This window comes from Helianthus annuus, chromosome 13, assembly GCF_002127325.2.
Source record: "Helianthus annuus cultivar XRQ/B chromosome 13, HanXRQr2.0-SUNRISE, whole genome shotgun sequence".
Taxonomy (NCBI): Eukaryota; Viridiplantae; Streptophyta; class Magnoliopsida; order Asterales; family Asteraceae; genus Helianthus; species Helianthus annuus.
The window spans coordinates 122285589-122357677 of record NC_035445.2 but is presented as its reverse complement, the minus strand read 5'-3'; the positions used below and the strand labels follow the sequence as shown (position 1 = coordinate 122357677).

Below are 72089 nucleotides of genomic sequence, written 5' to 3'. Positions count from 1 at the left end.
AAGGCATGTTATGCCCTAATAAGTAATTTATCTTATGAAATGTTTTTAATAAATCATGACGAATAGGATTGTAAATAAATAAAAATAAAACCCAATAAAAATCTTGGAAACCCGACACTCTATGACAAGCCTAAAAACCTTCTCTTCTACCCATTCCATTTGGGAGTGTAAAAACACATTATAAAGAGTTTTGCTTGAGGACAAGCAAAGATTCAAGTGTGGGGGTATTTGATGTGCACAAAATGCAACATATAAATTACATCAATTTAGGCATAAAACTAACCCTTTTTTAGTACTAATGTTGGAAAAAGTGTGTTTTTTGTCTTCCTTTTGTATTTTCAGAATTAAATGAGCTCAAACAAACAAAAGAAGAAAAAAGGCAGCTAAATCTAACATAAATACAAGAAAACGAACAAACGTGGAATGCCCAACCCCCTGACAGCATCTTCCCAAGCAAAAACAAGTAAACAGAAGGCTGAACACGCCCCGTGCTCAATGAGCACGGGGGCGTGCCCAAGTGTCAGCAGAAAAGACAAAGTTGTAGAAGCTTCTATCGCCCACCACGGGGTCGTGCTCAGCGGACACGGGGCCGTGGTCAACTCTTAGATTCGCAGAATCTGAGGAAATCCTGATAGTACAGATTCGCTTCTGCACACGGGGTTGTGCCCAGCGGACACGGGGGCGTGGTCAACCAACACAGCCAAACTTCAATTAATGAAGAAAGAGAAGAGGGATGTGCACGGGGCCGTGCCCGAGCTTCTGTTCAGCCTATAAATAGGAGTGCTTGGATCACTTGCAACTCATCCCTTGGCACACCACCTCTCTTACACTTCAACCACCACCCACCACCATCACAACACCATCATCCATTGTCCATCATAGAGTGTGTGAGTCGTCTCGGGATCCAAGATTGATCGTAAGAGTTCTTGACATCAAAGGCCATGTTTTCCTAAGTCTCTTACATCACTTGGTGAAGACAAGTGTTTAGTGTAATACTTTTTATTTTTAATCTTTTCGCACTTTTTATTTGGTTATGTATTAATGACTTTAATAACTTGTTTCTTATGTTGAAGGTGATTCTTCCTTATCGTTTGTCCATGGTGTCTTGGCATTATTATACTGTCTATATAAAATAAAAGATTTTCACCATTCATATCTCCACGGTCTATATGGAGATATGTTGGCTACCTGGTCGGGGGTTAAGGGAACGGTTTGGTAAGAGTCTTGCCATTGTTCAGTGTCTAGATCCTGCAAAGGACCTGGGTCAAATTTAGTAGGATCTCCTTCAATACCCATCGGTATTGGATGGCGAGGGTCCAAACTCTTTGATCCCCTCATATGTAAGCTGCTATTAAAACTTTAACCCGGCTACTTAGGACTGTATCCCTGCTGACTCAGACTAATTAGCCGAGGGTAACGTCACCTTCAAAAGAGGGGCCTACCACATTATGCATTAATAACTTAATTAATTATCTTTCAATAATCCGACCCTTTAGGATTGTATCCTTGCCGACTCAAACTACTGGGTTGAGGGTAACGTCACCTTCAAAAGAGGGGCCTACTACAATAACTAAGATAATCTCTTAAAAAGTGCAAAAGTGCGGAAATAATCAAAGGTTACACTACACACGAGTCGGATCCAAGTGATTCATCTTGTCTATCTGTTTTACTTTTATTTTTATTTTTCAGCATTTTAGTTAGTTTTATTCTTTCTAGTTTAAAACCTTTTTCTAACTTTTTGATTTGGTTAGACGTTGAGGATAAACCGGTATTAAAAGCTCTTGTGTCCTTGGACAACCTCGGTATCTTACCAACACTATACTACGTCCACAATGGGTGCACTTGCCCATATGTGTGTTTAGTGTTAGTAAATATCGTGTTTTATAAATTTAAAACTTGGCTAAAAAGTGTAAACGGGCTTAAAATATATATATAAACCTATAACACACGACACACATCAGTGACGAAGGTTCTATCTTCGTCACACATGAAGCTTCGTCAATCAAGGTTCGTCTGAGGACACTATATATATAGCTTGGTGTGTTTAACAGTTAAGGCATGAGAGCATAGAGAGACTACTGAGAGTTTATCGTTCAAGCATTGTGTGTATATGTTTGATGTTGTTCTCGTCCTTTTAATCTAAAGTGAATCTTTGGTTATCTGTTGTGTTGCTTACATTACTTTGTTTGGTTTGCACCATCACGTGGATTCCGCACTCGTGACCGTGTTTGTGATAAACAGGATTAGGTTTCGTATTAGATCCTCTGAGAAAAACGGACCTACAAGTGGTATCGGAGCTATGGCTCTTATCCTTGTTTAAAACCAAACATTGTTGTGTTTTTAAAATATGTTATTTTTACTGTTTTTCAGATTGTTGTTCTTGAAAAATTATATTTTCTGAAAAAGTCTTTAAAATCAGTGAAAATCTTCATCTTTTGCTATAAGTTTTATCAGAAACCTTGTTACATTGCATGTCTTCATGATAAAATGGGTTTTTCTTGAAAGTCTAAGCAAAATTTGTGCTTCAGAATATTCAAGTTTTTCTTGATATTCAAAGTGTTCTTCAAAGTGTTCTTAGAGCTATTCATGTTGGGATTGAACCCTACCGAAGGAACAGATAATTAAAGCCAAAACTGGATCAGAGCAGTGGATCCAGAATAAGCAGATGTTATGCATACAAGTCTCTCCCCTTGAAAGTGGTTTCAACATCTGCTGACCTCCTATCTACTGATCATACAAACTGCTGACCTTCAACTGTTGATCAAGGCAAAGACTGATGAAGAACTAAAGCCCTGCTGCCCAATCTACTGCCTTGAGTCAAGCACTGCTGATCATGACAAGTACTGCTGGGTTCACAGCAGTGGAAGGATGCAGCAGCTGTTTTGTTTACTTTATGTAATGTATTGTAATATTAGTAGTTAGCATAAGCGGTATTTTGTATAGGTCAGTTGTTAGAGTTTGTTAGGAGGTTAGATGTCACTTTCATGGTGACGTCAGCTTAGATGCTCAGTGGTTTGTTGCGTGCCTATAAATAGAACAGTGCTCTGTACTGTTCTATTAGCTCTTTCACCATCTTCTTCCTGCATGAACAAATTACTGAGCTCGGGCTGAGCGGGAGTTTGCAAAGCATACATGCAATTGTAATCAAAGTTTGAAATAAATTTAAGCATTTGGTTCTTTGTAGAAAATGTATGTTTGAAAGCATTTCTTCTGTTTGATTGTGAAAAGTTTGCTTCCATTTAATTTCCGCTGCACTACTCTTTCATTGTTCATCTTAAATCAAACACAAATCACAATCAATCCAAACTCAGATCCTAACAATTGGTATCAGAGCTTGGACAGTCAAATTTGATTTAACAATCATTTTGACATAAATAGTTCAGCTCGCTATCGTTGATACTGATAGTTTGTTCGTTTCGTTGAAAAACAGAGCAAGGTTTAATCACCATTAAAGTCAATTAATCAGTGCCTGTAAAACAACCAGGATGACGTCACAATCACAAGATGATAAGAATAACATTGGCTCTCTTTTCAAACCACCCATGCTTAAACATAATGAGTACAACATCTGGGAGAGAAGGATGGATCACATCCTTGCTCAACAGAATACTGGATGTTGGAGGTCTGTTGTTTTTGGACCTCATGTTCCTATGGTGCCAAGTGCTGAGGATGCAAAGAAGTTCGTTCCTAAACCAACTGAAAACTATACCGAAACTGATTTTCAAAAGTTCGAACACGATGCCAAAGCATTTAGCATCTGCATTACCAAATGAAATCTATGCTGGGCTGTTACATTGTAACAGTGCCAAAGAATTATGGGATGCATTGAAGGAACAATTTGGGGGGACGGAAGAGGTTACTGAAAACAACAGGGAAATTCTGAATCAGCAGTATGAAACATTTTGTCACATCAAGGGTGAATCATTAACCCAACAATTTGAACGTTTCAGCTGTCTCATTAGTGAACTAAGGCTTGTTAAAGTTACATTTCCAAATGCAACTCAAAATAGCAGGTTCCTTAGATCATTACCTGAAAAGTGGGACACAATTGCTTTTGTCACCAGAAATTCAGCTGAGTTCAAAGATCTGACCCTGACCCAACTCCATGGTAGACTCCTGACCTATGAAAGGGAGTTAAACCAGAAAAGGAAGTTGCATGTAACAGTGCCAAAGAATTATGGGATGCATTGAAGGAACAATTTGGGGGGACGGAAGAGGTTATTGAAAACAACAGGGAAATTCTGAATCAGCAGTATGAAACATTTTTTCACATCAAGGGTGAATCATTAACCCAACAATTTGAACGTTTCAGCTGTCTCATTAGTGAACTAAGGCTTGTTAAAGTTACATTTCCAAATGCAACTCAAAATAGCAGGTTCCTTAGATCATTACCTGAAAAGTGGGACACAATTGCTTTTGTCACCAGAAATTCAGCTGAGTTCAAAGATCTGACCCTGACCCAACTTCATGGTAGACTCCTGACCTATGAAAGGGAGTTAAACCAGAAAAGGAAGTTGCAAGAGTCTGGTAAAGTTGCCGATAACTATTCATTTGGCAGCACAACTCTTTTTGGTCAGGAAGAATCTGGTAGCAGCAGTAAGGATCAGAGTTATGATCATTTTATTGACATAACTGCCGGTGGAAATTTTAACAACTCTGATTCTCACTCTGCAAATTATGCTTTCACTGCAAATAGTGAAAACCAGATGTCAGATAACTTGTGTTTTGAACTCAATGATTTGCAACACTTTGATCCCACTGACTTAGAAGAGATGGACATTTTGCATCAATTGGCTTTGCTTAGTGTTAGAACGAGCAAATTCTACAAAAGAACAGGGAGAAAATTCCCAAGGCTTCATTGGAATTTAAGGGTGGGGTTGGATAAGTCAAAAATTAAGTGTTACAAGTGTAATAGGCTAGGTCATTTTGCTAGGGAATGTAGGAGTCAAATCACTGGTCCAATAATCACTCATCCTAGCTCAAACCCTAGACCACAACAACAAAACACTGTGCACTATACCCAGTATACCCCTGCAGCACATGTTAACACTGTCCATTATGCTGCAACCCCTGTGCCTGTGCATTATGTTCAAACCACCGTTCCACAAATTCAGTATGTTCAAGCCCCTATTCCTCAGGCACAGGTGCAACCTGCTGCACCTCAACAAGATGCTCCAACAGTGACACAACCAGATCAGCAAAGCTTTTTCACACAAGGCTTTGTTGACTGGAGCAGCATGCCTGATGAACTTGGTGATGAAAATTTTACTCTCTATGCTTCTAATGATGCTTTTGATGATGAATTTTGTTTCATGGCATTAGAGTCAATACCAGAAGGGGTAGAAACTGAAGGTGAACAGCTAAGTGCTGAAACAGTGGATGAAGTTGCTGAAGCAGTGGTTACTGCAGTTGCTGGTGAACTACTGCTGGGAGAAAATTCAGAAACCCTGATTGAAGCACTGTCTGACCCTTGGTCCAAAGAAGACAAAGAGAAAGAAGAGTTGAAGAAAGCTGGTGAGGTAGAAGGGAGAGCTGATGAAGAAGATGATCATCAATATAATTGTGCCATGATGGTTGCTGCCAAGGTAACTCCTCAAGTTCTTGAAAAACTGTGTTCAGACAAATGTATTATTGCATTTGCTAACATCAAAGAGGTAAATGAAAACCTTAGGGATAAAGTCTTGTCTGATGAAGTCAAATTTGAAAAGTCATTAAAAGAACTTAGAAACAAATTGGCTGAAAAAGATAAAGAGATCAGCAGTCTAAAAGAAGAGCAGAGCATAACCAAAACTCAACTCCAAACTATGGTAGAAAAATACCAAGTTTGCAAAAAGGAGTTGGAGTCTACCCAGATCACCTGTGAAAGATGGGTGGAGTCTTGTAAAGGGTATGAAGTTATGCTTGCAAAACAGCTTGAAAGCAATGTCAAGTCTGGTATAGGACATAGAAAATATGATGATCTTGTAAACACTGCTGAAAAACAAGTTGGTTCAACTAAAATAATACCAACCAACAAAAATGGCCAAGAGGTTAAAATAACTGAGAAACTTGGTAACAAAATTACTCTGGAAAGATCTGTGGGATCCTCAACTTTTAAGGAGATTAAGAAATATCAATTTGAACCCACATGGTCTGATGAGTGTGATATCCTGGAAAACTTCAAACCAATGGATTTCACAACCACTGATGGTGTAAAAGATCCAAAAGCAAAGATCATTCCTATTAAAGATATCCCAACAGTGGTTCAAAACTCTGTTGCAAAGGAATCTGAGAAAAGGAAGAAGAGAGAAAAGATTAAAAACTTGTTTTGTCATTTTTGTGAAAAAAGGAATCATCTAACAAAAGACTGTTTTCATCTAAAAGCACATGATCTAAACAAAAACAAGTGTCATTGTACCTGCTGAGAGCTGCACCATTTGTGGTAAAGATAACCACAAAACTAAGGAATGTGTGTATCTCAAAAACTTTGATGAGAAAAAGAAGGAGTACACAGCAAAAACATCCTTAAGTTCATCAGCATCATCTGTCAAATTCACCAAGAAACAACCACTGTTTGTCCCAGTCCAAACAGCTGTCACAAAACAGCTGAACCAAACATCTGTTCAAAGGGATGTTCAAGTGACTGATGCACCCCCTGCCAATCAATTCAGGAGAGGCAAAGGACAACCATCATACCAAAGGATCCCACATGTTTATGAGGCTTACAAAAAGCCCTCTAAACCAAGAGTTAACAGGCATCCTTTTGGTTATCAACAGGTGATTGGCCAAGACCCCCAACAGTGGTTAGAGAAAAACATTCCCAAAAATGTTCAAACCCCTGAGCTAACCACTGTCCATGCATCTGCCACCATCCCAGACACTGTTGACACCCCATCCAAAGCCAATAGACCTTAATGAACTAATCCTTTTACTTCATGTGCAGGGAGCTTCTGCATGCTTAGATAGTCTTTGGTATGTAGATAGTGGAGGCTCCAGGCACATGACAGGATGTAAAGACCTACTCAAAGATTTCAAAATCCATGGAGGGGGTGCTATATCCTTTGGAAATAATAGTAAAGGGAAAGTTCTGGGGTCTGGTACAGTTCAGTCTGGAAATGTAAAATTTGAAAATGTCAGTCTGATAGACAATCTGAAATTCAACCTCCCGAGTGTCTCACAAATGAGTGATAAAGGGTATGGGTCATTCTTCACAAAGGAGTGTTGTAGGATTGTTGGACCAGAAATGGTTGAAAAGATTGAAGCAATAATAAAATCCAGAAAAACAAAACTTGTTGCTCAAAGAAATGGCAATGTTTATATTGTTGATATGTCAAAAGAGTGTCCTAGAACTTATGCCTGTCTGTTCTCAGCTGCCTCTAACAAAGAGACAGAGCTTTGGCACAGAAGACTGGAGCACACAAATCTCAAGACAATCACTGAAATTTCAAAAAATGGCCTAGTAAGAGGCTTACCACAAAAAATGTTTTCATGTCCTGAGCATTGTGTTTCCTGTTTAAAAGGAAAACAGCATAAAAGCTCCTTCAAGTCCATTGAAGAGTCCAAAACAACCTAGTGTCTGCAAATGATGCACATGGATTTGTTTGGCCCAGTTCAAGTCATGAGTCTCAAGAAAAAGAGATACCGTTTGGTAATTGTTGATGACTTCTCTAGGTTTACATGGACTTACTTTTTACACTCAAAAGATGAGTCTGCAGGCATTTTGCAAGACTTTGTGACACAGGTTGAAAAGCAATTTGACCTTCCAGTGAAAGTCTTCAGGAGTGACAATGGCACAGAATTCAAAAATAAGGAGTTGGATGCCTTCTGTGTGAAGAAAGGGACTGTAAGGCAGTACAGCATCCCTAGAACACCAGAGCAAAATGGGGTTGTTGAAAGGAAGAACAGAACATTGATTAAGGCTGCCAGAACCATGCTTGCAGATTCAGGTTTGCCATTAACTTTTTGGGCAGAGGCAGTAAACACTGCTTGCTAAGTCCAAAACAGAGTTTTAATCAACCCTAGGCACAAAAAGACTGCTTATGAAATTCTGTATAAAATCAAATCACTGATCTCATACTTTAAAGTTTTTGGTTGCCCATGTTTCATTTTAAACTTAAAAGATTCTATCTCAAAGTTTGCAGCCAAAATTGATATGGGATACCACTTGGGATACTCAACCACTGCTAAGGCCTACAAAGTGTTTAACACACGGACCAAAGCAGTGGAAGAGACCTTGAATGTAAAGTTCAATGAACTTTCATCAATGAAAATCCCAGCAAACCCTGCAGAACTGTTTCATCTTGAAAAATTCACATTTGAAAATACTGCTGTCAAGACTAACAGTGCAGGTCCATCAGAAAATTCATCACCAGACTATGGGTATGAGATCATCATTCCTCAACAAAAGTCTGCCACAATGGGAAGAGTAGCAGATGTCCAAAACAGCTGTCAAAGCTCAACCACTGCTACCTCAACAGTTGTTGACCAAAGTAGCCCATTAACCACTGCTTCCACATCATCAAGCACTGTTGATAAAAGTGCTCAAACAGTGGATCAAAGTGAGCATGTGTCCACACCTTTACCCCCTATGCCACCACCTTTTAAAGCCATTGCTGGGTCATTAGAATCACCAGCAGTGGTTAGCTCAGATGATACACATCTACAGCCCTCACCACTCAATGCCATTGTTCCATACAAAGGGGAGTTAATCTTCCTGAAATCTCATCCACCAGATCAAATCATTGGCAACATCAATGAAGGGGTGCTCACAAGAAGGCAATCCCAAAACATTTGTCTTTTTGCAGGTTTTCTATCACTCCATCAGCCAGTCAAGTACCAAGAGGCACTAAAAGACAACAGCGGTAGAAGCCATGCAAGAGGAATTCCAACAGTTTAGAAGACAACAAGTATGGGAGCTTGTTCCATTGCCAGAGGGTGTAAGTCCTATTGGCACAAAATGGGTCTTCAAAAATAAAATTGATGAAAGGGGTATTGTTGTCAAGAATAAAGCCAGGCTTGTGGTTCAAGGCTTCAGACAAGAAGAGGGCATTGACTATGATGAAACATTTGCCCCTGTAGCAAGACTTGAAGCTATCAGATTATTTCTGGCCTTTGCTGTCAACCACAACATCAAGGTGTACCAAATGGATATTAAATGTGCATTCCTCTATGGTAAGATTCAAGAAGAGGTATATGTTTGTCAACCTCCAAGTTTTGAGGATCCATTTAGTCCAAATCATTTCTACAAGCTGAATAAAGCTTTGTATGGCCTGAAACAAGCACCAAGGGCCTGGTATGAAACTCTTTCCACCTTTCTACTTTCCATTGGTTTCACCAGAGGCAGAATTGATAAAACACTGTTTTTAGAATGGAGAGGAAAGGATTTGATGATTGTCCAAATTTATGTGGATGACATCATTTTTGGAAGCACATGTAATAAAATGTGTGAAGATTTCAGGCAACTCATGACAGCTGAGTTTGAAATGAGTGCAATGGGTGAACTCTAGTGCTTTCTTGGTCTCCAAGTAAGGCAGCTACAAAATGGCACTTTTATCCATCAAGGCAAATATGCCAAAGAGCTTTTAAAGAAATTTGACATGGATGATTGTAAGCCATGCAGTACACCCATTGCAACCACTAAACTAGTCATGTCTGATGAAAAGGATGATTTGGTTGATCAGACCTTATATAGAATCATGATTGGGTCTTTATTGTACCTAACTGCATCTAGACCAGATATCATGTTTGCAACATGTGTCTGTGCAAGATCCCAATCATCCCCTAGAAAGTCAAACCTTATTGCTGTAAAAAGGATATTCAGATACCTAAAAGGTGCTCTCACACTTGGTATTTGGTATCCAGCTGATGGTAAAATTGAGCTTTCAGGTTTCTCAGATAGAGACTTTGCTGGATGTGACAAGGCAAGGAAATCCACTTCAAGAGGGTGCCAATTCCTAGGCAATTATCTAGTGTCTTGGCAAAGCAAAAAACAAGCAGCTGTTTCCACATCCACTGCTGAGGCAGAATATATAGCTGCTGCAAGCTGTACAGCCCAACTGCTCTGGCTTCAAAATCAGTTGCTGGATTTTGGTATCACTGCCTTGAAGACACCACTCATGTTGGATAGCCAGGCAGCAGAAAATATCATCAAAAATCCAGTTTCTCATTCAACCACCAAACACATTGACATCAGACATCACTTTGTGAGGGATTGCTATGTAAAAGGTTTGATTTCTCTGCATTATGTACCAACTAAGGATCAGCTGGCAGATGTGCTAACCAAAGTATTAGACACATCCACCTTTGAAAGCTTGATCTCTAGGATTGGCATGCTAAACATGGAATAACAGGCAAAATCCTGTTTTTCTATGAATAAAAGCATTAAAATGTTTTCAGAAAATCAAAAATCCATCCTTAAAAATAGCTAAAAATGAATTTTTCATTAAAATCCTTAAAAGTCTGCCATAACCACTGATGAGTTCAAAAGTCTGCTCTACATCAAAAGCTGTCCACTGCTGAAAGTCATCCCCTGTTCCCATATTTCTTTGATAAGCACTGTTGTTCAAAATCAGTGTTGTATCCACTGCTGTGCTATCCACTGATAATAAAAAGCATCCACTGCCCTCTTTACCGTTGCAACCACTGCCTTCACCAGTAGCTTTCACAAAAGTATTGTCCTTCGCTTCATCAGGGGATGGCTCGTGGACAGTACATCGTGGTCAGACCTTTTGTAACCGCTGCCACGTCAGCACTCACTTTTTCTCTATAAAACCCCCCTTCAAAACCCCAAACAGGGTTTTACTGTCGAATTGAATTCTTAAAAATTCTCTTCTCAAAGCAGTTTCCTTCACATTTCATCAAATTTATTCACAAATTTCTTCGATCGTCTTCTTTAAAAATGACTAAATCGAAGCCCTCCGCAAAATCCACCCCAAAATCATCTTCCAAAGAAGCCTCTCAAAAAGCTAAACCCATCGAAATCCCGCATAAAACATCTCACAATCTTCTGGGTATTCTCACAAAACCCGGCACCACCGATGCTTTCGACTCCATCATTGATACCATCTCTGCGTCAAAGTACAAAACTTTGCTTACAGCTGATGCTCCCATCTACCTGCAAACCCAGAGAGAGTTTTGGAAAAACTGTACCATTGATAAACAAGGCAAAGATGTCATAGCCATTAACTCTACTCTACAGGGAAAAGCAGTCCAAATAACACCACAATCCATATCAGAGGTCTTTCAGTTCGATGATCATGAAGGTAAAACTTCTTTTCCTAAAAAACGAGTTAAAAATTGACTTCATTGAAAGAGGGTATGCAGACACAATGATAAAGAGGGATACCTTACAAAAAGGTTTCTTCCCTCCTGCAACAAGGTTTTTATTCCATACCCTCCTTATGTGTGTTTCAAATAAAACTACTTCTTTTAATGAAATACCATTGAAGATTCAAAACCTGGGATATGCTATTCTACAAGAAGAAAATTTTAACTATTCCAAGGAAATCTTCAATGATTTGGTTAAAAATGTTGAAACAAAATCATTCTTATTGTGTCCAAGATTTCTAAGTTATTATTTTGAAAAGAAATTCAGTAAGGATGATATTGCTGTAATAAACCAAGGTGAATTTTTCCAAATGCACAGCTTAACTGCTGAAACTTTTACAAGAATGTCAACACCTTGCAAAACACAAGCAGAGGTGCCTGAGCAGAATTTAGCAGCAAACACTGCTCCTCAGGTATCTGCTGCTGAGCCCACTGCTCAAGGTGATCAAGGTAGCAAAACAACTGCCTTGAAACCCACACCTATAATCACCAAAAAGCGACAAAAAAAGAAAACTCAAAAACCCTCCCAAACCCATCAAAAAGGCAACTCTGGAGGATGAGATACCAGAGCAACTGCCTGTGACTAAACAAAAGTCACAAGAAACCACTGCTGCTACTTCCTCACATCAGTTGGTAAAAATATCTCAAACCTTGGCTGAAACTCCTTCTGCTTCTTCTAAAAAAGAACAGGTTGTACAAATTGGGACACCACATCATGATGCTCTGGAAGCACTTGTTTCCATCATCCACAGCCCAATGCCCGGGGCAACTTCTCTTTCTACACCGGCCCTCACATCCCCAATTCCACCAAATACAAAAATTCTGTTGGATGCAATTGATCTGAACCTGGCACAAACCAGTCCTTCTCAATCACCTGTTCATGAGAATATGCCACAACAAAAGACTGGGCCTGATGCATCAATCTTTGCTAACCCACCAACACAACCTGAGGAGGTTACACCCCTTGAGTCATGTAAATCAATGTGCTAGCATGCTAGGTTAACATACATAGCAAAACAATGTAATGAAATCATGTACTATAAGTGTACTAAAGAACATAGCAACATATGATGTGAAAACAAGAAATCACGAAAGTAACAAGTAGGCACATGTGTTTCACCCCAAAATGTTTGAAAAACAGTAAAAGAGGGGACTATGTACTCACTTGAGATTGCTCAATAGACTTTAGATATCCACCAAGCAAACTAGAAGATCACGGATTCAAACGGCACCTAATATAGGTATCTACATTAATAAACGGACCTATCGGAGGATCGGGTAGTACGAGGGTTTGTAAACAAAATAAGTGTGGGAACTTATGTAATATGGTTTAACAAAGCCTATATACTAAAACGAAACCTATCCTAAGTGCTTTTGACCCGTTACGACCCGTTTAGGTAGCTTATGCTACTTTAACGCGTCGTTCGCGTAAAACGCGTTCGGACCGCCTAACTAGTCCTATGACAAGTGAAATATGCCTTAACATGTTTAATATTGTTGCTAAATCAGCTTAGATGTCAAAAGTTACGTTACATAGGCTTAAAATGAATTTTAGCATGAAAAGGGCATTTTGGTAATTTACCTAAGGCATAAGAACTACTCATCATACAACTACTTAAACGATGTGACCATAAGGTATAACCTTGGAAGGTTATTCCTTATACAACTATGGTCACCTAAAGTATTTGGTCGGATCCTAATGATCGACCAAATGGGTCGGGTTCGAAAGCATAAGCGATTGTTTAGATCACTTACCTTTACGACCCTACACAAGCACAAATCTAAAAGTGACGAGCTAAACATGCTAGAACATGTTTAGTTAAGTTAGAAAACAGGTTTGGTATTAAAACAAACGGTTTTAATACCCTAGAGTAGTTTGGATACAAAATACACGAGAAAACGCATTTTGGCCGAAACTACGACTCGTCACTGAGCCTAGATAACGTGGTAATCAGTAGGTATATTCACTAGGGACTATAACCATCGTGATTACGCTCACGTTATGAAGTTCAAACAAACTTCACGTTGACCATAAACTGGTCAATGCAGAAAGTCAAACGCAGTTTGACTTTAACGCTAAAATGAACGAAAAACACGAAAGAATACTTACAGAAGGTACCCGCAAGATTTGACCCGATTCACTCTCAGGTAGGAAGCATATACTTCCACTTAGAGAGTTTTGAATCAGATCAAATGTGAGGAAAATAGTGAAATAGGTTGGGTTTATATAGGCATGGCACAACTGTTAGGATTGTTCGTCGAGAAACGTGCTTCGATCTAGGCCGTCCATGTGTACCCCTTGTTTTGGAAAACCATTAGAGCCCATAGATTCAGTCCATTGTTTGAGAAATACCATTTGCAAGTGGTTTTGGAGTGCATAACAGCTGTTAACAGCTGTTTACAGCAATTCTGCACATCTGGGAGGGCCTCGCGCCCCGCGTAAACATGTGCAAGGCCTTACACGGGCCGCCTGGGACACACTGTTCAGCAACAAGTTTGCAGTTTGACAGTTTCAGTCCCTGAATGTATTTAAAGCCATTTCCGACATGTTTAAGGCCCGTCAAGCCAACTTTAAGGTCCTAAAATGATGCTTAAACATTGTGTACATGAAACATGCTCAAAAATATGCCAGATGTCGGTTCGTTTGGTCGTACGATCGCGATGTTCGCTTAATTACGACGGAATGCGCATAAGCGCGAAAAACGATCCAAATTGCGCGACGAATGGATTTTTCTTATACCAAACACTAAAATAAAATATTTTAAAGCTTACATAAATTTTTGGATGTCCGGATGTATTCAGAACGTAGGTTATGCGCGAAAATGCAAACTTATGCAATTTTTGACGCTTTTAGTCCCTGAATGAGCATAAAGTTTATTTTAGCACACCAAACCCCTCAAAGCCTATTTCTAAGCTATGTAAAGGATATTTAGGGTGTGTTTAACTTATGATCATGCTCCAGAATGTTCGTTACAGTTCAGGTTGGCATACTTTCGTAGTTTGTCCATTTTAGTCCCTGTAAGCGAATTAACTTGATTTTGCCATACCAAAGCCTTCAAAACTTATTTCTAAGTTATGTAAAGGTTATTTAAGGTATGTTAAGCATATATTGATGTTCCGGAGTATTTGTCGCGTTAAACTGATTACGTTTACGCACCAGTTTGCGTATAATTCTCTAGAAAGCGATATAGAGTTTAAAATCGAATAAAAACCAAAACATGAAAAACATCAAACATAAACAAACAAACATTGGGATCAAATAACTTTATTTCATTGATAACTGAATTGTTTACAATGATTACAAGCACAGATGTCACAGTCTCCCCTACTTGTGGAAATTTCGTCCCGAAATTTGTTTAGAGGAAACTTGTGGGAAAAGATGTGGATACTTCGCCTTCATTTGATCTTCACGTACCCAAGTAAACTCAGGTCCACGTTTAGATTCCCAGCGAACTTTAACCAAAGGAATGCGCTTGCGTTTAAGCCATTTGACTTCACGATCCATAATTTCCACAGGTTTCTCAACAAAATGTAGTGTTTTATCAACACTGATTTTGTCAAGCGGTATGTGGAGGTTCTCATCAGCTAAACACTTCTTGAGATTGGATACGTGGAAGGTTGGATGAATATTTCCAAGTTCAGGAGGTAATTCAAGTCTGTAGGCTACCTTATGGATTCTTTCGACGATCTTAAATGGTCCAACGTATCTAGGTGCAAGTTTTCCTTTCTTTCCAAATCTGATCACACCTTTCCAAGGTGAGACCTTAAGTAATACATGATCACCGACTTAAAATTCCAAGGGCTTGCGTCGTCGGTCCGCGTAACTCTTTTGACGGCTTCGAGCTGTGTGTAGGTTATCACGAACTTTCTTAACCTTGTCAGTTGTCTCTAGAATGAGGTCAGGTCCAGTAAGCTGAGCCTCATCGATCTCATTCCAGCAGACTGGTGAACGACATTTTCGACCATAGAGAGCCTCGAAAGGAGCCTCGAATGGAAGATGTGAATCCCAAATACCACCAAAGTCGATCACACAAGCTCTAAGCATATCCTCCAAAGTCTGGATTGTTCTTTCAGTTTAGCCATCTGTCTGTGGATGATATGCTGTGCTCAGATTGAGTTGGGTCCCCATAGCAGATTGCATGGTTCTCCAAAAACGAGAAGAGAAGCGGGCATCTCTGTCAGAAATAATGTTCAATGGAACACCATGTCGAGATACGATTTCATCCACATAGATTTTAGCCAGTCTTTCATCAGAAAAATCCTCATGGATTGGCAAGAAATGTGTTGACTTAGTAAGACGATCAACAACTATCCAGATGGCATCATGACCTTTCTTAGTGCGTGGAAGTTTAGTAATGAGATCCATAGCGATGTTTTCCCATTTCCAAACTGGATTGGTGTTCAGCCTTAACCTTAAGACAAGTAAGGCATTTTGAAACGTACAAGGCAAAGTCTTTCTTCATACCAGGCCACCAATACTGAGTACGAAGATCCTTATACATCTTGTATGAGCCAGGATGAATAGAGTAACGAGACTTATGGGCTTCATCCATAAGCAAGGTACGAAGATCATCTTGGCTTGGGACCCACAAACGGTCCATGAAGTAATACGATCCATCTTCCTTCAGCACAAGATCAGGCTTGATGTGACAGGGTAATTCCTTACCCATCAAATCTTGTGAAACACAAGTATGTTGAGCCTGAGAAATGCGTGCTTTGATATCGGATCGAGTTTGAATATCAGATTGAACACGAACACAAAGAAGCTTAGTATGTTCCTTACGACTCAATGCATCAGCCACAGCATTCGCTTTACCAGGATGGTAGCGAATTTCGCAATCATAGTCGTTTAGGAGTTCAAGCCAACGTTTTTGCCTCTTGTTGAGTTCTTTCTGATTGAAAATATGCTGAAGACTTTTGTGGTCAGTGAAAACCACACATTTTGTGCCATACAAATAGTGTCTCCAGATTTTGAGAGCGAAAACAACTGCACCCAACTCAAGATCATGAGTGGTGTAGTTTCTCTCATGCACCTTCAACTGACTTGATACGTATGCTATGACTATGTTTCTTTGCATCAGAACACAGCCAAGTCCCAATTTCGATGCATCACAATAAACGATGAAATCATCATTGCCTTCAGGCAAAGTCAGAATAGGTGCATCACAAAGTTTCAGCTTCAAGGTCTGAAACGCTTCTTCTTGCTTAAATCCCCATTCAAAGGGTTTGTTCTTCTGAGTTAGAGCAGTTAGAGGAACTGCAATCTTCGAGAAGTTCTCGATGAAGCGGCGGTAATAACCCGCAAGACCAAGAAAAGAACGAACCTCAGTAGGAGTAGTAGGCGTATCCCAATCCTTAATCGCACTGATCTTGGAGGGATCTACATGAATACCTTGTTCGTTGACAATATGTCCCAAAAATTGAACTTCCTTAAGCCAAAATTCGCACTTGGAGAATTTGGCAAAAAGTTGCTCTTTCTTTAGGAGTTTCAGAGTAAGACGAAGATGTTGCTCATGATCAGCTCGCGTCTTGGAATAAATCAAGATATCATCAATAAAAACGATGATGAACTTATCCAAATAAGGCTTGCAGACCCTATTCATTAAGTCCATGAAAACAACAGGAGCATTGGTCAAACCGAATGGCATGACTGTGAACTCATAATGCCCATATCGAGTGCAGAATGTTGTCTTGGGAATATCCTCTTCATGCACACGAAGTTGATGATACCCAGAACGAAGGTCGATCTTCGAAAAGCAAGTAACACCTTGTAACTAGTCAAAGAGATCATCAATGCGAGGTAGGGGATATCGATTCTTGATGGTAAGCTTGTTCAGCTCACGGTAATCAATACACATTCTGAAAGATCCATCCTTCTTCTTGACAAAAAGAACGGGAGCACCCCAAGGTAAAAAGCTAGGACGGATAAAACCTTTGTCAGAAAGCTCTTGAAGCTGCTTAGACAACTCTTGCATCTCGGACGGTGCAAGACGATATGGAGCTCTGGCAATAGGATTTGCACCAGGTACAAGATCAATACGGAACTCGACTTGGCGTGCTGGGGGTAGACCAGGTAACTCTTCAGGAAACAGCTCCGGATAATCCCGAACAACTGAGATATCTTGAATAGACTTACCTTTGTGCCAAGAAGGCGACATAATTCTTTCGCAGATACTTCCGAGCTTGAAAACAAGACATAAGCTTGAGGCTACTAGCAGGTTTCTCACCACGAACCTGTAGTATCTCACCTGACGAAAGCGGCACACGAACTATCTTCTCAAAACAAACTACCTCTGCGCGATGCTTGGCTAACCAATCCATACCCACAATAATGTCGAAGCTTCCAAGTTGCATAGGCGTGAGGTCAATAGGAAAGAGGTGGCCGTTAAGGTTCAACTGGCAGTTGTGAAGAACAGAATCAAGAACAACAGGTTCACCACTCGCAACATCGACTGTCAAAGGCTTACCTAGTTTCGTTCTAGACACGCGAAGCAAGGGCTCGAAAGATAAAGACACAAAACTCTTATCTGCCCCTGAATCAAAAAGAACAGACGCAAGTTGATTATTAACAAAGAACGTACCGTTCACCACATCATTGTCTGCTTGCGCCTCTTGTGCATTCATGTTGAAAGCTCATCCTCGAGCCTGAGCCTGAACTGGATTTGTATTAACCAATCTTGGGCACTAGTTACGGTAGTGGGTCAGATCCCCACAGTTATAACAAGAGCCTGGTGGGAAGTGAGGTCGTGCAGCTTGACCTTGTTGCTGAGCAAGAGGCTGAGCAACCTGTTAAGCCGGGTTCTGAGCTGCCCGATGCAAATTAGCTGAAATACGGCAGGTGGTAGCAAGATGACCAGGTCTTCCACAGTTAGTGCATTGACGGCACTGGAGGTGCAGATGATGATGGTCGTTACACCTGTTGCACAAAGGTGCATTACCAAGATAAGGCCTCTTGGCAGGTTGTTGCGCAGGCTGATTTTGTGCAGCTTGAGCTTGTGCAGTAACGGCATAGTTTTGGGAAGCCTTTCGCTTCCTAGACCCCTTTGAGGAAGCCGCATCATTTCCCTTCTTTTTTTTTACCTTTCTTGCTATCCTTCTTGTCAGACTCTAGCTTTTTACCCTTCTTGTCACCCTTTCTGTGAAACTTACCCTTTCGAATCTGTGACTCAGTCAACATCGCAAATAGCTCGATTGCCTGACGGACAGTGGTAGGATTACTACCCGTAACGATGTCTTGCACGGAGTCAGGTAGACCATCGATGTATTTGTGACACCTGTGTCACTTCAACCATCAAACAAATACCAAACCAATGAAATATTGTATTTCATACTTGGTATTTGTATAAATATGTGTATCATTTGCACATATTAATTCTTGTTCGATTTCGGGCTTTAAATCGCTTTCTGGAAGGTTATACGCTACCTGATGCGTAAATATAACCAGTTTAATGCAACAAACACTCCGGAATAGTGAAATAGGCTTAGCATACCTTAAATAACCCTTACATAACTTAGACATAAGTTTTGGATGGTTCGGTATGCCGAAATCAAGTTTATTCGCGTACAGGGACTAAATTCGACAAACTGCGAAAGTATGTCAATTTGTACTGTAACAGACCTTTCGGAACTTGATCATAAGTTAAATATGCCTTAAATATCCTTTATATAGCTTAGAAATAGGCTTTGAGGTGTTTGGTGCGCAAAAATAAACCTTATGCTCATTCAGGGACTAAAAGCGTCAAAAAGTGCATAAGTTTGCATTTTCGCGCATATTTTACGTTCTGAATACTTCCGGACATCCAAAAATTTATGTAAGCATTAAAATATTTTATTTTAGTGTTTGGCATGATAAAATTCCATTCGTCTCTTAATTTGGATCGTTTTTGCGTTCGTTACGACTCCCGTCGTAATTAAGCGAATAACGCAACCGTACGACCAAACGAACCGACATCTGAGATATTTTTGAGCATGTTTTGAGTTCCCTATACTTTAACTTCATTTTAGAGGCTTAAAATGAGATTAACGGGGCTTAAACGTGTCAAAAATGGGCCGAATTGCATGTTTCTCAAGTTCAGGGACCATTTCTGTCAATTCTGGAAACTATGCCCAGGCGGGCCACGTGAGAGTTGGTGTGTGCCTTACACGGGCCGCCTGAAGGTCCCAGATCAGCAAAAAAATCTGTTCCAGCTGTTACCAGCTGTTCCACACCCTTGAACCTGGTTTTTGATCATTCAAGGGGCCAAATTTGATGGTTTTTGAGAGCCCATGGTATCCAAATACCATGTGCCCACTTGGACGACCAAGATCGAAGCACGTTTTGCGATGAACGATCCTAACGGTTGTGCCATTCCTATAAATACCCACCTTCATCTCATTTTTTCCTCACTTGATTTCTGAGATTTTCTCTAAGTTGGAGTGGTTATCACTTCATACGTGAGAAATACTTGGAAATCAATCTTGCGGGGAACTTCTGTAAGTATTCTTTCGCGTTTTTCGTTCGTTTTTGCGTTAAAGTCAAACTGTGTTTGACTTTCTTCATTAACCAGTTTATGGTCAATGCGAAGTTTATTTGAACTTCATAACGTGAGCGTAATCACGATGGTTATAGTCCCTAGTGACTATACCTACTGATTTCCACGTTATCTAGGCTCAATGACAAGTCGTAGTTTCGGCCAAAATGCGTTTCCTCGCATATTTTGTAACCAAACTACTCTAGGGTATCAAAACCGTTTGTTTTGATACCAAACCTGTTTTCTAACTTTACTAAACATGTTCTAGCATGTTTAGCTCGTCCCTTTTAGATTTGTGCTTGTTTAGGGTCGTAAAGGTAAGCGATCTAATCAATCGCTTATACTTTCGAACCTGACCCATTTGGTCGATCATTAGGATCCGACCAAACACTTTAGGTGACCATAGTTGTATATGAAATAACCTTTTAAGGTTATACCTTATGGTCACGTCGTTTAAGTAGTTGTATGATAAGTAATTCTTATGCCTTAGGAAAATTACCAAAATGCCCTTTTTACGCATAAATTCATTTTAAGCATATGTAACCTAAGTTTTGACAACTAAACTGATTAGACAATAATATTAGACATGTTAAGGCATACATTACTTGTCATAGGACTAGTTAGGCGTTCCAAACGCGTTTTACGCGAACGACGCGTTAAAGTAGCGTAAGCTACCTAAACGGGTCGTAATGGGTCGTAAGCACTTAGGTTAGGTTTCTTTTAGTATGTGGGCCTTGTTAAACCATATCATTTGGTTTACGAAACCTCATACTATCCAATCCCCCGATTTAGGTCCGGTTATTTATGTAGTTACCTATATTAGGTGTCGTTTGATTTCCGTGATCCCTCTAGCTTTGCTTGGTTGTTATTCAAGACCTCTAAGCACCCTCAAGTGAGTACATAGTCCCCTCTTTTACTGTTTTTCAAACATTTTGGGGTGAAAGACATGTGCCTACTTGTTACTTTCATGCTTTCCATGTTTTCATATCATATACTTGCTATGTTCATTAGTACACTATTAGTACATGATTTCATTATGATTTTGCTATGTGTGCCCATTGTGTGCATACTTAGTATATCGTTTTACATTACCTTTTCATGCTATGTATGTTCATCATACTTAGTACATTTTACATCACATGCTATGTATGTCCATTTGTTGCATACTTAGTACATTGTTTGTGCATTTTTACCTATGGTTTAGTTGATACATATTTCACTATTTATGCATGAAATTTTGTATACACATTTCATAGACTACATTTTGACATAAACATTTTGACATGGTTTTCACAAAGACATTTAACTATTGGTTTAAACATGGGCAATTTACATTGGTGGTTTGTTTGGGTAAGTGATTTAAGTAACGAGACGTGTGTAACGTGATACAAGAATGGTGGATACGCCGCTGGTACTTCCTATATATAAGTGCTTGTATTATATTACATGTCGTAGCGTTATTTAATTCATTCAATTTGGACTTATACATTTTACACAAATAACATATTTTTCACAAGACTTGTTTTACAAAACAGTTTGTTTTATACAAACTCATTTTACTTGGTTATTTATTTAACCTTACATCATTTTTTTTACTATACATATCTATCATCGCTTTTCAAACGATTTATAAAACAAAACTTTTTACAAGGATCATGACTGACTTTTGTTAAACAACTTTTTCTCAACTTATAAGTCATGAATTCTAAACCAATAAAACCTATGTACTCGCCGGCATTTTTATGCTGACGTATTTTCACATGTGTTTCAGGTACAGTAGTTGGTGTTATATGATGATGATATTGGTGTATGCTCACATAGGAATGGACGAGGCCTTAGTGACATTGAAAGATGCAAGACTAGTTAATTATGTTATGTTTCCTTGTTGTTAAGACATTGTAATTCCTTTTAATCAATAAAACAACATTTCAATTTCCATGTGTTATGAAACAATTATTCTGTTACAACACTCCCCGACGTTTCCGCCACGTTTTGTTGTTTTACGTGGTCGGGGTGTGACAGAAAAGTTGGTATCAGAGCTCATGGTTATAGGGAATTAGGTTATTAGTAATGCTTTGACCTAGACTATAACCTTCCTAGGACCCTAACGCGAGTTTACTTGCGCTTAGTCATAAAACAATACCGTCACTTATCCTTAAGTGACAACCACAATAAGAACATAAATTTGATCCGCTTTGAAAACTAATCATCTGTTCTAGGATGATTGATTGCTAGGTTTTGGACCCTTTGTTATAAGGTTTTGAACCCTTCTAGTTTGACTCATATTTGGCTTAGTGCCTTTTGAGTTTTCAAAATCCCGTCAAAGTTTGGGTCTAAATGATGTGAACACGTGCAAACTGGAAGAGTGGATGCCTGTACCCTGGGTTTTCTGTCTAAGGCTAGAGTGTTTGTACAAATCCGCAGTATCGAACCAGTCACTCTTACCTGGGAACTCTTGGGGTGAGTGTCCACTTATAGCGAGCATGTCTTCGCGATACATCATGAGGACCTATTTACTTTGATTCAGCCTTTGTGTGTTGTTTGTTTGCTTCGTGGTTCAAACAAATGACCATCGCCCATGCTTTTGGTCGGTAATTTCCTATTCTTACCCAATGCCGTTTCAATTGTTTCTCTCTCTTATTTCCCTTTTAGAATGCCTCCTCGACGCGACAATCAGATACCTAATGAAGAACTGGCAGCTATCATTACGCAGCAAATGACTGCTGCAATCCCGAACATCGTTGCTCAATGCAACCAAGCTCTCAACAACAATAATGTCCCTTGCAACTTCAAGACGTTCAACTCAGCTAAGCCATCAAAGTTTTCTGGGTCTCAAGATGCGACTGCACTTCTGCAATGGTTCGAGAGTCTAGAGAGCACCTTCAGACATGTTCAATGCCCAAACTAGCGAAAGGTAGATTTCGCATCTAGTGTCTTTGAAAAGCGGGCTTTGACATGGTGGAATGGTGTAATGAGAGATAGGGGTGCTGATGTGGCACTAGCTCAAACATGGGAAGAGCTTCGAGCTCTGATGATGAAGGAATTATGTCCTCGTCATGAGATCAGGGCCTTGGAAAGGGAATTCGACGATCTTAAGCAAGACAGCGGTGAACATCGAGCCTACGCTGATCGATATGAGGAGCTGAGCCTGTTGTGTCCTTCCATGGTTACGCCTTTGGATAAGGCAATTGAGAAATACATTTATGGTCTCCCTGACTTAGTTCAGGACATTGTTACTGGTAGTAATCCTACCACAGTTAGACAGGCCATTGAATTATCTGCTACCCTAACCGAATCTCAGATCAGAAAGCGCAAACTTTTTCAGAAAGGTGACAAAAAAACAAGCAGCAAATGTTCAGGAGGAAACCAAGGAAAGCAAAACCGAACCCTCTAAGAAGCGTAAGGCTTCGCAAAATTTTGCAATTGCTGCACAACCCAACCAAAACACCCTCAACCAACCAGCTCAACCTTCTGCAAGGAAACCTTATGCCGGTACTGCACCGATATGCAACAAATGTAATGCACACCACTTAGCTCACCTACAGTGTCGTTTGTGTGCATCATGTGGGCGACTCGGTCACCTGGCAAATGCTTGTCGATTTACCCCAAAGCAAGGTGGTCCAAACCAACCTCAAGTAAATCCTGCTCAAGCTCGTTTTCCCCCAGGTTCTTGCTTCAACTGTGGCGAAATGGGTCATTTCCGAAGAAATTGCCCAAAGCTTGCTAATGCGAATCCAGCGCATGGATGAGCATCGGACCGACTAGAAGACAACGTTGTTTAGAAATAATCAAGCCTTATTTATTATTTTCTTTTGTTGTCAAGGTCCATGAAACAGTTGATTGTTGTTTATAAATAAATCTTTTTATTTTACATTGCAATGTACAAATGTGATGGCATGTATAAACAACGTATCCCCTGCAATACCAACAATCAAGGAGCCGTAATCCTTGAAGAACAAACTACCCCCAAAATCCTTCCATTTTATAATCTCTTGCGTTTTCCCACAAAAATCCTAAGTACCCGTTTCTTCAAAGGAAACGAAGTACAAAGCGCAAGTTACAACTCTGTACGAATACCCTAAGTACCACTATAAATTCTTAATAGGGTACCCAAGGGTATTTCCGTATATCCTAAAATTTTTGTACCTTAATTCGAATATTGCGTTTTCTTGAAAACGAAATCGAATTTTTGGTAGATCATTCTATCTTTATAGATAGATTCTTGTAAATGATTAAAGTGCAAATGAAATCCACGGATTGGATTCCTGGTGTGCTTTAAGTATCCGCGTCCAAAGATAACAAATTAAAAGTCAAATTAAACAATTATGTGATTATGTGCTTATGTTCTCCCTTTTATGTTTTTTTTTTGTGATCCAAATTTTTGTTATCCAAATCCTCATAGAATCTTCCATATCTTCGTATAAGGGATTCATAGTAGGATATCAAAAGGTACTACCTCAATCCTTAATGGGCTTCAACGTTATAGTTAAAACCCTTGGATTATAAAGTACTATTCCAAAGTTTAAAGACATCATGTGTTGATGTAATTGAAGATTCCTCTTGGGTAGTGTAGTTAAAGAGATTGATTCGTCAATCTAGTTAAAGACATCCTCCGTTGATGTAGTTAAAGATTCCTCTTGGGTAGTTTAGTTAGAGAGATCATTCGTTGATCTAGTTAAAGAGATTGGTTCGGCAATCTAGTTAAAGATATCATGCGTTGATATAGTTAAAGAGGCCCTCTGGTGGTCTAGTTAAAGAGATCATTTGTTGATCTAGTTAAAGAGATTGGTTCGACAATCTAGTTAAAGATATCATGTGTTGATATAGTTAAAGAGGCCCTCGGGTGGTCTAGTTCAAAAGATTGTTTGATAATCTAATTAAAAAGATCCTTTGGTGACCTATTTAAAGGGACTCTATTGAAGTCTAGTTAAATCACCATAGGATTATTCCTTTGATCTTTTCAACTTCATGTTTCAAGCCCTCACAAGTTTCCTCTAAATAAATTTCGGGACGAAATTTCCTGAAGTGGGGGAGACTGTGACACCTATGTCACTTCAACCATCAAACAAATACCAAACCAATGAAATATTGTATTTCATACTTGGTATTTGTATAAATATGTGTATCATTTGCACATATTAATTCTTGTTCGATTTCGGGCTTTAAATCGCTTTCTGGAAGGTTATACGCGACCTGATGCGTAAATATAACCAGTTTAATGCAACAAACACTCCGGAATAGTGAAATAGACTTAGCATACCTTAAATAACCCTTACATAACTTAGACATAAGTTTTGGATGGTTCGGTATGCCGAAATCAAGTTTATTTGCTTACAGGGACTAAATTCGACAAACTGCGAAAGTATGTCAATTTGTACTGTAACAGACCTTTTGGAACTTGATCATAAGTTAAATATTCCTTAAATATCCTTTACATAGCTTAGAAATAGGCTTTGAGGTGTTTGGTGCGCAAAAATAAACCTTATGCTCATTCAGGGACTAAAAGCGTCAAAAAGTGCATAAGTTTGCATTTTCGCGCATATTTTACGTTCTGAATACTTCCGGACATCCAAAAATTTATGTAAGCATTAAAATATTTTATTTTAGTGTTTGGCATGATAAAATTCCATTCGTCGCTTAATTTGGATCGTTTTTGCGTTCGTTGCGACTCCCGTCGTAATTAAGCGAATAACGCAACCGTACGACCAAACGAACCGACATCTGAGATATTTTTGAGCATGTTTTGAGTTCCCTATACTTTAACTTCATTTTAGAGGCTTAAAATGAGATTAACAGGGCTTAAACGTGTCAAAAATGGGCCGAATTGCATGTTTCTCAAGTTCAGGGACCATTTCTGTCAATTCTGGAAACTATGCCCAGGCGGGCCACGTGAGAGTTGGTGTGTGCCTTACACGGGCCGCCTGAAGGTCCCAGATCAGCAAAAAATCTGTTCCAGCTGTTACCAGCTGTTCCACACCCTTGAACCTGGTTTTTGATCATTCAAGGGGCCAAATTTGATGGTTTTTAAGAGCCCATGGTATCCAAATACCATGTGCCCACTTGGACGGCCAAGATCGAAGCACGTTTTGCGATGAACGATCCTAACGGTTGTGCCATTCCTATAAATACCCACCTTCATCTCATTTTTTCCTCACTTGATTTCTGAGATTTTCTCTAAGTTGGAGTGGTTATCACTTCATACCTGAGAAATACTTGGAAATCAATCTTGCGGGGACCTTCTGTAAGTATTCTTTCGCGTTTTTCGTTCGTTTTAGCGTTAAAGTCAAACTGTTTTTGACTTTCTGCATTAACCAGTTTATGGTCAATGCGAAATTCGTTTGAACTTCATAACGTGAGCGTAATCACGATGGTTATAGTCCCTAGTGACTATACCTACTGATTTCCACGTTATCTAGGCTCAATGACGAGTCGTAGTTTCGGCCAAAATGCGTTTCCTCGCATATTTTGTAACCAAACTACTCTAGGGTAACAAAACCGTTTGTTTTTATACCAAACCTGTTTTCTAACTTTACTAAACATGTTCTAGCATGTTTAGCTCGTCCCTTTTAGATTTGTGCTTGTTTAGGGTCGTAAAGGTAAGCGATCTAATCAATCGCTTATACTTTCGAACCCGACCCATTTGGTCGATCATTAGGATCCGACCAAACACTTTAGGTGACCATAGTTGTATATGAAATAACCTTTTAAGGTTATACCTTATGGTCACGTCGTTTAAGTAGTTGTATGATAAGTAATTCTTATGCCTTAGGAAAATTACCAAAATGCCCTTTTTACGCATAAATTCATTTTAAGCATATGTAACCTAAGTTTTGACAACTAAACTGATTAGACAATAATATTAGACATGTTAAGGCATACATTACTTGTCATAGGACTAGTTTGGCGTTCCGAACGCGTTTTACGTGAACGACGCGTTAAAGTAGCGTAAGCTACTTAAACGGGTCGTAATGGGTCGTAAGCACTTAGGTTAGGTTTCGTTTTAGTATGTGGGCCTTGTTAAACCATATCATATGAGTTCCAATACTCATTTGGTTTACGAAACCTCATACTATCCAATCCCCCGATTTAGGTCCGGTTATTTATGTAGTTACCTATATTAGGTGTCGTTTGATTTCCGTGATCCCTCTAGCTTTGCTTGGTTATTATTCAAGACCTCTAAGCACCCTCAAGTGAGTACATAGTCCCCTCTTTTACTGTTTTTCAAACATTTTGGGGTGAAAGACATGTGCCTACTTGTTACTTTCATGCTTTCCATGTTTTCATATCATATACTTGCTATGTTCATTAGTACACTAGTAGTACATGATTTCATTATGATTTTGCTATGTGTGCCCATTGTGTGCATACTTAGTATATTGTTTTACATTACCTTTTCATGCTATATATGTTCATCATACTTAGTACATTTTACATCACATGCTATGTATGTCCATTTGTCGCATACTTAGTACATTGTTTGTGCATTTTTACCTATGGTTTAGTTGATACATATTTCACTAGCCATGCATGAAATTTTGTATACACATTTCATAGACTACATTTTGACATAAACATTTTGACATGGTTTTCACAAAGACATTTGACAATTGGTTTAAACATGGGCAATTTACATTGGTGGTTTGTTTGGGTAAGTGATTTAAGTAACGAGACGTGTGTAATGTGATACAAGAATGGTGGATACGCCGCTGGTACTTCCTATATATAAGTGCTTGTATTATATTACATGTCGTAGCGTTATTTAATTCATTCAATTTGGACTTATACATTTTACACAAATAACATATTTTTCACAAGACTTGTTTTACAAAACAGTTTGTTTTATACAAACTCATTTTACTTGGTTATTTATTTAACCTTACATCATTTTTTTTACTATACATATCTATCATCGCTTTTCAAACGATTTATAAAACAAAATTTTTTACAAGGATCATGACTGACTTTTGTTAAACAACTTTTTCTCAACTTATAAGTCATGAATCCTAAATCAATAAAACCTATGTACTCGCCGGCATTTTTATGCTGACGTATTTTCACATGTTTTTCAGGTACAGTAGTTGGTGTTATATGATGATGATATTGGTGTATGCTCACATAGGAATGGAGGAGGCCTTAGTGACATTGAAAGATGCAAGACTAGTTAATTATGTTATGTTTCCTTGTTAAGACATTGTAATTCCTTTTAATCAATAAAACAACATTTCAATTTCCATGTGTTATGAAACAATGATTCTGTTACAACACTCCCCGACGTTTCCGCCACGTTTTGTTGTTTTACGTGGTCGGGGTGTGGCAGTATTTCTCGATAGCCTTATCGAGTGGGGTAACCATTGTTGGGCAAAGTAAGCTTAACTCCTCATACCTGTCAGTAGACGCCCTGTGCTCACCACTTTCCTGTTTTAAATCATCAAACTCCCTCTCCAACGCTCGCAGCTCATGACAAGGACAAAACTCCCTCATCATAAGAGTTCTTAGTTCAGCCCATGTTTATGTCAAAGCAACTTCAGCACCACGGTCTCTCATAACCCCGTTCCACCATGTCAAGGCCCTCTTCTGAAATACGCTAGAGGCGAACTCGACCTTCCTATTCTCATGACATAGAACGTGGCGGAATGTACTCTCAATGCTCTCGAACCATTGAAGGAGCCCAGTTGCCCCCTCAGTACAACTGAACTTGAGTGGTTTAACTTAATTGAAGCTCTTGAAGTTACAAGGAGCATTCTGATTGTTGTTGGCTTGGTTCACCTGAGAGATAATGTTTGGGAGTGCGGCAGCCATGTGCTGTGCCAGAATATCTGACATTTCGGCATTTGTTAACGGGTTTTCACGTCGAGGAGTCATGTGTCCACACCTTTACCCCCTATGCCACCACCTTTTGAAGCCATTGCTGGGTCATCAGAGTCACCAGCAGTGGTTAGCTCAGATGATACACATCTGCAGCCCTCACCACTCAATGTCATTGTTCCATACAAAGGGGAGTTAATCTTCCTGAAATCTCATCCACCAGATCAAATCATTGGCAACATCAATGAAGGGGTGCTCACAAGAAGGCAATCCCAAAACATTTGTCTTTTTGCAGGTTTTCTATCACTCCATCAGCCAGTCAAGTACCAAGAGGCACTAAAAGACAACAGCTGGGTAGAAGCCATGCAAGAGGAACTCCAACAGTTTAGAAGACAACAAGTATGGGAGCTTGTTCCATTGCCAGAGGGTGTAAGTCCTATTGGCACAAAATGGGTCTTCAAAAATAAAACTGATGAAAGGGGTATTGTTGTCAAGAATAAAGCCAGGCTTGTGGTTCAAGGCTTCAGACAAGAAGAGGGCATTGACTATGATGAAACATTTGCCCCTATAGCAAAACTTGAAGCTATCAGATTATTTCTGGCCTTTGCTGTCAACCAGAACATCAAGGTGTACCAAATGGATATCAAATGTGCATTCCTCTATGGTAAGATTCAAGAAGAGGTATATGTTTGTCAACCTCCAGGTTTTGAGGATCCATTTAATCAAAATCATTTCTACAAGCTGAATAAAGCTTTGTATGGCCTGAAACAAGCACCAAGGGCCTGGTATGAAACTCTTTCCACCTTTCTACTTTCCATTGGTTTCACCAGAGGCAGAATTGATAAAACACTGTTTTTAGAATGGAGAGGAAAGGATTTGATGATTGTCCAAATTTATGTGGATGACATCATTTTTGGAAGCACATGTAATAAAATGTGTGAAGAGTTCAGGCAACTCATGACAGCTGAGTTTGAAATGAGTGCAATGGGTGAACTCCAGTGCTTTCTTGGTCTCCAAGTAAGGCAGCTACAAAATGGCACTTTTATCCATCAAGGAAAATATGCCAAAGAGCTTTTAAAGAAATTTGACATGGATGATTGTAAGCCATGCAGTACACCCATTGCAACCACTAAACTAGTCATGTCTAATGAAAAGGATGATTTGGTTGATCAGACCTTATATAGAATCATGATTGGGTCTTTATTGTACCTAACTGCATCTAGACCAGATATCATGTTTGCAACATGTGTCTGTGCAAGATTCCAATCAGCCCCTAGAAAGTCAAACCTTATTGCTGTAAAAAGGATATTCAGATACCTAAAAGGTGCTCCACACTTGGTATCTGGTATCCAGCTGATGGTAAAATTGAGCTTTCAGGTTTCTCATATAGAGACTTTGCTGGATGTGACAAGACAAGGAAGTCCACTTCAGGAGGGTGCCAATTCCTAGGCAATTGTCTAGTGTCTTGGCAAAGCAAAAAGCAAGCAGCTGTTTCCACATCCACTGCTGAGGCAGAATATATAGCTGCTGCAAGCTGTACAGCCCAACTGCTCTGGCTTCAAAATCAGTTGCTGGATTTTGGTATCACTGCCTTGAAGACACCACTCATGTTGGATAGCCAGGCAGCAGAAAATATCATCAAAAATCCAGTTTCTCATTCAACCACCAAACACATTGACATCAGACATCACTTTGTGAGGGATTGCTATGAAAAAGGTTTGATTTCTCTGCATCATATACCAACTAAGGATCAGCTGGCAGATGTGCTAACCAAAGCATTAGACACATCCACCTTTGAAAGCTTGATCTCTAGGATTGGCATGCTAAACATGGAATAACAGGCAAAATCCTGTTTTTCTATGAATAAAAGCATTAAAATGTTTTCAGAAAATCAAAAAATTCATCCTTAAAAATAGCTAAAAATGAATTTTTCATTAAAATCCTTAAAAGTCTGCCATAACCACTGATGAGTTCAAAAGTCTGCTCTACATCAAAAGCAGTCCACTGCTGAAAGTCATCCCCTGTTCCCATATTTCTTTGATAAGCACTGTTGTTCAAAATCAGTGTTGTATCCACTGCTGTGCTATCCACTGATAGTAAAAAGCATCCACTGCCCTCTTTACCGTTGCAACCACTGCCTTCACCAGTAGCTTTCACAAAAGTATTGTCCTTCGCTTCATCTGGGGATGGCACGTGGACAGTACATCGTGGTCAGACCTTTTGTAACCGCTGCCACGTCAGCACTCACTTTTTCTCTATAAAACCCCCCTTCAAAACCCCAAACAGGGTTTTACTGTCGAATTGAATTCTTAAAAATTCTCTTCTCAAAGCAGTTTCCTTCACATTTCATCAAATTCATTCACAAATTTCTTCGATCGTCTTCTTCAAAAATGACTAAATCGAAGCCCTCTACAAAATCCACCTCAAAATCATCTTCCAAAGAAGCCTCTCAAAAGGCTAAACCCATCGAAATCCCGCATAAAACATCTCACAATCTTCTGGGTCTTCTCACAAAACCCGGCACCACCGATGCTTTCGACTCTATCATTGATACCATCTCTGCGTCAAAGTACAAAACTTTGCTTACAGCAGATGCTCCCATCTATCTGCAAACCCAGAGAGAGTTTTGGAAAAACTGTACCCTTGATAAACAAGGCAAAGATGTCATAGCCATTAACTCTACTCTACAGGGAAAAGCAGTCCAAATAACACCACAATCCATATCAGAGGTCTTTCAGCTCGATGATCAGGAAGGTAAAACTTCTTTTCCTAAAAAACGAGTTAAGAATTGACTTCATTGAAAGAGGGTATGCAGACACAATGATGAAGAGGGATACCTTACAAAAAGGTTTCTTCCCTCCTGCAACAAGGTTTTTATTCCATACCCTCCTTATGTGTGTTTCAAATAAAACCACTTCTTTTAATGAAATACCATTGAAGATTTAAAACCTAGGATATGCTATTCTACAAGAAGAAAATTTTAACTATTCCAAGGAAATCTTCAATGATTTGGTTAAAAATGTTGAAACAAAATCATTCTTACTGTTTCCAAGATTTCTAAGTTATTATTTTGAAAAGAAATTCAGTAAGGATGATATTGCTGTAATAAACTAAGGTGAATTTTTCCAAATGCACAGCTTAACTGCTGAAACTTTTACAAGAATGTCAACACCTTGCAAAACACAAGCAGAGGTGCCTGAGCAGAATTTAGCAGCAAACACTGCTCCTCAGGTATCTGCTGCTAAGCCCACTGCTCAAGGTGATCAAGGTAGCAAAACAACTGCCTTGAAACCCACACCTATAATCACCAAAAAGCCACAAAAAAAAGAAAACTCAAACCCCCCCCCCCAAACCCATCAAAAAGGCAACTCTGGAGGATGAGATACTAGAGCAACTGCCTCTGACTAAACAAAAGTCATAAGAAACCACTGCTGCTACTTCCTCACAGCAGTTGGTAAAAATATCTCAAACCTTGGCTGAAACTCCTCCTGCTTCTTCTAAAAAAGAACAGGTTGTACAAATTGGGACACCACATCATGATGCTCTGGAAGCACTTGTTTCCATCATCCACAGCCCAATGCCCGGGGCAACTTCTCTTTCTACACCTGCCCTCACATCCCCAATTCCACCAAATACAAAAATTCTATTGGATGCAATTGATCTGAACCTGGCACAAACCAGTCCTTCTCAATCACTTGTTCATGAGAATATGCCACAACAAAAGAGTGGGCCTGATGCATCAATCTTTGCTAACCCACCAACACAACCTGAGGAGGTTACACCCCTTGAGTTACAAGTAACTCTTGGAGCACTTTGTTCCGTAGATGTTGAATTTTCCTTTGTTTCAGATGAGCCCTCTGAGGAACTGTCCGATTTGAACCCTAATCTTATAGTTACTTCCTTATAATCAAGAGGTACACTTGGTTCAAACTGCGGCATTTCCTCCTCATCGGGCATCTTAGTATAGTTGTGTCTCAAAGGAGGTGGACATGACTTATACCCAATGCCTTTCACATTTTCTTTCAGTTGTTGAACTTCAATGATGTGATCAAGCACATATCGGGAGTTAGAATAACCATCCAATTTGAACTTGATCGTTTCATACTCACATTTAGCCATTGCTAGCTCTTTCTTTGTTTCCTCAATAATATTAATGTAGTTATTAATACCAATTTGTTTGTTAAGAACAGTTTTAGGCAATTCGGAAACACTTTTTTTTTAAGTTTCAATGACTGATTTGAAATCCTTTTCATTGCGAGCCAAGGCCATGTTTGCCTCTTTGCATTTTGACAGTTCAATAACTAAACTCTGGTTGTGACCATGAACCGTTTCAGATTCAAGTTTCAATTTAGAGCATTCATGTTTAAGATCTGCACAATTACTCCATATGCTAGGAGTAGAAGTATCAGAATTTACCTGATTCGAAGAGGCTGCGACATTCACCATAAAGGCAATCTGATAAGAGAAAGATCCGTCTTGAGAAAAGAACTTTTCCATCTATTTCGATGCAACATCAGCCTTCTTGATCAGAATAGACTTCTGACACTTTAACTCCTCAGCTTTCATCAACAAACTATCAATATCAGAATCACTTCCCTCCTTTACATCCGATTCTGAACAATAATCTCCAATGTTCGAGCTTTCCTCATCTGAACGGCCACTATAACCCGAGCTATCATCGCTTTCTAAGAATTCTTCCTTATGCACATGCTTGATATGATTGATGATCTTAGCATAGCATGCGGTTCCTCCTTGATCGCCACCTCCAAACTGTACGGACCAATCACAACTTTCATCAGCTTGAACAACTAATGCACGATTGGTGTTAGAAGGACCCGATTGGTTTGCGTTGGCGGTGTTAGTCTGGTTGTTGACAGCTACTATCCTTCTTTCCTGGTTAGCTTGATTCTGGTTGGAAGTACTTGTTTGATTCCTGAAGGGATTTTTACTTGTTTGTCTGCTCGGACGAGTGCACTCACGCTTGAAATGACCCTTTTCTCCGCAGTTAAAACAGGTGACAACATCTTTGTCGAACCCGTACTTTGTATCCCTTTTGCTTTCCAAAGTAGTCTTCCCAGTTCTGCTCATGTAGTCTTTAGCTCGTCTAACCGCACTTGCAAAAGCCCACTTGATATCCATTAACTCCATTTCATCCCTATCAATTTGTTGATAATCTTCATTGGTCAGATTTATGTTTCCAATCTGACCTACAACCAACCCACAATAAGAATTGACCATTGTGCTAAGAAGTTCCATGTGTTCCTTGGCAACTTCTACATTGACTTTGGGAAGGTTTGAAGTATCAAGTCTGGTTGTATTGGAATTTTGCGGTTGAGTGAAATTGTTACCAAAGAATGCTTGTTGAGGTTGAGGTGAAGGGGTAACAACTTGTGGTTTCGGGAACCAAGCGCTAGGGTCAAATTGAGGTTGAGTAACTTGAGGTTGAGGTTAAGGGAACCAGGCACTTGAATCAAATTGTGGTTGAGGTGAGGGGGTAACAGCTTGTGGTTTAGGGAACCAGGCGCTAGGATCAAATTGAGGTTTAGATTGAGGTTGCTCTGGTACAAATCCAAAGGGATTTACATAGTCACTTGAGGAAATGGGCTTGAATTTGACTTGAACGCCATTTGAAGTTTTGGTTGCTGACTTGAGCTTGCAACAGGGTTAATCCCTCCAAAGAACATTTCTGGATTCTGAGGGATTGAGATTCGTTTTGCCTTCCAGATTTCTTCTTCATTTTTATTTTACAGCTTTTGAACGAATTCATAGATACTGATAGTATCTAATACACCTGTATGCTTTAATAGCTCAATAAAGGAGCTCCACTTTGGTGGTAGAGCATCAGCAAACTTTGACACCATTTCCTGTGGAGTTGCAGTAACCTCGTAAGAAAACATTTCACTTATCAAATGATAAAAACGAGTTGCCGTTTCATTTAAAGTTTCGTTTTCTATAAACAAAAATACGTCAAACTCCTTTTTCAACAAGTCGTGTCGAGTCTTCCTTGTCGCCGCATTTCCTTCTCCTCTTGTAACTAGGATGTCCCACAAAGCTTTTGTTGTATTACAATAAGAGAATTGATTAGATGAAAAGAACGAGAGGAAACAAAATCAACAAAGCAAGGATGGTGGCCATTTGTCCGTATCACAAAGCAAACAAACGACACACAGTGACTAATCAAAGTAAATGGGTCCAAAAATAATGCTTAGCAAAGACATGCTCGCCTATAAGTGAACACTCACCCCAAGAGTTCCCAGGTAAGAGTGACTGGTCCGATTATGTGGATTTGTACGAACACTCTAGCCTTAGACAGAAAACCCAGGGTACAGGCATTGACCCTTCCAGTTTGCACGTGTTCACACTATTTAGAACCCAAAACTTTGACGAGATTTTGAAAACTTGGAAGGCACAAGGCCCAAAAGAATCATTTAAAACAAATGATAAATTTTCAAAATCAATTTGAAAAATCAAAAGGGTTCAAAACCATATAATAAATCATTTGAAAACAGAAGATTGTTTTTCAAAGATCGTTTTAGAAAACTGGGTTCTTGTTTTTGTGATCACCTAAGGATAGGTGAAGTGCACGTTTTAAGATCTAAACACAAGATAACTTGTGTTGGGGTCCTAGAAAGGTTATAGTCTAGGTCAAAGCATTACTAATAACCTAATTCCCTATAACCATTGGCTCTGATACCAACTCTTATGTCACACCCCGACCACTTAAAACATCAAATCGTAGTGGAAACATCGGGGAGTGTTGTAACAGAATTATTGTTCCACAACCATGGCATACAAAGTTATATTTTATTTATCAAGCAAACGAGTTTCATTGTCTTAAAACAAAAGATACAAGAGTACATCACATAAATTAAACTAAGTCTATCTTCATTTTAAGTCTCTAAGGCACAGGTTCACCCTAGTGCCACGATCATCATCTTAAGCAACAGCTCCTGAAAACACATGTGAAAATAGGTACGTCAGCATAAAAATGCCTGTGAGTAACATAGGTTTTGTGAAAATTGGATTCATGACTTAGGTTTTAGAAAAATGTTTAATAAAATTCAGTCATGAACCTTGTAAATTGTTTTGTTTTGTAAATCATTTGAAAAATGAATAAAGTAGATGATATGTATAATTAAAAGAATAATGTATGATTAAATGAATAACCAAGTAGAATAAGTTGTATAAAATAAACTATTTTGTAAAACAGAGTCTTGAAAAATATTTTTTTTGTGTAAAAATGTATAAGTCCAAATTGAATGATTTAAATAACGCTATGACATGTAATACAATACAAGCACTTATATATAGGAAGTACCAGCGGCTTGTATCATACTACACACATATCGTTACTTAAGTCACTTAAACAAACCACCAATGTATAAAGTCCATGTTAAACCAACCATCAAATGTTCTTGTATAAACCATTGTCATATGTTTAAAAGTCCAAAATGTAGTCATGTAGTCATGTATGTGTTACAAACGTTATGTATGTTAAGTAAAATGTGTTCACTTAAACCAAATGTATAAATGTACAAAACAAAGTATTTTGAGTATATCAAAAAGTTATGTTTTGCAAAGTAAAAGCATGTTTTAATGATACAAACATTTATGTGTTAAGTTAACGCATACATTCAAGCCTTGAGACAGACGGATAACCCTAAGTAAAGGTTATCAAAAGAATGTTATCAGATTCAGTCATTCCTTTCACCCAAACAAACCTAGGATGTCAGGAACGGGATTTGTCAAGTCCTATGGTACCATTACTTACTACCGAGCGGCGTAGCTAATGTTAATGAATGTATATAAGTCTCGTTTGTGCAAACCAAATGTTATACCAAATGTAAACATGTTATATGAAAACAATGTACTAAGTATGCTAAGTTAACATACAAAGCAGAAAAGTCATGTAAATCAATGTGCTAGCATGCTAAGTTAACATACATAGCAAAACAATGTAATGAAATCATGTACTATAAGTGTACTAAAGAACATAGCAACATATGATGTGAAAACAAGAAATCACGAAAGTAACAAGTAGGCACATGTGTTTCACCCCAAAATGTTTGAAAAACAGTAAAAGAGGGGACTATGTACTCACTTGAGATTGCCCAATAGACTTTAGATATCCACCAAGCAAGCTAGAAGATCACGGATTCAAACGGCACCTAATATAGGTATCTACATTAATAAACGAACCTATCGAAGGATCGGGTAGTACGAGGGTTTGTAAACCAAATAAGTGTGGGAACTTATGTAATATGGTTTAACAAAGCCTATATACTAAAACGAAACCTATCCTAAGTGCTTTTGACCCGTTACGACCCGTTTAGGTAGCTTATGCTACTTTAACGCGTCGTTCGCGTAAAACGCGTTTGGACCGCCTAACTAGTCCTATGACAAGTGAAATATGCCTTAACATGTTTAATATTGTTGCTAAATCAGTTTAGATGTCAAAAGTTACGTTACATAGGCTTAAAATGAATTTTAGCGTGAAAAGGGCATTTTGGTAATTTACCTAAGGCATAAGAACTACTCATCGTACAACTACTTAAACGATGTGACCATAAGGTATAACCTCGGAAGGTTATTCCTTATACAACTATGGTCACCTAAAGTGTTTGGTCGGATCCTAATGATCGACCAAATGGGTCGGGTTCGAAAGCATAAGCGATTGTTTAGATCGCTTACCTTTACGACCCTAGACAAGGACAAATCTAAAAGTGACAAGCTAAACATGCTAGAACATGTTTAGTTAAGTTAGAAAACAGGTTTGGTATTAAAACAAACGGTTTTAATACCCTAGAGTAGTTTGGTTACAAAGTGCGTGAGAAAATGCATTTTGGCCGAAACTACGACTCGTCACTGAGCCTAGATAACCTGGTAATCAGTAGGTATAGTCACTAGGGACTATAACCATCGTGATTACGCTCACGTTATGAAGTTCAAATGAACTTCGCGTTGACCATAAACTGGTCAATGCAGAAAGTCAAACGCAGTTTGACTTTAACGCTAAAATGAACGAAAAACACGAAAGAATACTTACAAAAGGACCCCGCAAGATTTGACCCGATTCACTCTCAGGTAGGAAGCATATACTTCCACTTAGAGAGTTTTGAATCAGATCAAATGTGAGGAAAAGAGTGAAATGGGTTGGGTTTATATAGGCATGGCACAACCGTTAGGATCGTTCGTCAAGAAACGTGCTTCGATCTAGGCCGTCCATGTGTACCCCTTGTTTTGGAAAACCATTAGAGCCCATAGATTCAGTCCATTGTTTGAGAAATACCATTTGCAAGTGGTTTTGGAGTGCATAACAGCTGTTAACAGTTGTTTACAGCAATTCTGCACATCTGGGAGGGCCTCGCGCTCCGCGTAAACATGTGCAAGGCCTTACACGGGCAGCCTGGGAAACACAGATCAGCAACAAGTTTGCAGTTTGACAGTTTCAGTCCCTGAATGTGTTTAAAGCCATTTCCGACATGTTTAAGGCCCGTCAAGCCAACTTTAAGGTCCTAAAATGATGCTTAAACATTGTGGACATGAAACATGCTTAAAAATATGCCGGATGTCGGTTCGTTTGGTCGTACGATCGCGATGTTTGCTTAATTACGACGGAATGCGCATAAGCGCGAAAAACGATCCAAATTACGCGATGAATGGATTTTTCTTATGCCAAACACTAAAATAAAATATTTTAAAGCTTACATAAATTTATGGATGTCCGGATGTATTCAGAACGTAGGTTATGCGCGAAAATGCAAACTTATGCAATTTTTGACGCTTTTAGTCCCTGAATGAGCATAAAGTTTATTTTAGCACACCAAACCCCTCAAAGCCTATTTCTAAGCTATGTAAAGGATATTTAGGGTGTGTTTAACTTATGACCATGTTCTGGAATGTTCGTCACAGTTCAGATTGGCATACTTTCGCAGTTTGTCAATTTTAGTCCCTGTAAGCGAATTAACTTGATTTTGCCATACCAAAGCCTTCAAAACTTATTTCTAAGTTATGTAAAGGTTATTTAAGGTATGTTAAGCATAAATTGACGTTCTGGAGTATTTGTCGCGTTAAAATGATTACGTTTACGCACCAGTTTGCCTATAATTCTCCAGAAAGCGATATAGAGTTTAAAATCGAATAAAAACCAAAACATGAAAAACATCAAACATAAAAAAACAAATATTGGGATCAAATAACTTTATTTAATTGATAACTGAATTGTTTACAATGATTACAAGCACAGATGTCACAATAACCAGTAATGTCAGCACCTTCCATGGTCAAGTGCCAGAACTCAGTCTCTAACCTTTGAAGTTCAGCACGAGAGCAATACTTTTGTAACACCTCAAAATTTTGTGTCCAATAATGTGTTAACACGTGTCATGAGTTACACGTGGCATTAAATATTAAATAAAGGACTAAAGTTGACAAACCTTGAAAGTATGTAAACTCGAGGGTTATAAATGTCAACGAAGGGTATATATACTGTATAGTAACCCTAAATGATGCTCCTACCTTCAAACGAATAAATCATGGATCGTACGGAGCAAAACACGGGAGAAAGTGAGAGATTACAAGCTACAGGGGTTAATTGTGTCAACATGTTTAATTTATACCTCTGAGTGACCCTTTGACAAACCCGAGGCTTTGTAACAGTAAAATACGCTCACTACAATATACTATGTAAATCTCGCGAAGTTCCGTTTTAAAACGAGAAAGTTATGATCAAATTCGTATGAGAGGGGTTAAAAGCGTCAACAATAAAAGTTAAGGCTTTTCGGATAGTAATTAAACTAACCGGGGACTTAACAGTGCGGGTAAAAGGCACGAGGCCCTTAACGGTAAATAATCGAGGGCCAAATCGCAAAGTTAACCCTTCGAAACCGAAAGGTCAGGCTAATCATTACAAAAGATTTGAAAATCTTGATAATTAACCCTCAGGCGGGCCGCGTTGAGTATAAGGTAGAGCTAATGCGGGCCGCGCGCCAGTTGAAGATCTGTTTTCTGACATTAGGATTCATGCGGCCCGCGTGCATGTTGCTGAATCCTAATGCGAGCCGCGTACGAGTCCCAGATGCAGAAACTTTGGACAGATTCAATGATTTAGCTTGTGAACGATCTTGTGAGCAATTAATGAAGCATGGGCGCCCTCTACATGACCCCTAGCACCCAGGGCCACCTGCTGAACATCCATGATGCCTTGTAGGTTGAGTTGTAATGATCCTATGCCAAGTTTTTTACTATAAAAGGACATACATTGTGCATAAGTGAAACACACCTCAAAACCTGCCTTCTGATCATTTCCGGAGCTCTCAAGCATTCCTCTATCATTCTTAGTCGTGCACCAAGCTTCTGTAAGTTGCCTAACCCTTTGTGGTTTCGTTTTTCCATAGTTTTAGCCTAAAAGTCAATCCGTCGTAATTAACGATTGACTTTGCGATAAATCACGAATGGTCCAGTGATTTGTCAAATCAAAGATAGTTATATGATGGTAATCATGTGGGCATTAAACCCCTAAAAGGGCACCCTCTGATTCCCACTCTAACTAGTCCGAATGTCGAGTCAAATATGCTTAGAAAAAGTCAACAGAAATGTCATTTTGCGATTTCTTGCATAATCTGTAATGTAGATGATATGTAACCTGTTTGAACACTCATAAAACATGATAATAAGTATATAAACTAGTCTAAGCTTGTTTGATCCGACCATTTTCTGTTTTGACCCGGTTCGGAGCCGAAAGTCGCAAAAGTTTGACTTTTGCATTGACTTCAGTTCTGACCCGTTAAAGTTTGATTTAGATATTGTAACACCCTCAAATTCCACATGCGGAGTATTACCGCGAGGCGTGTGACGACCAGGATCTTAGCCACTAATTATTTTGAACGGATTATTTGATGTTATAAATGTTAGCATAATTAGCGACCTAATTTAAATTTTTCAAAGCATTGTTTAAGTTCACAGCGGAAAGGGGAAGAAACCACATCATAATTGAAACCACAAGTTTATTAACATGTTACTTACGAACCACGCACTCCATCCGATTGCAACGTCCGTCCAAAGCTGTATCGAGCAACCTGCAAAGCATGCAGTAGAGTGTCAACATAATGTTGGCGAGTTCACGTGTTTGCAGTTTTCCAGTTTTAATTCCAAAAACTTGTTTTAACCAGTTAATTTACCCGTTTATACATGCCATGGGGAGCTACCCCATAAGTAAGCGACTAAACTGTTTTTCCAATACCGAACACTAGGTAACCGTTGCGTTTCCGCAGGATGCCCCGATGTCAATGTTCTATCATCATTGACGGATGCCTGAGTACATTAGTTCACGACCGATCCCATACCATGGCACGGTGTGAGGTTGGTAAGACCTAAATAGCGCTATCAACTAATAACCCGTTCGCCTGGCCCCGGCGACTAATCGGTATTATGTAGTAGGGACTTAAGTGATAGAGTTTCGTTTAGTGTCGCTCGTTGCATTTCCGTATAAACATTAATTAACTAAAAGTTCTCAGTAACAAGGGAAAAAAGTAAGTTCGTATCCCTCACCGGGGATAATGTTGTTACCCGTATCCCACACAAGGAGATAGAAATACCGCATCCCTCATAAGGAGATAGTAAGCAATTCCAAACCAGGAAAAGTTGTTTCGTTCCGTTTCCCAACCACCGGGAATGCATGCTTTAAGTAAAAAGTAGTGAACTCACCTTTGCTTTGCTCGGTAGTTAATTTACTTGTGTTACATTGGTCAACCATACCCTATTATGGTTTATAAATATTTATTAGGTTCGTGTGCAAGTAAATGTCTCATACAAATACACGTATCCAACACATAGCACGTAAGTCATACTAGCATATACGTTATTGGGCCTATCCTAGCATGCAAACAGTTAAACAGTAACAGTTAAACATTAACAGTGGCACGTAGTACAAAACATCAGTTTGTGCGGCCCAATAACTAAGTAGAGTGGTCCAGTCGAAACCGGGTGGTCTCGACTCGAGAACAAGAGGCCTCGAGTCGCAACCATGAAGTTCCGAGTCGCAACCAGACGGTCTTGAGTTGTGCATGACTGAGTCGCAACTTTAGAAGTCTCGAGTCGAGATCGGGAGATCTCGAGTCGTAACCGAGCTGGTCTCGACTACTGGAGCGTGTTGTTTGGTTTCGAGTTTTCATATAATGGTCTCGAGTCGCAACCCTACGGCCTCGACTCGCAACCACCACCGATGCTTCTAGACCCCCTATCCAATATGGTACTATCCAACCAGATTTCATAAGCATGTACTAGCCAATCAAATTTTATAAACATGTTTTATTGTCTAAATACTTACTCAAATGGATTAAAACATAGCATTTCAAATATTCATACCACCTTCAACCGTTCATCATAAAGAGAGCATACAAATCAGTAACATCACATTTTCTTTTAAATAGTTTATCACTAATATTTATACACATTCCTTTCACTCTTTTCAAATCAATCAGAAAGAGACAAAACATGTAATCACAAAATTCTCTAATCATCACGTGACACTCATCACCTTCAAAATACAGAAGCACGCATCAACCAGTTGTACCCTACGCATACCCATATGTACAATCCATGAAAAATCTATCATCAAACTTTCATACTCGGTTACCTCCATTCCTCATTCATTCATGAAATCTAGAAACATAAGCAGATATATGTATATATTACTAATTGACATATCCAGACATTATCATAATTTAAATATGTTTAAATATGTTATTATAGAATTTTCAAACATATTACTAATTTAAATATGTGAATACTAATTTAAATTAGTATGTGATGTTAAATCTCTATACCTAATAAAACAACTAGGTTTTGACACTTGTCATAACCTCACTCAACCAAGACACTTGTCAAAATTTCCTTTACTATACTTACGTGTACACCCAACAATGCTCCACGTAGACCACAACTTGAGAACCCGGTTTTGGGGTAAAGCTTTCAAGAAACCCTAAAACTTTATTCCGCCGCTTCCCATGTTTCTTCTTTCTTCTCTCCTTCTTCCATCGCTCAACGCTTCTTCTTCTCAATCAGTCCCACAGGTTTGGTGTTCTAAACAACCCTATTATCAGGTATGGAAATTATTGTTCATTGTTGTTATCTTTAACCAGTTTATGGCTTTGATTTTGTTTCATTTCGATTGTAGATCTGAACCCCCTTATGAAGAAACCGTAATAGTTCCCCCCCGCCGCTACCCTTCGTTGTTCTTTCCTCTCCACTCGCCGTACTCTTCTTCTTCTCCATCTCTCCGTTATGAATCCGGATCTTAACGTTTTTATTAACAGGTATGGTTTTATTCAATTTTTGTTAATTGTTTTTCAATTTTTTCAGTTTCTTTAGTTGATTTTGTTACTGATGTTACTAGATCTGTTACTAGGGTTTTTTCTTTTAGCAGTTTATGGGTTTGATTTTGTTTCCTTTCGATTGTAGATCTGAACCCCCTTTTGAAGAAACCCCAAAAGTTCCCCTCCCTTGCCGCTACCCTTCGTTCTTCTTTCCTCTCCAGTCGCTCAACTATTCTGATTCTCCATCACTCCGTTATGCTTCCTGATCCTAACGATTTTATGAACAGGTATGGTTTTATTTCATTTTTGTTAATTGTTACTAATTTTTTTCAGTTTCTTGAGTTGATTTTCTTACTGATGGTACTAGATCTGTTCCCATTGTATTTCAGATTAGGGTTTTTTATTCCATTGTTCATGTCGCTCACTCATCCATTGTTGAAGATCTTAACACCGCGTTTAATAGGTTATGTTTTCCTTATGTTTTTGTTCACTTATCTTGATTCTAGCCGTTTGTTGATTTGATTTTGTTACTTATTATTGTATATCTGAACCATTCGTATTACATGTTATGGTTTTTTCATGTTTTAATTTTAGTGTGTTGTTTATTTGATTTATTTTTGTTATGTTTTTGATTATGTTTTATATTTATTGCGTGTATTGAAATGTTTAAAATCATGATGATGATGTTTTAAGTACATTTTTACCATAGAGCTTATTTAGTTTATGTTATGTTGTGATGATGATGTTGATGATGATTTGATTTTGTGTTTGTTTGATTTTATTTGAAATATTTTTTAAAACCGCTTTTCCATTGTATGCCACATAAATTATGTTGCTATGTGTATTTTAATATATCTGAACCACGTGTTTTACAAGTTTGGTTTGTTTATACTTATAATTTTAGTGTTTGTTTATTTGATTTTCTTTTGTTATGTTTTTGATCCTGTTTTTTAATTATGTCGTGTATTGAAATGTTTAATTTCATGATGTTGATGTTTTAAATTAATTGTAGCCGAAAAGCTTATTTAGTTTATGTTATGTTATGATGATGATGTTGATGATGATATAATTTCGTGTTTTTTTTATTTTATTTGAAATACTAGCCTATATCCCGTGTGACACACGCATTTTATTTGAAATATTGTTTTAAACCGCCTTTCAATTCTATGCCCCATAAATTATGTGGCTATGTGTATTTTATGACCAACAAAATGTTTTATCCGTATGTATGATTTTTGATGGCATTTTGTTAATAAATTCCTGTTTTTGATTTATCGCGTGTATTTCAATGTATAATTTAGTGATGATGATGTTTTAACTACACTTTAACCGTAAACGTATTTATGTTTTTATTTTGATTATGTTGATGATGAATATATGAATCCGCTGTTTTTACATTTGTGACACCGCTGTTTTAACTTATGACTTATCCATTAGTGTAGTCTAACACTTTTGATGATTCCATTAGTGTAGTCTAACAATTAGACATAAAGAAAGATGTTGTTTTATTTTGTAAACAAATTTAGGTTGTTGTTTATCATCAACAGATCCACTTAAGGTAAATACTTGTACATGTATCCAACAATTATCATATTTCTGTATTGATATTTATTTGTCATTTATAAATTCTAATCCCCTATTTTATTGTAATTTTTGCAGATGGTATAATTGCGGTTTAAAATAAAACCATAAGTTCACTTTTTTTACCGTTTAGATGATACGCCTAAAAAGTTAATAAGAATTAACCCTCTCTTGAAGAACAACCACTGACAGACCTTTGCTGGAAAGATTGATGTGTCGGTGATGTTGTCAAGGAGTGTCATTACATGCTTAGTGATAGCATATTCTTATTCTCCTTGACAATGTCACCGACCCCTCATAATAATTCCATCAAAAAACTGTCACTGGTTGCTTCTTCAACAGAGGATTGGTTTTTGTTACGTGAAAATGTATCATGTAAAGTTAATTTTTAATTACTTTATTTTGTTTGTTCATTGTTGTTATCTTTTATCCGTTTATTGTTATTGATTGTAGGCGTTTTTTGTTGTTATTTTTCCTCTCCACTTGCTCAACCATTTTTCTTTTCCATCAGTACGCCATGCTTCCGGTTCTTAAAGTCGTTATTAAAAGGTTATGTTTTTGATCCTGTTTTGTATTTATCCCCTTTATTGTAATGTTTACTTTCATAATGATGATGTTTTAAATACACTTTAACCCTAAACTGCCTTTTACTTTATGTTCTGTTATGATGATGTAAAGAAAGGTTAATAAAGCTATAATTTTTGTTAAATAAGGTAGGCCAAACACCCCTAACTGTCCAATTTGTGTTTTTGTTGTTTGCAAGAAATAATGTCACCTATGTTAAAAATACCTTTATATTAGTTATAGTATTTAAAAATTTATAACATATTTTTATTTCAGTTCATATCAGTTTCATAATGTTTAATCCGTATCTATTAGTTGTGATTCCATTAAACACCCCCTAACTGTCCAATTTGTGTAAAAGGCATGTTTGCAAGAAATAATCTCCCCTCTGTTCAATACCATGATATTAGTTATACAGTTTATATCAGTTTTTATTTCAGTTCATATCAGTTTCCTAATAGAGTTTATTTCTTGTAGGTGATACAAATAAGTTTCTATGGAATCATCATTTTTTATCATTGAAAGGATGCATACCTGAATCCAAGATCTCAGTTAGGTGAGTTTGAATGGTCCAAAGGTATATAATATTTTAAGTCTCAATTTATGCTATTGTTGTCAATGTACTCCTAAATTGATTAGTAACATGTTTATGATGAACGAACCCTAAAATTTAAAGTACTCCCAAAACACTGTTCACCTCCTTTACTTTTCAGATAACTAAATTTAAAAAAAAAAGGGTAAGCAAAAGAATACAAAGACATACTTTTCCTCTTTTTTTAAACCTTTTACTTTGACTTTCAGAAATACCTTCAGTTTTAGTTTACCTTACCCATCTTTGTTACACTTATCACCATTCAAAAAAACATTTTCCTTATAATTTTGACTTTCAGAAATACGTTTTCCTTTTAATTCCTTTTTTAAAAGTAAATAAAAATGTTCAAGGACCTTAGGTCAATTCAGTTTGATTTCTACTCACCACCATATTTTTGTAAACCTTGTAAATAGCGGAAATATGTATATTTTATAGAAAGTTCTATACTTTTATAAGTCTCATTTTCTGTTGTCGTTGTATATGTAATCACAAATCCATAACAAAGTAAGTTTATTAACGTTGAAGTTTTTTTGTTTAAATATATACTTACATTATTTCTTTTTTTGTAAAGTCAATAAAAAATTTCAATGATGTTTCATAAAGACACTTTGTTTTCTACTCATAACCATAGTTTTGTAATCACTTTAAAGACCATAAACATGTTTTAATTTTACAAAGATTATTATTTTAAACCTATACAACAGTAGTCCTTAAGAATAGTAAAATATATTTTATATACATATGTATTTAAAAAGTTTTAAGAATAATTAATAACTTTAAAAACTGTACATACCCAATTCAAATTCATACTGCCTATTAAGGTCCATAACAGACTTTAGTTATATAAACAGAGTAATACAAACAAAACTGAAAGCCTAAAATGGGTCTGAATTATTTGTTCCTTTTTAATTTTGACTTTCAACGTTTCATTAACAAAAAAAACTCTACATACACCACTGATATTTATACAGGCTCTTAAGGACGTTAGCAGATCATAGTTTGAAAAACAGAATAATAAAAACAAAACTGGATGCCTAAAATGGTTCTGAACATTTTCTTTGTTGAAAAATGTCACTTTCAACGGTTCATTGTTTTCTATTTGAAAGTTTTGTAAGCTTAAACCTTTTTGTCGGTCAACTATAAGGACAAATACACAATTTCAAAGTTTTTCACCCTTTAGTTAATCTACTACCTATCCAATAAAGTTGACTAATTCTGATTACTTTCATATACCTTATATAGTTTTGTTTTTTTCTTCCAACACTCGCTATTTATATCCACTACCCCTTCCTCCTTTTCCACCAACTTCAATTCTCCTTCTTCCCTTTCATCTTGAAGCAACTTACTGAAGTAATGGAGCTCGGGTACTGAATTCAAATTTTATACATATTCTGTTTCATATATTATTTTATACATAGTAATATTAACGCATATTTCTTTGATATAGTAACATCACTTATTTGAAGGATTTGGATTTGGCTCGCCGTGATTACACTGTCAAGGTTCGTGTACTCCGTTTATGGAAGCAACCGATGTATAACAATCCAGAGCAGTTTTACTCAATCGAAATGATCGTTGTTGATGAAGAGGTATATATTTCTCATATGAAGTAGATTTTTTATAAGTAACCAACAATTTTAAAAATTTTACTTATCCGTTTTAGTTAAACTTTATTTCAGTGATTTAACTTAAAAATTTAACTTATCAGTTAGTTTCTTAAAGTGCTATCAAGAAGGGGTTATTGAAATTAAGTGAAAAATTTTAAAAAAACTAACTTATAACGTTTTCATGCAGTTAGACAGTCAGTTTGTAAAATTTTATGTTATGTTATTCCTTATTCCTTTTATTTTAAAGTGTTATCCTTCTGCTTATGAACATCTCACTTTAACATGTTAAAATGTATTTTCATGTTTGTGTTTTATGTCATCTCCTAAAAGTTATTATATTATTCGTGAATATTTTCGTTATTATTTTTTCTTTTCATTTTTTATTTGACAGGGAACCACCATGCAAGGCAATGTTCTCCGAAGATGGTTTCCGAGATTTGAACAAGTTTTCAATGAATCAGGTATATTCTTATAACCTTTTAAAGTAGTTTAACTAATATTTAATCAAACAAGTTGCCTGTTTAAGTGTTTCATATGAGCTTATTTACAACTCCCTTATTTATAGTAAAATCTATATTTTTACAGCTGCGTTGGTTGTTTATGTGTTTTGTTTTAAATTATTTTTAGTCACTTTTCATTAATTTAGTAGTTATAATATCATCTTACCCCTAGATATTTATGATTAGTTTCAGAATTTGAATCGTTAAGTTTTCATCATATTCTCATTTAAGTCTTTCACATGTTTCCATTGTATACCTTAGAAATTATTTGTATACTTCCAAATTCCGTATCCATAAATTTATTTAAAAGAAGTTATTTACATCCACATAGTGTAGAACTAAATGGTAGTTATAAGTTAATTTATATTCAAAAACGTATTATCCATTGTATTATCATGTTATCCATAATAATTTTTGAGTATTTTGTAATGGAACAACCACAAGTTTTGACCACATTGTCATTGAAGTACCTTATATGCTTATATTATAAACATCCTATAATATTTGTATACTTACATTTACCTTATCCTTAAATTTATTAAAAAAAAATTGGTGACATCCACATATTGTAGAAGTAAAAGGTACCTACAAGTTAGTTATATGCAATTAGTTATAACATGTATAAAATAGCAAATGCTTAATATATTTGTACATTGTTTGTATTTTTTATTTTCCATTTAATATTACAACCTTCAATTGTAAAGTTAGTATATTAAGTTTTTGAATATTTTTTAAGATTTAAGTTTTACATACCAACTTTTTTACAATTACGTTACATGTTAACTTTTTATAGTTTATTGAATTCATTTATGTTTATTTTTTAAATTTTCAAACAGATTGCTATTTCATTGTCAAACCCACTATTGGTTTAAATGAGTCCAAGTACAAGTATGTGGACAACAAAAACAAGCTGGGAATCTACTGTGATACCGATGTGTATCCATGTAAGGATTTCAATGGTCCCATGTATGGGTTCTCATTCACATCCTTTAAGGATATCATTGACAAAACTGTTCCAGAAAACAAATCTATAGGTGACTAAAAACCTCATACATGTTTTTTAGTTATTTTTTTTTATATTGTATAATTTTTTCACATTTAACCGACTTTCATTTTCTAGATGTTATTGGTTTTGTTGCTGATGTTAAAGACCTTAAGAAGTTTAAGACAGCAAGGGGTAAAGACACCAAGAAACTCAATGTCATCATTCAAGATCTAGAGTATGTGTTTGAGTTCTTATTCAATCTATTGATTATAATTTCCTAATTTTTTTTATTTTACCCATTTACATTAAGCCTGATTTTTGGATATTTTATGTCAAGGATGGAATCAATATACCTGTCTTTGTGGGATTCTTATGCTGATCGGATTTTAGAGCAATGGGAAAACAGAGAACAACATGGTGTTATTGTTGTCATTCTGCAGTTTGGTACCTTGAAGTACTTTGGTCGTTTTGGTTATGTTAACAGCTGTTTCAATGTTTCCAAGCTTTTCATAAATTCTGATGTTGATGAAATGACTACTTTTCGTAAGAGGTGAATCTTTTCAATGAATGCAAACCGAGAATTAATTTATTAAATTATTTCCTTAATATATTAGACTTACATAAATATTAATCTAATATCATTATTTGTAACAGTCTGATTGCAAACTCTGCTGCTTCGTCATGTTCGAGTCAATCTTCTCGGCTTTCTGGAATATTTTTATCCTTGTATGATGAGTATGTTGTTAGATCTGAATTCAACAACATAGCTGAAGTAAATCTCAATCAGGTATTACAATTGACTATTTTTTTTTATTAACATTATTTCTGTCATTATCACTAAACTACATATTTTATAGGCCAAGTCTGTTGTTGTTGTTGGTACTGTTCAAATGATATCCGAAGATTTGCCTTGGTATTACTTTGCTTGTAAAAGTTGTAACAAGAAGGTTTTTCCAAAAGTTACCAATGATACACCTACGGTTGGTGTCTTGGTTGATGAAGAAGAGGTTTATGAGTGCAAAACGAAAACTTGCAAGGACACTGTGATTCAATATACTAAAAGGTGTAATTAATTATAAATTCTTTGAAATTTTTTTTTTTCTCTTAGGTGTGTATATTTCATTGCTTACATTTTGACATCTTGTGATTTAGGCTTAAAATTCCATTGACTGTTCAAGATTCCAGTGGAACTGTGTCATTGACATTGTTTGACAGAGATGCTTGCCGAATTCTAAATACAACTGCAGCTAACTTAATTGAGAAACACGTTGCTGTAAGTTTCCATTTAATTAATTTTTGATTTTTTTTTCCCCTTTAATATGTCAATAATATTTTTGTATATATACTACAGGGTGGTGATAAGGGTCTGTATCCTGACGAGTTTGAAGCTCTTTTAGGGAAAAAATTTGCATTCAAGATTGATATCAGTGACTTCAACATTGAACACAACTTTTGGTTTTTTGGTGTTTCTAAATTGACTGACGATGAGGATATCATATTTGAGCTCGAGAAGAAAGCAAACAACATTGAGGTAATATTAAGTTTAAGTACCTAATTTCCGGTTCATTTAGTATATAAACATATTTTACATACTCAATTTCCTGAAAACATTGTAGGTGGAAACTACTGCTTCTTTGAACAACCGGTTCACGGATATGGAATCAGAAGATACTGTTAACCTGAATGTATGCATTGTGTACTCTATAAACTTACTCATTATTATACTTTATCTTCCATATTATGTTTGTTAATTATTTTTGATTTTGATATTAAAATTGAACAATTCCATAAATGCAGGATGATAACTGCACTGATGTTATTATGGGAGTCACTGTTGGTACCAAATCAAATGAAGACTTCAAATCGAAGGTATGTAAAGTTATATTAAATACTTTTAAATTTAAGTTAAATCTTCACATTATTTTCCTTACACCAATTTTGTTTATAATTTTTAGGTTCCTTCTGAGTCCATGGATGATAATGTCATCACCCCTTTGACCAAAAATTTGGAGGACACTGCCATGGCAAGTAAGCCTATTGGTGAGCCTGCGATTTTTAAGAGGAAAACCAAAAAACCTGCTTTCAAGAAAAACTTGGTTGAGAGTTATGATGTTGAGGAAAATGGAGAAATGTCAACCACCAAACCAGTTAAACCTGGAAAACCAACTCTCCTAATTCCAAAAATTGAAAAATGAAGGCTTTTCAGTCTTTATGTTCTAAGTGTTGGTTTCCTATTTTATTTTAATGTGTTTTAAGTTATGTTTATCGTTTAAGAACTACTTCAAAAGCTTTGGATCATTCAAGCTTTTATGTTTAAGAAGTTTAATATCGTTTTGTTGTACTGAATGCTTCTAGACAATATTTAAAAGCAAGTATTATGTTTGGTTTTTAATGTTTTAATGTTTTGTTACATTTTTCATTTTATTTTTGACACTATTATATTTGATGTGGTTGTAATGTAAATATACCTAGATTACGTTGATAACTTTTTCAACTCTGTTCCATTTTGAACTACTATTTGAAGAATATATATTATCATCTTCACTTGATAGTAGTTATAGAAAAACGTCAAATGTTTTGTAAATATTGATAATCACATATAATACATGATAAACGCAAATTTTAATTCAAAACATAAGTTTGTTTTTTATATACTACGATTGTACTACATAATTTATAAAAATACATAATTTTCAAAAGTTTATACCCTTTAAACATTCAAATTCTATACGGTCCAAATACTCGACATCTTATTATGTAATTTTACAACTTCACATTTTTAATTTCTAATTTTTTTAAATACTACTTTAAATATGGCTTATATTTCAGTCTATTTAAATTATTTATTTCCTTAGTTATACCATATATTATTATCCTCAGATGAAAACGAAGGAATTTTAGAAGCAAAGGTTATGCGACAAAAAAGGAAATTACATCTGGCAGCTAAAAAAACGAAACGTTGTGATTTGGCTTCTACATTGAAAGGTCATGTTTTAATTAGTTTATCCTATTTGTGATAAACATATGCCATTTAATATTAATTTATTCCCACTTATAATACCATAATTTGAAAGTAATGATAGTTTTTTATATTTATTCAGGCTTTCAAACGCGAAGTCCGCTATCTAACATTACAAATGGTATGTATTTACTTTATTTATATTTCACCAATTTGATTATTGTTTTAATAGGTGTATTCATTCTAGATTGTAAGGAAAGAATACTTATGCGAAAAGAAGAGATCGATAAAAGGAATTCCCACAAGAAGTCTAAAGGTAATTTTTCATTTTACCATTAATAATTTAAGAATAAGCTATTTTTTAAACTTAATTTTCATTACTCACATATTATTTTATTTATAAATTTGATTTTTTGAAAATATTTGTAGTACACTATTATTACACTACTAAATATTTGTTTTCATAAAGCAGGTTTGCAAAATGTCCAAGTTAGTTCTAACCAATCACCAACTAACATAAATGTCTATTATGGGAAGGAAGTTGTCAATACTTATCAATCAATTCCAAACACACATACCCCTGACACTGCTTCAAATATATATTATACACCATTGCTATCAGATGTTACAAATGGTACCTATTTAATTATAATCAATTATGTAAAAATTACCTATTTTCCTTATTTTTTTTTCTTTGTTCTCCACTTTTTTTTTGTTTCACAGCTTCACTCCCCGATAATGATTATACTCGCTCGAAGTTTAATCGGCGCATCCGTAAAGAATATCTAGATAGGAGAAAAAAAGGCTTGAATTTTACCTCCCCAAACAATCCAATTTCAACTACACAACCTTGTCTCACATATTGTCAAAGTATGGTGGTATTCTCATTATCGAATTACACGCTTGGATTTCAAATTATTATTAATACTTGTCATATTTTTTGTAGGTACTTCTTCTTCAGATATCCATTTCACTTTTAACAATTCACCAATTAATAGAACTGTCCCTTATGTGAAGGAAGTTGTTACTCCTTATCAATCAAATCCAAATCAACATACCATTGTTCATTCTTCCAATATATATTTTACACCTATGCTATCAGATATTACTAATGGTATATAAATTATTAAATTTCATATTTTAAATATAAAAAAAAGGTACATTAATCCATTAACTTTTTGTCTTTGTATACAACATTATATTTTTACAGCTTCAATCACCACTGATGATTATAGTAGCCCAAAGTTTTGTCGGAGCATCAGGAAACAATATCGTGATAGGCAAAAACAAGCAATTCAATCTCCATCAGTAAAATTTCGAAGGTCAAGTACACAAGCATCTATCAAATTACCACAAAGTATGTTATATACTTTTTTTTTTTTTTTCAAAATGTAAATTCAGATTATTATTAGTAGTTAACATATTTATATAAATTGAAAATTGTTAAATCCGAATTCCTTTTTTAGGTACTTATACGTCAAAGAAGAATATTCAATTATCTTCGGTGAACAATTCTCGAGAAAAACTCCATTTTTCCGGAGAATTTATAACGAATATATTTTGTGGCATATCAAAAGGTAATATTCCACTTCCAAATATTATTCAATTTAACAATACCATTTTATAATTGTATAATAATAAAATTAAACTTCTCCATTAACAGATTACTTGGATCATGGTGATCAGAGTCATATATGTGAAACATGTCATGCAAAATTATGGAAAGATGAAGTCTTAAGAAGTTATCAAAGAAAGACTAAATCAAGTTTTTCTCTATGTTGTGGTTACAGCAAAGTCAAACTTCCCGATTTCAAGCCCCCGCCCTCTGATTATAAAAGTCTTTTTACTTCTTCTGACTCTAAAAGCATTCATTTTTTGAAAAACATTCGTCGTTACAACTCAATGTTTTCTTTTACTTCCATGGGTGGAAAAGTAGACAACTCCATTAACAATGGTAATTCTCCTTATGTATTCAGACTTAGTGGTGAGAATTATCATAGTATTGGAAGTCTTATACCAACGAATGGATCGAAGCCTAAGTTTTCTCAGTTATATATATATGATACTGAGAATGAGGTTGCAAACAGACAATTTGTTTTAGGGTATGTTTTTTATTTAATATTACTATACTTCATATTTCATACCTTTTTTTTTTCAATCCTTATTTAATTTAGATATTTTTTTTGTAATTAGGGAAAGCCGAAAACACTCCAGCTCAAGTAGTGAAATTTTGGATTTTGAAATTATTTCAGAATTGAAGGCAATGTTGGATTCTCACAATCAGTTGGTTAAGTCTTACAGAATGGCGAGAGATTGTTTTCAAAGAAATCCTTGTGAGAATCTTAAGATTCGCCTTATTGCAAAAAGGAATAAAGATGGTAGGACATATAACTTGCCAACTGCTTCTGAAGTTGCTGCTTTAATAGTTGGAGATATTGACACTTTGTTTGAACCGAGAGATATTATTGTGAAGAGTAAACAAGGTTATCTCGAGCGAATTAGTGAACTACATCCTTCTTATTTAGCTCTTCAATATCCCCTACTTTTTGTTTACGGTGATGATGGTTATAGAATTGATATCCTTCATCGTGATGTTTCTACTTCAAGCAGCAGTGATGTTTCTCCTTCAACCACCAGTAAAAGACATACGTGCACAATGAGAGAATACTTCTGCTATAGAATCCAAGATAGATCGAATACGTTTTCTTTGGTTCTTAATTCCAAAAGGCTTTTTCAACAATTTTTGGTTGATGCGTATACTATGATTGAAAGCGAAAGGCTCTTATACATACGTACTCAACAAAAGAAATTAAGATGCGAGACTTTTGAGAATTTATGTTCTGTTAAAGAACAAGGCAAAAGTGATGTCTCTAAAATCGGTAAGCGTGTTATATTACCTTCGTCTTTTACTGGAAGTGCACGGTACATGTTTCAAAATTATTTAGATGCCATGTCCCTTTGTAAATGGTATGGTTATCCTGATTTTTTCATAACAATCACATGTAACCCAAAATGGCCTGAAGTGAAGAGGTTTCATAAGGACACGACTCTTAACCCGGAAGATAGGCCTGATATTTTGTGTAGGTTATTTAAAATCAAGTTGGATTCCATCATTAAAGACTTAAAGGATAATGCAATTCTTGGAAAGCTTCAAGCAGGTATTTGAATTATTTTTGTTTTTGTCTTCAAAGTTTTCTACATTAATTTTCAAATTTATAATAAATAAACTTAAAACTATGTTATATATTCTTATTTAGTTATTAAACTGTAGGAAACATTAAAAAGTAAATATAATACACAATTTTAATTTTGTTTTTATTTTTTATTTTTAGTTGTATATACGGTGGAGTTTCAAAAGCGCGGCTTGCCTCATGCTCATTTGTGCTTATTTATGCATGCCGACCACAAACTTCCAACCGTTGATTATATCGATCCATTCATTTCTGCCGAAATACCTGACAAAGACAAAGAACCAGAGTTATATTTTCTTGTAAGTGAGTTCATGATTCATGGTCCTTGTGGTGTTGAAAAAATGAATTGTCCCTGCATGATTGACGGAAAGTGTTCCAAAAATTTTCCCAAAAAATTTCGTGAATCTACATGCATAGATGGTGATGGTTTTCCCGTTTACAGAAGACGTAACAACGGTGTTTTTATTGAGAAGTCAGATGTCAAGTTAGATAACCGCAGTGTTGTGCCATACAATAAAATTCTTTTACAAAGATATCAAGCACACATCAATGTTGAGTGGTGCAATCAGGCCGGTTCAATAAAATATTTGTTTAAATATATAAATAAAGGTCATGATAGGGCATCAATTTGTTTTGTACCTACTAAAGAAGCAAATGATCAAGAAAAGACGGTTGATGAAATCAAAGACTACTATAGTTGTCGATACATATCTGCTTGTGAAGCGTCTTGGCGGATTTTTTCTTATGATATACATTATAGGAATCCTTCTGTCATTAGGCTTCCTTTTCATCTTCCAGGACAACAACATGTTATCTATGAAGAATTTGAAGAAATAGAAGATGTGTTAGATAAACCGTCAGTGAATGCTTCCATGTTTTTACAGTGGTTTGTTTGTAATGAAAAATACCCTGCGGCACGTCAACTTACTTATGTTGAATTCCCAACAAAATTTGTATGGAAGATCAACAAACGTAAGTGGAAACCAAGGAAAAGAGGTTTTTCAATAGGCAGAATTCATTCGGTTTCTCCTTCAGTCGGTGAAGCTTATTATTTGAGGATTTTGTTGAACAAGGTGAAAGGTCCCAGAAATTTTGAGGATATCAGAACCGTAAATGATGTTGAGTATCCTACTTTTAGAGATGCATGTTATGCATATGGCCTTTTGGATGATGACAATGAATATGTTGAAGCAATTATAGAAGCAAGTTTCACCGGATCGGGTTATTATTTAAGAAGTTTGTTTTGTACAATGTTAATGTCAGAGAGTATGTCTAGACCGGAATTTGTGTGGGAAAAAACTTTCACTTACTTATCAGATGACATTCTCTACAAGCAACGTCGTATTTTAAAACATCCAGGTATTTTCCATTATAATAGAATTTATCTAAATCTTTAAGTTAATGTAATATATAATTTTGACGTTACCTTCATTATTTGATAGGTTTGGAACTTAACGAAGATCAAATTAAGAACCTAACATTGTTTGAGATCCAAAAGTTTTTACTTCGAAATAATTCCACTCTTAAAAGGTATTCCAGTATGCCTTTTCCTAATAATGATTGTATATCTTCCGCAAACAATCTTTTACTTAGTGAAGAGTTGGCTTATGACACGGAGATATTAGCTGAAGAGTTTCGTAAACTTTTCTCTTCATTAACTCAAGAACAACGGGTTATATATGAAGAAATCATCAGAGCAGTGGAAGATAACAAAGGAGGGGTTTTTTTTGTTTATGGTTACGGTGGAACAGGAAAAACATTTCTTTGGAAGACTTTATGTGCATCTATAAGATCCGAAGGGAAAATTGTTTTAAGTGTTGCTTCCAGTGGAATTGCTTCTCTTTTGCTATCAGGAGGGAGGACTGCTCACTCTCGGTTCCACATTCCTATCAATTTAGATGAGGATTCTTTTTGTTTCATTAAGCCAGATAGCGATCTTGCACGTTTATTACAAGAAACCTCACTTATTATTTGGGACGAAGCACCAATGGTACATAAACATGGATTTGAAGCTTTGGACAGATCGTTAAAAGACCTTTTTAGATCTGTATCTGGAGCATCATCAGAATTGCCATTTGGTGGGAAAGTTATAGTTTTTGGAGGAGACTTCCGACAAATTCTACCTGTGGTGCCAGGAGGAAGCAGACAACAAATTGTAAATGCTTCTTTAAGTTCTTCTTATATTTGGAGAACTTGCAAAGTCCTAAAATTGACCAAAAATTTGAGGTTGAGTACCTCAAATGATCCATCTGAAATACAAGAAACTACCAAGTTTGCAAACTGGCTTTTGGATATAGGTGAAGGTAATGTCGGTGGTGTGAATGACGGCAATGCAATTTTACAAATACCCGAAGATCTTCTCATCAAAAATTCGTCTGATCCCATTTCAGAGTTAATCGAGTTTGTATATCCTTCTCTTATATATAATTTCAATGAAGCAAATTACTTCCATCAAAGAGCCATTCTAGCTCCAACAAATGACGTTGTTCAAGAAATCAACGATCGTATGCTGTCACTTTTTCCGGGAGTTGAGAAGGAATATTTAAGCTCCGATAGTATCTGTCCAACAGAAATGGTTAATGAGAATTTAGATGAATCATTATGCTCACCGGATATTCTTAATGGAATTAAAGCTTCTGGTTTGCCGAATCATAGGTTAGTTTTCAAGGTGGGTGTTCCTGTCATGCTTCTTAGAAATATTGACCAAAAAAGTGGTTTGTGTAACGGAACAAGATTAAAGGTGGTCTCTTTGGGTAAACGTGTTATACAGGTAGAGATTATCTCTGGAAGTCACATTGGCGATCGTCATTATATTCCTAGAATTACGTTGATACCTACAGACAAAAAACTTCACATTAAGTTACAAAGAAGACAATTTCCACTTGCGGTATCTTTTGCAATGACCATAAACAAAAGTCAAGGACAATCACTCAGTAGAGTTGGTTTGTTTTTGAAAAATCCAGTTTTCACACATGGTCAATTGTATGTTGCATTATCAAGAGTTACCCGACGAGATGGCCTCAAAATTGTTATTCTAGATAGTGATGGAAATCTTTCTGATACAACGTCAAATGTCGTATACAAAGAAGTTTTTAGAAATTTGTAATGTAAATCTAAATATGATGTGTTTAGTAACAGTGAAGTGTACGTGTATGTCGCTTTATGTTTAGTTTAAGTCAGACACGTTAGTATACTGTATGAATACTATTATCGTTATTTTCATTTATTGGCATTTTTGGAAATGTAATACAATGATAAGTTGAGTAGTCTATATAAAAAATCATATGTTATTTAAATTTAAAGTAAGAAGTAAAATAACATTACATTGATATCTCTATAATAGAGAATTTGTGAAGACATTAAAGTAAACCTGTATATTTAGAGGCTCATATCCATCCACTATTTTTTTTGTTGTGAGTGTTTAAGAAATAGAAATAAATAATAAAAATTGTGTTTTTCTGTTAGATAAAGATATACATATAGAGATGGACGTGATAGGTTTTTTAAAAGCTAAGATAATTGAGAGAAAAACAAATAATTTTTTAAAATTATATAAATGAAGATGAAGGCATCAATGTCAATGCTCTTAGATGTTATTTTGATTGTTAAGATATAAAACCTGAAATGGAATCATAGGTTATTAATTGTAATTATTAAACCCTTGAGTCACACGTCAAATGTGTATTACCATTAAACCTAAGACATAATATCCAAAATAGTAAAAGTTATTATACACAAAAGTAACAACCAACCATGCATTTAGCTAAGAACCTGTTAACCTGGATGAACATAAAATCCAAACTCAAAAAAAACCAAAAGTTGTCTAATTTAGCCACAATTTTTTCTAGACCAACTAGGACTCTAAAGCCCTACAAAATAAATTAGCATATATATTGTTTACAAAAACCACCACAACGACAAGTAGACTTCCGATTCATGCACGCGATTTTTTCTTCTTAACACCACGCTTCTCCACAACCTTTGTTAGTGTCAAGACCTTGCTTGAGTTGTTGAATTCAAAAAACAATTCTGCTCCCATTTTGATGTTCCAAGCCTTCAAGTAATTCGACCATCCAACAAATGCATAGCGAAACACTTTGCGGTTTTTTTCCGATCTGGTCATTATAAAGTTGACTTCACCTGTCTGGTTTTGAACACTCACTTCTTTGAGATTAGTAGGAGATAAGTCCAACACAGATGACATTTTTGGTGGTAGTCGCTGAAAAATACAACATATTACAGTAATGATTAAATATATCCTTTTGATAAAAAATTCAAGAAAGAAACAAAAATAAATGTACAAAATCTTACAATTCTGTGTTCCGCAATTCTTTTGAAGTTCAAAACCGTTGATTGTGGGTTAAGTATTTGAAGTGTCTTCTTGCGCTTTTTCTGAAGAAATTTTAATTCAGTTGAACATATTCTACATATGTATTATAGAGATTATATATTATCACGAAACAAATAAGAGTGTTTAAAACCGGCTATCCGAATATTTCGGTTAGTAAATATCACTATCCGAAACCGTATCTGAAAGTTTGGACTTCCGAAGTTTGGATATCCGATTTCGTAAACACACACAAATAAACATGGGACAAATAAAATTACTACTTTGTTGTTAGGATGTTTACAAGTTCCTCCACAAATTTTGACGACCCGTACACCACACTCTATTATCACTAAAATCAATTTTATCACGAAAGGAAGCGGAGACTATATAATCATGCAAAGCAATAGTATGAGCTCTATTGTTATCAAACACCTAATTCCAAAGTTATCATCAAATCAAAAGGAGCAAATGAGTATATTATCAGGAAGCGAATTACACCTAGATTATCACTCAACCAAATGAACAAATGACTATATTTTCATGAAACAAATAAAACATGTATTATCACCAAAAAGAAAGGAACAAAGCACGATTTTATCCATTAACAAAGAACGGCTATATTATAACCAAACAAATAGTGGCTCTATTTTTACCAAACAATTTAAACCCAAACCCAGTTATTGCAGAAATCATATTGAACGAAAAGCACTAGATAATTAAGATATATGAACTATGTAAAGAAAAAAAATTTTCCAAAAAAGTAACAATTTGTTGTTGTACCAGCTTTTGGGATTTCAAGTTTGGAGAACCCGTCAATGGCGCTTCATCAACCTTTTTAATTCGGCTTCGAAGATTTCTTTTTGTCTGTACGAAAAGTAAGACAAATAATTATTAAGTTTTTTTAAAATTTGTTACTATAAAATATAAACCTTAAATGTCCAAAAATTAACAATTATGTTTTCTACCGTTTCTGTGGATTTCAAGATCGGAGAAGCATTGCTTGCTGCTGCATCAACTCTTTTAATTCTGCTGCGAAGATTTCGTTTTGTCTGTATGAAAAGTAACACAAATAAGTAACAACTTTTAAATAAACATGTTACTATGAAATATATAACGATAAGTGAGTTGACCGGTATTCATTTTATGTTTTAAATACCTTAGTTTCATCAACTCTGGACTTGACTTTAACCTTCACAAGAAAAACAATAAATATGAATATGTAAAAGTTAAAAAAAAATTGAAATAAACAAATAATGTTTTGTATTTTCATTATTTCTTACCAAAACATGATTATGTAAAGCTTTAATAATAATTATAATAAATAAATTTATTAATGTTAAACATATCAAACACTTTTGGAGTTATCTTGGTCTAATAAAGCATGAATACGTAAAAGTTTAATAATAATTGAATAAAATATATTATAAATTGTTAAACATATAAAACAATTTGAAAATGAACAAGCTGAATACTTACATGTTTTTGAATTCCTTCCAGATTATCTTCACACACATCCGCCGGCAACTGTTGTTCAACTATCATATCATCATCCGCAGTAGACTAGAAAATATTAAAAAGCGCAGAAAAAATTCAGTATAAATATTAACAGTTTTAATTAATATGTTTCACTATATACTTTATAAAACAACCAGTCAACCTTTTTTAAAAAAACTTCTGTTCCGGTGTCAGGATCGAATACGGAAACAGCAAAGCTTAATAAATCAAGGCTGGTAAAAACAAAGTAATAATATTTGTCTATAGGGACCTCTTCAACCACCTTCTGCCATCCATCGGTGAAATAACCACCGTTCGAACCTCCTTCAAGTCTTACGTTCCAAAATCTTTCTCCAAAATAAACCTTCGCCATTCCACCTTTGAAATTGTTGCCGTAAAAGTCAGGATAAAATTTTTCTGGCATTACCTATAAAATAAATTTAAAAAATTATTACTAAACAATTTCATAAAATTACAGATATGTTTTAAATGAGTGCTCAAATAATATGAATTCACTTACACAATTTCCAAAATCGCATTCAACTTGTGCTGTAATATACGTGTTCTTACATACCAAATCTTTAAAACACAAAACTTCAAAGTTCAACTGCCCAACTGCTGTTATCCGTACCCCATCTTTGTTTTTCAATTGATTTTCTTTAACTAACAACATCCAACCATCAGTAAAGACCGGCCCATCATTTTTTTTTCTAATACGCAATTTCCTCACTTTTTCACCATCTCTTATTTCAACAGTTTGATAATATGGTATTTTATCGCCCCAAAGATTTTTGGCAAAATCAATTGGTATTTCCTAATAAAGCAATAAGAAACTTGTCAAATGTTTACCTAAAATATTAATAGAACAAGCCAACAAAATTAAAAAAAAATACCATTAAAATAGGCTCTTCATCATCAACAAAAGCTAGGAATGAATGAGGGTTTTTTGATGAATCCATATCTGCACAGAATGAAATAGATACTTACAATCAGGAAGGTAAATACACTAGCATAAGAATTTTCAAATAACAAACTAAAGGATAACTTAAAGGTTTCAAAGAACATATATCAAAATCTCCATTTTTGGGTTTGAAGTAAAGAAAAACAACAACGACCTTGAGATTCATATAACAGTTCCTACAAACATGACGATGAAAATTTAGCATAAAAACTAAACCTTTATCAATCATATCCCTAAAAACCATCATTATCACCAGAAATGTTATATCAAATACCAAAAAGTGTCAATATTCTAAATAACCAGGCCATTAATCAAGCACAAACAATCAAAATCTCTGTTTTAGGGTTTAAATTTAAAATCAAGTAGCACTAACAAAACATTTAGGGTTTGATCATGATCAACTTTTTAGTGTTTAATGCCAAACAAAACATAATCTAAACATTACTTACATATAAAAACAAGTCAAAAAAAATTAGAAACAAAAACGACTGAACTTCTGGTCATCGTTATTTGGATTTCCGACACTTAGATTCTCATTATTGAACATTATTAAACAAATAAAACTAGGAAATCTGTGAAAAAGCAACAAATAAGTTCAAAATTGTTTACCGAATGCGGTGATTTCTGATAACTGTTAGTGTAGATGCTTTTGGTGAGTGAAATCGTGAAATCGACGGTCTTGATGTTGAAGAAGAGGCGGAATTCGGAGATTTTAGGTTTTCGTTTGATGTTGCAGATCAAAAACACAGACAGAAATGTGGGGGGAGTGTTGAAGAAACCGAGGGGGAAAGGAAGGTATTGAGAGACCGGTGGGTTTTCAATAAGGTGATTTTTTTATGTTTCTCATATAAAAAAATATCTTTTCCAAATATATGATATATATGGTTTTTTTACTTTTAATTTTCAAATAATATGGCTACAGTTTCACTAAACCCTATGTAGGTAACTTGAATTCCAACTTCGAAAAATAGGATTTAGTCAAGCTTTAGCCTTATGGTTTGAAAAATAAAAATTAACAAGTTTTACTGTGATGAGAGTGTACAGTTAAAACGAAGAAAAATACAATAAAAATTATTTTGGATTGTGAGTCAATAGTAAAGAGAAATAAATAATAAAATTAGTGTTTGTGAGTTAGATCAAGATATAGATATAGAGATAGACGTGATACGTTATTTAAAACTAAAGATAATTTAGAGATAAATCAATTTTATATTAAATTAACAAAATGAATATAAAGGCAAGAATGACAATGCTCTTAGAGGTTATTTTGTTGGTTAATATATAAAAGATGATATTAAATAATAGGTTAATAATTTGATTTTTTTAACCCGTGTGTCACACGGGATATAGGCTAGTTAGTAATAATTAACATATTTATTAACATTTTATTTAATATAGAGTTTCAAACATTAACATCATTTGTTACCATCGTTTCATCATTCAATCAATTATTTAAGGCATTTAACAGTGATCCTCATAAACATCATTTTCATGTTCAGTATTCAAACATGTTTAACCAGGTTGTACTCTATGCAGAACTGATTGTACATTCATGGAAAACCCAGTTCGACAAACATCCATATGAACACGAAAAGCATATAAACACAGCCTATGAATACTGACCAATTCATTTAGAGCCGACTAGGCGTGTGATTATTGCCCTTGTCGTCCTCTGCCACCCTTCGGTTAATCGGAATCCTGTCGGAAAGCTCCGTCTATAGCCGGAGCAGTCGCTTGTTCACCGGAGGAACACCACACCGCCGCTGTTACCTGAATTCCACCGGAATAACTCCGCAGCCGCATTTGTCTGCTCGAACCACCACCGTTGCAGTCGTTGCACTCCTGTCTCTTCACCGAAGGGACGGGATTTCGGTAACCCGAATTTAGCGAGAGATGGGAAGAGAGCATAGAAAGTGGTGTCAGGCCTCTTGAGGGTGTGTGGTGTCGTAGGCGAACAAAACCGCCGTTGGGGTTGCTGAGTTGCTTTGGTTGCCGGTTAAAAGAAAGAAAATGGGAGAAATGGTTGTGTACGTGGGGTTGTTTAAGATGAACAGGAGATTGAAGGTGAGTGTATGGCCGGAGAAGATGGAGATTTAAAGAGGGTGTTTGTCGGAGATGAAGTGACTAGTCAGAGGGGTGTCGCCGGAGTCCAGATTTCTGGTGATCGGAGTTTTTAGAAAAGAGAGGGGCAGGGAAATTCTCGTGTGCAGCTGTTTTGAGATGATATGAGAGAGTGAGGGCTTCATTATAAAAGGATATTTATATGTAGGGTAAAGATAGGTTAGTGGGATGGGCTTGGGCCGTGTGCACTAGTCCGTTAAGTGTCCGCATGTCTTGTTATAAAAATTTGGTTTGTTTCAATCACATGAATAAATACGCTATTTAATTTATATACGTTAATAGTTAAACTTCATGTTTCTCTTGTCGCGTGTTATCGTTATTTAATAACAACCAAGGATGATAATAGTGATAATAATAATAGTGAATGTGAGCATGCTCATTTCTCGACGATCAGGATCAAGTGTTCGAGTTGTCACATTCTCCCCATGCTACAGGAATTTCGTCCTCGAAATTTAAACAAAAGCCATACTATTCGCTCTATACGAATACCTAAACTCCATTTCCACACGCAATTTACAAGCAGTTTCACGAAAGTCTACTAAGCGAACATGGAAGTCACATAGCACATAAGACCACATTACGTAGCATAGTATTTATAGAGTTCGTACTTATTTCACATAGCATAGAATCTCTCAAATTTAATTGTAACATCCAAGTAATGTACAGGAAGACCCGAAGTGTCACATTATCCCCCAGTTCAAGAAATTTCGTCCCGAAATTTAGCGTGCAGCCACTGACAAGCTAGTGTGATTAAACGTTTTCGTGGGGTGTCACATCATCCCCATGTTGGCTTGAAATTTCTTCTCGAAATTCAGTTGTAGCTTCAGTGCTGGAAGTTATGTTTGTAAACAACTTGGGATACATGCGCATCAGCTGGTTTTCCTGCTCCCAGGTAAACTCTGGGCCACTGCGTGAGTTCGAACGAACTCGGTCTGTTGGTTACACTACGCTCGAGGGTATTGATTTCTTGATCCTTGATCTTAACCGGTTCCTCAACGAAGCGTAGTTTGTTGCTGATCGCGAGTTCCTGAAAAGGAATAACGAATGTTTCATCTGACAGGCACTTCTTCAGATTAGACACGTGAAAGACGTTGTGTACCGCACTCGGCTCTTCCGGCAGGTTTAGTCTATCACAACCTTACCGATCCTCTCGGTAGATTTCGAACGGTCCAACATATCACGGATTAAGTTTGCCCTGTTTGTCAAAACGTACCACACCCTTCCAGGGTGAAACTTTAGGTGCGACCCAGTCTCCGACTCGGAGTTCCAGAGGTTTCCTACGCTTATCCGCGTAGCCTTTCTGACGGTCTGGAGTTACCGCCATGCGGTGTCTATTCTGGGCAATCCTACCCGTTGTGTCAAATGCAAGTTCTTGGCCGGTAATTTGGCTTCCGCCCAACACCGAGGTGACCGACATCTGCGTCCGTGCAATGCCTCAAATAATGCTGCCGGAATGCCAATGCGGTAGCAGTGGTTGGAAGAGATTCTACAAAGGGAAGTGTCACTCGTGTCCAAGGACGATAATGCATGTTCTCAGTATGCATTGGAGTGTTTGGATGGTGCGTTTGGCCTGACCATCTGTTTGCAGGCGATAAGTGGTGCTCATGCCTAACTGTGAGCCAAAGGTTTTTGTATTCAGTCTGAGATGAATCGGATGCGGAACGTAGGTTTCGATCAAAAGTGATAGAAGTCGGCACCCCGTGCCCAGCATCTACTTCTATCAAGTAGATGGTTGCAAGTTTGAAAGCTTATCGGTTTCTTTGGCCGCGTAAAGGTACCGGCAAATACTTTATCAGTGCCCTGGGATAGGAGAGGATATGATCACCTCGTTGCTTATCTTTCAACTGCTAGAAGGGCGAATTACTGACATCCCTCTGATGCTAGGTGATGTCCTTTCGAGTTTAAACCGTGAGGGGTTGCGTATACATTCGAGAAATGCGGGCTTTGCAATGTCAGATGTCGTGCGTTGAAAACTCAGCGCAAAGCGGTTTGCGTCGTAGAAGTACCATGGTAAAGCGTAGGAGTTGTTCAGATTCCCACTGACTTTCAGAGTAGGTTTAGATCTCGTCAAAGGAAACAAACATCGAAATTTGACAGGATGGAATACACTCGAGAGTTGTGACTAGGTGTGGATCGTATCGAGTTCGAATAACGGCTCTTGCAATACCTTTTACCTTCGGGGTATACTTGGCTCGTTGCTCCAACGAGTGACGTTCGTAGAAAGTAATTCGTCCAAACGTGGAATTGTGCAGATTAGAGTAGGATAAGAGTCACGAAATTCATGAAGCATAACGCGAGTAGCGAGAACATGCGAGACGGGTAGTCGAATCTGATGAGTTCAACTTGAGACAAAACATAAAGGCTTTGGGATCGGCAATAAGGATTTATCTGATGTCGATGAGGTAGTTGGTCGTACACAAGCTATGGGCATTTAGAATACATAACCTTGCTTGCTGATAAGGGGTGTTACGTCGATGCGATTAGCGCAAAATGAAGTAGCTAGAGAGGGATGGTCGTCGTGCGGGTCTGTAGGTTTCAGGTTCTACTGAGGCGTCTGGCAGGATGTGATTCCTCAAATCGGTAAGAGACCAAGTTCGAGTGGATTGTTCTAAGTTGCAATGAGTTTGGAGTGGCGTTTGCGTCGTCAAGGGGTTTTGACGGGAAACTACGAAGACAGGTTTTCGAGAAAAGTACGATTTAAGTAACTCGTTGCGGAATTATTCAAGGGCTAAAAGATTGTTGGCTAAAGGTCGAGTTTGTTGAATCCACCAAACTGAAGAGGGATCTAGTCAAGGTTTCTATACGAAGAAACGTGGATGTCGCGATAAAGAAGTGATAGAAGTAGGGATACCATCTGAGCAACAAACACGAATCCGCACGAAAGCTAGCGAAAGGATTCACGGAATCAGAAAAAGTCGTCAAAGAATAACGGTTCTGGCAAATGGAGGATAAGGTAAGCATCTAGATCACCGTACTCGTCGGTGGGTTGACTGGCTCGTGTCTTCGTCTTGCAACGCTTTCAAACACACCGGTTTGTAAGAAAGATGTCACTTTGCTGGGTTTCGGAGCGTGTTAAGGTATAAGGTTCAACTTGAATAAGGGTTAACCGTGTAACGAGGAATTAGGGGAAATAACTTCATGGTCGATGGAAAGGTGATATGATTGCTGGCATTACAGTGAGAAGCACACACCACGCATGCTTTTTGTGTTCGAGACGTGCAAACAGAAACTTGAAAAGTGTAGACTTACTAGAACGCTACAAGAATCCAGGTGATCAGTCGGGTGAGGGAACAAGTCCCACTACTTAAGGCGGGGAAAAGAAATACACAAGTAAAAAGGATGTGAATGATGTCGTCGTTCCTTCTAATATCCCATGATAGGGGGATGGCTCCCCTTCGTCGATTCGTTCTCGTAACTTCTCTATGTGCTTCGTAGCAGGCCTGTCCTGGGCAGGTCTATCGAGTGGACGTCCCTCGCGTTGATTTGCTGTCCCGGGATGATATCAGAAAATGTGTGGACGAGGACTTGGAATAACTGGTTCCTTACCCTTAGTGTGTCGTGGTTTCGAATCAGGTTTAGGAGGACTCACTCCTGGTTAACACGTAAAATGCTAGCCTAGCCTTCGTATGATCCACTGTATTAAATACTAAATATACGCACATATATGCCAATTATACACATACACACATGAGTGTCCACACACATAAGTCATGCACAAGTAAATGTCGTTATCCTACCATTACCAGGTGAGCATCTGAGGTTGACGAACCTTGCAATCCGGAGTGTGGTGTAGTCGTGGTTTCCATTAAAGAACGGTTATAGTCTGGTTTTCTTATAAAAATATTTTATTTCCCAAACCAAAATATTTTATATTTAAAACCTAGTTCGCTATAACCAATGGCTCTGATACCAATCTGTCACACCCTCAAAATCCACACGCGGAGTATTACCGCGAGGCGTGTGATGACCAGGATCTTAGCCACTAATTATTTTGAACGGATTATTTGATGTTATAAATGTTAGCATAATTAGCGACCTAATTTAAATTTTTCAAAGCATCGTTTAAGTTCACAGCGGAAAGGGGAAAAAACCACATCATAATTGAAACCACAAGTTTATTAACATGTTACTTACGAACCACGCACTCCATCCGATTGCAACGTCCGTCCAAAGCTGTATCGAGCAACCTGCAAAGCATGCAGTAGAGTGTCAACATAATGTTGGCGAGTTCACGTGTTTGCAGTTTTCCAGTTTTAATTCCAAAAACTTGTTTTAACCAGTTAATTTACCCGTTTATACATGCCATGGGGAGCTACCCCATAAGTAAGCGACTAAACTGTTTTTCCAATATCGAACACTAGGTAACCGTTGCGTTTCCGCAGGATGCCCCGATGTCAATGTTCTATCATCATTGACGGATGCCTGAGTACATTAGTTCACGACCGATCCCATACCATGGCACGGTGTGAGGTTGGTAAGACCTAAATAGCGCTATCAACTAATAACCCGTTCGCCTGGCCCCGGCGACTAATCGGTATTATGTAGTAGGGACTTAAGTGATAGAGTTTCGTTTAGTGTTGCTCGTTGCATTTCCGTATAAACATTAATTAACTAAAAGTTCCCAGTAACAAGGGAAAAAAAGTAAGTTCGTATCCCTCACCGGGGATAATGTTGTTACCCGTATCCCACACAAGGAGATAGAAATACCGCATCCCTCATAAGGAGATAGTAAGCAATTCCAAACCAGGAAAAGTTGTTTCGTTCCGTTTCCCAACCACCGGGAATGCATGCTTTAAGTAAAAAGTAGTGAACTCACCTTTGCTTTGCTCGGTAGTTAATTTACTTGTGTTACATTGGTCAACCATACCCTATTATGGTTTATAAATATTTATTAGGTTCGTGTGCAAGTAAATGTCTCATACAAATACACGTATCCAACACATAGCACGTAAGTCATACTAGCATATACGTTATTGGGCCTATCCTAGCATGCAAACAGTTAAACAGTAACAGTTAAACATTAACAGTGGCACGTAGTACAAAACATCAGTTTGTGCGGCCCAATAACTAAGTAGAGTGGTCCAGTCGAAACCGGGTGGTCTCGACTCGAGAACAAGAGGCCTCGAGTCACAACCATGAAGTTCCGAGTCGCAACCAGACGGTCTTGAGTTGTGCATGACTGAGTCGCAACTTTAGAAGTCTCGAGTCGAGATCCGGAGATCTCGAGTCGTAACCGAGCTGGTCTCGACTACTGGAGCGTGTTGTTTGGTTTCGAGTTTTCATATAATGGTCTCGAGTCGCAACCCTACGGCCTCGACTCGCAACCACCACCGATGCTTCTAGACCCCTTATCCAATATGGTACTATCCAACCAGATTTCATAAGCATGTACTAGCCAATCAAATTTTATAAACATGTTTTATTGTCTAAATACTTACTCAAATGGATTAAAACATAGCATTTCAAATATTCATACCACCTTCAACCGTTCATCATAAAGAGAGCATACAAATCAGTAACATCACATTTTCTTTTGAATAGTTTATCACTAATATTTATACACATTCCTTTCACTCTTTTCAAATCAATCAGAAAGAGACAAAACATGTAATCACAAAATTCTCTAATCATCACGTGACACTCATCACCTTCAAAATACAGAAGCACGCATCAACCAGTTGTACCCTACGCATACCCATATGTACAATCCATGAAAAATCTATCATCAAACTTTCATACTCGGTTACCTCCATTCCTCATTCATTCATGAAATCTAGAGACATAAGCAGATATATGTATATATTACTAATTGACATATCCAGACATTATCATAATTTAAATATGTTTAAATATGTTATTATAGAATTTTCAAACATACTACTAAAAGCATATAAACACAGCCTATGAATACTGACCAATTCATTTAGAGCCGACTAGGCGTGTGATTATTGCCCTTGTCGTCCTCTGCCACCCTTCGGTTAATCGGAATCCTGTCGGAAAGCTCCGTCTATAGCCGGAGCAGTCGCTTGATCACCGGAGGAACACCACACCGCCGCTGTTACCTGAATTCCACCGGAATAACTCCGCAGCCGCATTTGTCTGCTCGAACCACCACCGTTGCAGTCGTTGCACTCCTGTCTCTTCACCGAAGGGACGGGATTTCGGTAACCTGAATTTAGCGAGAGATGGGAAGAGAGCATAGAAAGTGGTGTCAGGCCTCTTGAGGGTGTGTGGTGTCGTAGGCGAACAAAACCGCCGTTGGGGTTGCTGAGTTGCTTTGGTTGCCGGTTAAAAGAAAGAAAATGGGAGAAATGGTTGTGTACGTGGGGTTGTTTAAGATGAACAGGAGGTTGAAGGTGAGTGTATGGCCGGAGAAGATGGAGATTTAAAGAGGGTGTTTGTCGGAGATGAAGTGACTAGTCAGAGGGGTGTCGCCGGAGTCCAGATTTCTGGTGATCGGAGTTTTTAGAAAAGAGAGGGGCAGGGAAATTCTCGTGTGCAGCTGTTTTGAGATGATATGAGAGAGTGAGGGCTTCATTATAAAAGGATATTTATATGTAGGGTAAAGATAGGTTAGTGGGATGGGCTTGGGCCATGTGCACTAGTCTGTTAAGTGTCCGCATGTCTTGTTATAAAAATTTGGTTTGTTTCAATCACATGAATAAATACGCTATTTAATTTATATACGTTAATAGTTAAACTTCATGTTTCTCTTGTCGCGTGTTATCGTTATTTAATAACAACCAAGGATGATAATAGTGATAATAATAATAGTGAATGTGAGCATGCTCATTTCTCGACGATCAGGATCAAGTGTTCGAGTTGTCACAGATATGCCTTAGGACTCTCTTAGGACCAGGTTACATGATGGTATAACCCTCTGTGGCCGGTTCGTTGTTTGTCCGAGTCTTTTACACATTTTCGTTAAATGCTTAAAAGTTGACCGTAACGCCCTTTTTAATTTAAAACGAGAATTTCGGACATGTGAAAGGATCATAACCTTGGTTACTGATTTCTAAGCATGTCCCTAAAATTTCACGTCAATCCGAGGTCCAGAATAGGAGTTATGCTAAATAGCGCAAATTGCGAAACTTTAGTAATTAAATAGCGCAATTAGCATAACGCCTATCTAAACCCGGATTTCGACACCAAACCTTTTTCTCACTGATGTAAAATAATATTTTCAAGTTTTTAAAGATTTTTAATTATTTTTAACCTGCTCATAACCTGCGGTTATGGCAACGGTTCGGTAAATACCGAATATACCCTTTTCGGCCATAACTTGAGTTCTACAAGGTCTTTTGACCCGATTCCAGTTGCTACTGATTTTAATTAATAAATAAAGTGTTTTAGACATTATAAAATGTTCGGGAAACTCAGATTTCCTGTAGAACTCTGAAACCTCTTTTATAATCTTTAAAAAGACCGAAATACGCCTACGGGGCGTAATATGAACTTAAACTCGTTACGGGCATTATGGAAGGTATCCTACTGATACCACAACCTCTTAAAGCATGTTAACTTAGGAAACCAGTGTAGGACTCTTACGGTTACCCGTTACGCCTTTTGCGCGCACGGTTCGGCTTATGTAACTAGTTTACATAAAATAGCCGAAACGGGTCAAACCATATTGTTTTGACCCCAAAATCCAGAGTATGATTATTATACCCATATAAAACAAGTCTTCAAACTTGTTGGGTCAAAATCACACTCCATTCACGGTTTTCGCCTTTCACGCGATTAAATCGTAACTATCCATTGAAACTGACCGGTCTAAGCTACGGCTAAATTAAAGACCCGTTAGGATTCTAATAGGTTAATTTAAACCTTCGTTCCAGAATAGGGGACCAGTAAAAGCTATCTGCAATTTATTTCAATTAAGGAATTATACTTGCAAAGGTAAATACTTTTAACTTATTTTCCGTTATACGGGCTTGGGTTACGGTATTTAAAATACCGCTTGGTCGGGCAATTGACCCCAACTCATTAGTAGTTGGGTATTATCAATTTGACCCGTTTAAAAACTTGTTTTGTTGGCTTTACGCCTTTGGGGGCTTAATGACCATGTCCCGGATATCCTTGGCAGCATTTACGAATGGCCACGACCTCGACATCCGGGTGTAGGCGTACACCCGGCATTATGTCCATGACTATAAAAGTGTAGCCGTTGGTTTACCCGCCACGGTTTTATGCTATGTGGTGTGTCTATTAAACTTTAACCCGGCACGACCCGGGCGACCGAACGCATAGTAACATGTAATTCTTTACAA

General features: G+C 36.9%; 2 protein-coding genes across 2 annotated transcripts; both read left to right on the top strand.

Annotated features, from left to right (window-relative positions):
• The first annotated feature begins 47024 nt into the window (after window positions 1-47024).
• LOC110899120 (replication protein A 70 kDa DNA-binding subunit B-like) lies at window positions 47025-51163 on the top strand. The gene is made up of 13 exons (XM_022145999.2): window positions 47025-47035; window positions 47119-47260; window positions 47670-47739; window positions 48615-48812; window positions 48899-48998; window positions 49101-49313; window positions 49418-49550; window positions 49621-49826; window positions 49916-50036; window positions 50115-50294; window positions 50380-50448; window positions 50561-50632; window positions 50719-51163. Exons 1-13 carry the CDS (start codon window positions 47025-47027, stop codon window positions 50956-50958), a joined length of 1755 nt encoding a protein of 584 aa, XP_022001691.1. The 3' UTR covers window positions 50959-51163.
• Window positions 51164-51675: 512 nt separating this feature from the next.
• On the top strand, window positions 51676-58019 carry LOC110901576. Its single transcript, XM_022148392.1, has 11 exons — window positions 51676-51748; window positions 51865-51903; window positions 51955-52038; window positions 52446-52592; window positions 52669-52836; window positions 52933-53079; window positions 53189-53299; window positions 53386-53824; window positions 53916-54880; window positions 55055-56272; window positions 56356-58019. The coding sequence occupies exons 1-11, from the start codon at window positions 51676-51678 to the stop codon at window positions 58017-58019; spliced, it is 5055 nt and encodes a 1684-aa protein (XP_022004084.1).
• Window positions 58020-72089: the final 14070 nt, after the last annotated feature.

Excerpts from the sequence above, each read along its gene's own strand:
- LOC110901576 (XM_022148392.1), top strand. The coding sequence starts at position 51,676 with ATGCGACAAAAAAGGAAATTACATCTGGCAGCTAAAAAAACGAAACGT. Across the intron at positions 53,300-53,385 it reads ATTTTGTGGCATATCAAAAG|ATTACTTGGATCATGGTGAT; the intron begins GTAATATTCCAC and ends CTCCATTAACAG. Across the intron at positions 56,273-56,355 it reads TCGTATTTTAAAACATCCAG|GTTTGGAACTTAACGAAGAT; the intron begins GTATTTTCCATT and ends ATTATTTGATAG.
- LOC110899120 (XM_022145999.2), top strand. Across the intron at positions 49,314-49,417 it reads ATGACTACTTTTCGTAAGAG|TCTGATTGCAAACTCTGCTG; the intron begins GTGAATCTTTTC and ends TATTTGTAACAG. Across the intron at positions 50,295-50,379 it reads AGAAAGCAAACAACATTGAG|GTGGAAACTACTGCTTCTTT; the intron begins GTAATATTAAGT and ends AAAACATTGTAG.